Raw genomic sequence first — 61,800 nt, 5'->3', positions numbered from 1 at the left:
GCGTCGAGAAGGGTGCCGAAGTAGCGATCGGTACTGACCCCACATGGGGTGGTCCCGACACATAAGCCACTTTAGCATGCCGACCTGGGCCATGCTGGGGCGAAGCCATAGCCAGCCGAGCCTCCGACAATGGTGTCCTCGACCCTTCCGAGTTAACCGAAGATGGCGTGGAGGTCGTGAGGCTAATAAGGTCCTGCGCTGCCTCGAACGTATCTGGCGTGGATGGATGGTGCAGAGGCAGGCGACCAGGACTATCGAAGCCTCCTCGGCGCCGACGGTGCGGTGGCGATACACGCACCGGTGAGCCCACGGCACGGTGCCCAGCCGAAGCTGCCTTCTTCGAAGGGGACCTTCCCCGTGATTTCTTCACTCTCTTAGTCAGAGGAGAGTGAGACCAGTGCCGAGACCTCGACGCCGACACATGGTGTCGGTGAGGAGCCTCCCGTGTGGAAGCCAGTGCACTGCGCACTGGGGGCTGTTCCGGCGGCACCAGTTGAAGTGCTGTCTCCATGAGGAGAAGCTTCAGGCGGGAAACCCTTTCTTTTCTGGTACGGGACTTGCAGGTCTTACAGGCAATAGCGACTGTTGTGTGGGTCGCCCTGGGCATAAACTTCCCACAGTCAGCGCACGTTTTGAAGCCTTGCGACCCTGGCATTCCTTACCCCCATGGGGGAAAGAACAAAACAAAGAACCTAACTATCTAACTTCAAGAACTATTTACAAACCAACGTGAGAATGGGAACTATTAACTAACTACGAGACTAAGAAAGATAGAGCTGCTCCAACGACCGTCGCTGCGGTAAGAAGGAACTGAGGTGGGGCAGCGCCGGCAGGGGAAAACACTCCGGAAGACGCGGTGCACGCGGCATGCACACCTACTTCGAATGGACATGAGCAACCACTCGAAGAAGAAGAAGACTTTCAATATATAATAAGAAAGGACAGACAGATGAGCCTGCAAGTAGCTAGGCAACAAGAAAAGACATCAAATAAAATAAGGGCTGGATACTATTTGTGCATTCTGCCATCAGCTCCCAAGTTTACTCTTAGCAAAAGCCAATTAGTTAAAATATAACAACCTTAGCTTCTTCTCTATAATAAAATTGCAGTGAAGAGACCACTTAGTCACACAAGATCCTTCATGAGTAAAGAAAATACAAATTTACTCTTATTATGACTATAAAGAGATTAATTTAACACAATTAGCTGTGCACTCAGTAATACATCCATCTGTGCCAGATAGTCAGTGCTCTTACTGCTAACAACAAAACATCTTGTCTTTCTTAATGAAGCATCATGCATGCCTGCAAGATATTTATTGGTTTACCATTATAGTTACTTTGTCAGACAAGTCTTCAATACACACACAGCTACACACAGAGACCAAAATAGGAAGCAAAATTTTTATTTAAAAAAAAACATTAAAAACAGCCATGTCTAATCAGATCATATAAAGCACTTTAAATTAATCTTCTGAAAGTATTTACACTATTTGTATATGTAAATATCTGAAACTGTACATGTTTAAACAAATCTTCATTTAGCAAACAAGCTGAATAAATTGATTGCTCCTGTAATCTTTTAAATCAGCTGTCCCAGAGCTGTCTGAGTATTTTAGAAGTGAAAAGATTCAAAACACGAGTGACTAACAGTATTTTACCCTTCAGACCATTTCTGTACAGTCATAACTCTGTATAGCAAATCATGCACACTTTTGTAAAACACTATAAAAAGACCAAATGTACATATATAACAATGCATTTGACATTATTTTACAGCCTATGTTCTTGAATAGGTAAAGGGAAAGTTCTCTTCCTTATTAGTTCCTTAGTTAATTTCAAATAGTTGCACAGGGTCCTATAAGTACCATTTCCCTATCCCAGAGTGTTTGCTACAATGCTCCACATGGTGGCTTTAAAACTTGATTTTTTAGAAGCCAGTCAACTGATCTGTAATAGCAAAACTGTTAAATCCAAGATTCCAAAGATATGTAAAAATTTCTACAATATGCGAGCTAGAGAATAAGTAAAAATCTGCCATTTAAGTACTGTATTATCTTCCACTTATCCGTACAATAAGGTCAGTAAAGACATTCTGAAGCCATTTTCAGTGTTTCATCCAGTTTATGGACAACCTTCTGAAAAGGACCATACCAATGTTGTGCATCAATCACTCACTGGACACTGACCATAATCAGATGTTAGACATATGCATAGGTTATTGATCAGTAGATTCTTCTCTAACTTACAAAGGTGCTTTTGTATTCACTCATCACCCACTTCGCCTTTACACATTTTTACTCCACAGCATCAGTAACTGTACAAGATCCATAGTCACAGCTTTGCCACCAGGCACTGCTCTTTGAGCCCCTTTCCATAGCCTACAGCATCCACGTGCTCACTTCTGACAATGCAGCTGCACTGCTCAACCTTAAATCGGAACCCCTTCACCTGAAACCACAAGTACCTGAAAATCTCAATGCTAAGCCTTACCTTTGCAACAAAGCCGTTAGTACATGGGTAGTTCCCTCTCACAAACATTCACAATTATATTGCACAGCTTTTCACTGCAAACCCCACAGATTCATTTCATATCACAGTAAGAGCTCTTTAAAGATTCTTCACTCCAGAACATTGAAGTACAAAGATCAATGCTCATATCTACTAATCATTACAGGACACACCACAAGAAATGGCATCAAATGTTGCAGAGCTTTCTGAAAATTAAGGGAACAAGACACAGTTTTCACAAACTAACGTACTTTGAATTATGTTCTCCAAATGTATTGGGACTAACGGGATTCTTAGGAGGCTTGAGAAAAATTAGCGTGCCTGTCAAAACGAACTTGCAGCAATGCTTGATGCTCATGTCACCAGCCCAGTCAAACCCACTGCATACTGACATTTTTCAACTTTGATTTCCTGACATTTATTTTCAGTGCGTCCCATGAAATCGTTTGCTCTTTTACTGCACACACATCTTCATGTCAGGGAAAAAAGGAAGGTCTTAAATATATTTAAGCCTTAGCATTCCAATCTGAGACATGTTTACATCTGATAGCGAGGCAGAAACGGAGCTTGGATACAAATCTGCAGTGAGTTTGCCCCCTTAAAGTTTTAGAAAAGAAATAAAATGTTCTACTTGAAACAATTTGTAGAACCCAATTCTTCGGTGAGTCAGTGTTAAGCAGCCTGGGGAGTATTAAAGCTGGTCACAGGGATCTGTCAAGGCAAGTCCCTTATTTACTTCTGGCAAATGACTTCATGTCCCCTTCACTGTCTGGCATATCACTGAAATTTACTTCAAACAGCCTGCCTGTTGGGTTATTTAGACACTGACAAAAGCAGGTTCACCTGAAAGGCAAATGAAAGCATGTTAACTACTGTGTCGTTACCATCAGCAGGTGCAGGCAGACTTCTGCCATTTGAGCATCTAAACACACATTTTACAACTCTCCAAGGATTTAGAAGAACCAAGAGAACAATTATAAAAATATTGGTCAAAAAATGCAATCACCAGCTCTGGCTAACTTACAAATTCCTACTATGCAATTGATGACTTGACAGACTAGCTCTTTCAACTGTTACAATCTATTGCATCAAAACTGCTTCTAATAGGTCTATGTGTAATTTTAAAAGAAAGTTATGTGCAATAGCCAGTTGATAATTAAGTACATTTAAAATACCCAAGAGGGACATTCTGAATCATTAACATTGCTAATAATCCAGAAATCTTACATAAATCAGAAGCAGAGGAATGCAAGAGATCCAAGAGACAGATGTATCATTGTCCATCACCAAAAGAACAGAAACCTAACTACTATGGGAAAAAATCCACCTTATGCCATTAAATTATTTCTGCTCCATTTTCAGAGGAAGTTAATATTCTTCTCCCACTTCATGTTCCCTGTCAAAAATACCCTGCAGGGAAACTCCTCCTGTCCACATATTTGGTTAACAGTTAAATACTATGTGAACAAGAATTACCAGTTGATCTCCTATACCCAAGATACAAGTGATGTCCAATAAACTGTTTTTTTTTTTTTTTTTTAATGTATGGGATCTCAAAGGGCATGTCTATATAGCAGGGCAAAAGAAGAATTAAGCTACGCAACTTCAGCTACGTCAACTGCATAGCTGAAATCAAAATAGCTTAATTCTGCTTTTGGTGCTGTCTACACAGCAGGAAGTCAAAGGAAGAACACTCTTCCTTTGATTTTCTTACTCCTTGTGAAATGAAGGTTACAGGAGTCAGAGTAAAAAGTCCTCCAGCTCGACATTATCTGAAATAATAGCTTGCTGTGTAGATGTGCATTTTGTTACTTTGAAATAACATCAGTTACTCTGAAATAACGCTGCTGTGTAGACGTACTCTAAGAGAGTAGCTTATGGGGGGCCTCCTGATGCAGAGAGTTCCTTGCACTGGTTATTGGAGGATAAAGGCCCTCCTTAAACCTGAAACTCTGTTTAAGTTCCCATGATCAGCCACCTTTTTCCAGTTGTCTAGTTCAAACAGATCCTTGCAATTCCTTCATAATTTTTACACACCTAGCACATGTGATCACTTCACCAAACAGGAAAGGTGCCCAAAATGTGGGCAGTTCACCAGAGCAGTCCTTGCCCTGACTTTGTACAATCCCAAAGCAGCACATCTTAATCATTAATCTCTGTTTTAAAGCTTCCTAGAAGATATTTGTAAAAACTAAACAATTGCATTTTCCCAGGGTTTAGAGCTCAAATTAATTCTGGACTTTCAAAGAATCAGAAAAGAGAAATATGAATAAAAATTAGGCAAAATGGAAAAGCAGGTTAATTTAAAAACGTGAGCTAGTCATGTAAAAATGAGCAATCTGTAAAATGAGGAGCTTCATTCTATACCTGTTCCATTGAAGGACAAGCTATGATCTGAAGATCTTCATTGCTAAATTCTTCCTTTAACAAAGCATGGAGTTTCTGGAACATTTGCTGAATGTTATTCTTTAAAAAAGAAAAGAAAAACATTTAGTGTTGGCATATCACAAGATCTGTCTCAGACTGAATGTCCTGTGTATGGAACAGCCTCTGAAGTGCATAGAGCTGAGCATGGAAGAATTTGTGCTCTTAAAAGTGGTTCTCCTCTTAAAAAGTAACTAAAAATGGCATGGAGAGGTTTCTTTGTCTATTGTGTGACTACTCCAGATCCTATATGCTACATTAACAAGTAAAACATGGGGGGGTTCTTAACACCTAGCCCTGTACAGTTAACTTGGCATATAAGAACCATGCTGGATTTTCCTGTGTATGCACATTCACCAGTAATAGGCCCTTTGTTAAACATGCCAAACTTCATTGCCTTTGATCGATCTGCACAGGTTTAACTGACTGAACTTATTAATCGTTGCTGAGACACAAGAAAAAAAAACATAAACCAGTTCCTCTCTCTCAATATAGTGTTTGTTGTGCACTCTGGATAGGAGTAAAAGCAATTTACATTTTCTTTACTCTGAACATTTACGGAATAAGGTGTCATTTTTACACAGCTCCTTTTCAGAGCAGATTCACACTATGATTTATGAAACATGCTTACTTATAATATGCATGGTCTTTCACATGCTTACTATCTGGATTTCTAATGTACATTAACTCACAAGAATCTATTGAATGGACAAGAGCAGCAGAAATTCAGAAAATCTTGTCAAAGTCAACAAGAAAAATAAATAATCTGATAAACAAGTAGTCCTGTAGCATCTTAGAACAGTGGTCACCAACCAGTAGATTGGGATCTACCAGTAGATCTTGGAGCCTCTGACAGGTGATCCTAGCTTGTTTGGCCGGAAGCTATCAAGCGCTGGCACTTCAATCGTCCTTCACCCACTGTCATGCTGCTCCTGCCCTCTGCCTTGGAGCTGCCCTCCTGGGCACCTCCTGCTTGCTGTGCAGGGTGTGGGAGAGAGAAGGGGGGGGGGGGGCTGATGTCAGGGTGACCCTCCTCCCCTCACTTCTGTACCCTATCTCCACAGAGAAAAGAGGATGGAGGGAGCTTGTAAATGTAAATCTCTGACAGAGACACACAGTGTGAGAGTGACCTTCTCACAAACACACACTATCCTTCACTCTCCTCTCCCTACCCAACATATACGTGGGGGGTTGTTACTTTTACTGCTTGCAAAGTGGGTTACTTTTGGTTTTGACTGGTCTGTGCATTTCATAATTTTCATTTCTCTCTTACGCTTAAATGTAATTATTTGAGTAGTGAGTTCTAAAATGCCGAACCTGTCATGGCAGGAGTAATTATCCCTGTGGTAACTGCTGCTCCTGGAAGTGGCTGGCATCCCCCTGCAGCCCCTGAGAGAGGCAGAGCAGGGGGTCTCCACATGCTGCCCTTGCCGGCAGACACCACTCCTGCAGCTCCCATTGATCAGTAATGGGGAACCGTGGCCAGCAGAAGCTGTGGGCTCAGTGCTTGTAGATGAGGAGCAGGCATATGAAGCCATTGCTGTACATGTCAGCTGCTTTTAGTAGTGGTACAGGGCAGCAGTAAGCCTCCTTACCCCCACTGCTCCACCTGGAAGCCATCTCAGTTAAATGGGGCCCAGCCAAAGCCTGCTTCCTGAGCTCCTGTTCCTGCCCTGAACCTCCTGCACCCAAACTCCTGCCCCAGATATGAGTTCCCCTGCACACAAACTCCTTCCCAGACCTTGCACCCTGAAACCCCTCCTGGACCCCAAATCCCCCACCCTGGGTTAAACCTGGAGCCCCTCCCACACGCCAAACCCCTTAGTCCCAGATCAGAGCCTGCACCCCAACCCTCTACCCCAGCCTGGTGAAAGTGAGTAAGGACGGGAGAGGAAAAGGGATGGAGTGAGCAGGGTGAGGCCTTGGAGAAGGGTGGAGCAGGGGCAGGGCCTCAAAGAAGGGGCAAGAAGGAAGCAGGGCAAGGATATTTGGGCTGAGGTAGCTCTTACATTGCACTTAAATTGAAAAAGTGACCTTGTGCTGAAAAGGTTGAAAACCACTGCCTTAAGGTATGTCTAATACTTGTACCCTCTTTTGAGAGAGGGATGCAAATGAAGACATTTGAAATTGCAAATGAAGCTGCAATTTAAATATCCAACGCTTCATTTGCATATTTGCAATATGGCGCTATTTCAAAATAGCACTATTTTGAAATAACAGACGCTGTTAAGACGCGGTTATTTCGAGAGAAACCCTTCTCTCGAAATAACCCTTACTCCTCATACAATGAGGTTTACCAGTTATTTCAAGAAAGGGTTTCTCTTGAAATAACTGCGTCTTAACAGTGTCTGTTATTTTGAAATAGCGCCATAATGCAAATATGAAAATGAAGCATGGGATATTTAAATCCGGGCTTCATTTGCAATTTTGAATGTCTTCATTTGCATCCCTCTCTCGAAAGAGGGTGCAAGTGTAGACATGCCCTTAGGGGCTAACAAAAAATACAGAGAGAAGTTACAGACTAATATAGCTACCCCCTAAGACTTTTAATCTGATAAAGAAACTTAAACAGTTATATTAATTCATTCTTACAAAAATAAGAATAAAAATTACTAAGCTTACAAAGTACATTTTCAGAATCTAATCAAATATATTAAGGCTGGCCAATACATGGAAAGTATGTTGATGTATACCCTAACAATACTCACCCTAACTGGCTTAAACAAAATGAATTCAGTATCCTTATTGGCCAAGTATAATGACATGCTTCGTAATGTTGATGGAAGTTTTGTTTTTATTGTCTTGTAAATGGAAGACACTAAATCGTTGACTTTTGCTGGAAATAAAATTTAAAATGATTAGACACAAACATTTGCTTCTGCTGACTGAAAGTCTACAAAAACAGTATGCCTCAGGACAGCTATGCATCCTACCACTCCAGGAATGCTCTGCTGGATTGAAACATTGTTTTTATATTGTTGATACATATTTTTAATGCCATTTTCAGATGCTAGAAGAAAATATGGGGAAATATTCAAGAACATTGGGGGTGGGGGTGGGGGATAAGGAATTACTTTTTTTTTTTAAACACTCTTGCACAGCTTTTGTATTTTCTTTTCCCTTCTCCTGCCTCCCCGAAATCTGACAGCATGGCAAAAAGCTCTTTGGCACTGTCCTACATACCAGCTGCTTCTTGAATTTTCAGTAAAGATAAACAGGTTCTCATTTGCACTTATGTACAAAATCACAAAACAAATGTATGAAGAAGCTAGAAACTATAACCAAAAGTTCAAATTAGCAGCGTCTGACCTGCAATGAGGCAGCACTGAAATATGGACAAACATGACAGAAGTCATTGTAAGAACTTAATGCAACTAAAGGTTCAGACCAATGACACAGAAAGATTCTGATTTCTAGATCTACTTGTTGTAAATATCACAAAATACTAACTGGTTAACCCCAGCAAAGGTTCCCAGGAAGCATTATCATTTGAGCTCTCAATACGAAAGATTGTAGTTGGCTTCCTATTTTACATATATCATATATATAGTAGCCCAATCTCTGTAACGCTGAAATGCTGGCTGTTCCCTCTGGGCGGCGCTGCTGCCTCCCACCGTGGCACTCGGCTGACTTCTGCACTGCTCAGCTGGGCCACCGCACGGGAGCAAGCGGCCGTTACAGCAGATGGGGGTGCTGCATGGGGAGCGCGGGGCCCAAATGGCCACTTGCACTGCTTGCTCCCACACGGCGGCCTGGCTGAGCGGTGCAGAAGTCAGCCGAGTGCCACGACCGGAGGCAATGTACACGCCCATGGCGAGGGACCTGGATGAGCGTGTATCCCCAACAGAGACAGAGGAGAGCGAAGAGAGAGTGAGAGGAAGGAGGGGGAGAAGAGAAAGAGAGAGAGGCAGAAGGTGGAGGAGAGCTGAGAGAGAGTGGGGGGGAGGCAGTAGGAGGAGGAGGAGAGAGAGAGAGAGAGAGAAAGAGACCCGGAGCGAGAGACAGGAGGCTCAGGAGAGAAGACCGACGTGGAGGAGAGACCTGAAAATCCCATCTTATAATGGGCTAATTGGCTAGTTCTCAAGAGTTGTGAATGTAATATGTTTACCAAAGTATAAATGATAGGCCTCAAAAACAGACTCAGGCCATGTCTTCACTTGGTGCGCTGGAGATTGATCTGCTGGTGTTTGATTTAGCAAGTCTAGTTAAGATCCACTAAACAGAACACTAAGGGTAGCTCTGGTTAGTGCTAGTACTTCTCTCAGTCACAAGGAGAAAGGGAAGTATTTTACGTAGCTGGAGTGGTGTACCTTAACCCAACTTTCAAGGTCTGGTGTAGACCTGGCCTCAGTAATCCCTTTGGTATAGAAGCAGGAGCATGACCTTTTAAGCAACTTTTCATTAAATGGCCAGCAACTGAAAAATGCATTTCAACAGTCAAATCTTCAACACTATTTAATACACCCATGCACTGCGCAAATTAAATTCGAGCGCTGAAGTTTTTCAGACAGCAAAAGGCAACTTAGAGGATACAGATGAAGCTCTAGTACTAGATATTGAAATTTGCACAATTGTTGAAAATACTATGGCTAAACTGAAGCCACAGAGGAGTTGTGTTTGGCACTTTGAAAATCAGTGTAGCCCCTAAATACAGTTTAAATAATGTAACTTTTTAGGTTCTTAATTTCAAAAGTCATAACCTAGTAGTACAGAAAAATTACTTTCTGAAATGGTCCAGGATGCATTTTGTATTGCTTTAATATTCTCAAAAGTGATAAATAGAAAGGTTGTTTTGGTAAGTGGAAGAGTTTTTAAAACAAGTTCTAGAGAAAAGTGAGAACTAACACACAGTCCTTTTATTAGCCAATTTATTATACAGCCAGTCCCTGTGTTGCGAATGGTCAACTTACGACCATTCGCATTTACGACCGAAGCTGTCGTAAATGACGGACCCCAAGTTACGAACGCGATCCGCACTTATAAACAGCGCCGTCGCATGTAACTCTATGGGGTCTGACTTACAAACAAACCGAGTTACGACTAATTGCTTGGTCCGTAACCGGTTCATAAGTCGGGGAGAGGCTGTAATACAAGAGCCTCCACAAGACTATTCTGAATAAAATAAAAAATGTAAAGCAAAGGAATACCTGGTTGTGCCCAAGGCTGCTGTGAAAGATTGTATTTGGGGCCTCCTTGGCTGGCCATTGTTTTTAATGCAGCAACCTAAAACAATTAGATTGAAACAATGAGAAATTTTTGTTTCCACTGATATCAAAGTGAAATCATGACAGACCAACCAGTAACATTTAATTAAATCTCCTAAAATTTCTAGTCTGAGGTCTTTTTTTCCCACCCCTTTCCTGTAGATTTTGATTGAGGATATAAATAGAAGGAAAGTGAAGCCATGACCAATGCAATTCCAACAATAGTGTAAGATTTATGTGTTACACTCTGTACCTGGAAGGAGCGCCCTGTAACCTCCACATTTCTGATTTGTATACAATAGGGATGTAAAAGAATAGTCAATTAGTTGACTACTTCCTCTTCTCCCTTCCTCTCCCCCACTGGCTGCCTCTATCAGCCTGTGCACTTGGCTCTTACTATATTTAAACTGCAGAGCCACAATAGAGGTAGCTCCTGGACCTGGCTCACGCCAGGACTGAGCTAGGCTTGCTCAATCCCAGCTCATGCCAGGTCCAGAAGCCCCTGTCTGCGGGGGTCCCAGCGGGGAGATGTTGCCCAGTCTAATAGATGCTGCCTAGTCTAACATAGTTGAAAGTTTAGACTGAGTGCTTATATTTTATGCTGACTTTTTGTGTAGTGTTTAAAATGTATCTTTTGTAATCAGTACATGTGATTTACTGCTTATTTATACCAGTATATTTGCCCAAAGTGTTTGATAAATCTGCTCACATTTACAAAAGTTGTTGTATATCCACTTTCCTTTGAGAAAGTGGTGAACCAATTCATAATCTTGCACCACTAGACTTGAGCCATACAAGGTGGTACAAGGCTAGGAGTTGGGCATATTTGACAGCTGCCCCCTTAACTCTCCAGCCTGGGCTGGCTCTCACAATGCTTTGATAGCAACAAGCCACAAACTCTTCCAGGTGCTGTTATCACTTAGCACAACTGCATGTGGAGCCTCTCCACACCCAGCTAGATATCATGAATGCTCACAGAACCATGCACACGAGCTCTAAACTTAAAATCGGGCACTTTTGTAAATTCCACTAGGTTCCTATTTCCATCTTTAGGCATCTAAATATTTCATCCAGTCCAGGGACCAAGGTACAATAGGCACATTTTTAAAGGTAAATTCATTGTTGTAATTTTCTGAACTCCCAAAAGCAAGGAAACAGGATATCTATGGGGCCCTTCCAACACTGCAACCACCAGCCCTGAGGTGTCATAATCCTTAAGACAAACTTATTTATTCACAGTTGTACTGAAAAGCTTACACATTTGAGAATTCATAACAATGCTTAGCATTTCTAGTGCTTTTCCTCTTCAGTGCATTCTACAACATCACTTCCAATGTATGTTCTTTCCACACTGAACTTGCATATAAAAAGACTGCTTCCAGAGAACTCAGCATTAATATTGGTTCAGAGAGGTATACTGAATGGAGTGGAAACTTTGCTGCACCCTCTTTCAAACAGACTAATTTACAACCTACCCTACAAAAAAGTTACTATAAAAAAGCCTGATAACTCCATAGATCTCCTGCCTCCATCTCAGTAGTATACATCAGGAGAAAAAGAAGCCATTTTATATACACTACTCCTCTCTGCCAATGATAACACTATTTTCCCATGAAAAATACTGTCTTAAAAGCACTGTGTTACAATCTCTCATGCTGTATTCTAAGCAAGATCATTACGGTTTATTCCCAGGTATATTCTTCACCGCCGTCCCGTCCCGTCCCCCCCGTCCCCACACACACACACACCCTGGCTAAATTTCATGTCCTGGCTCAAAAGCACTGAAGGAATGCATCTTCTCAATGAAACAGTGAGAGAATTATTTTCAACATGGGCAAAACATGTGTTTCCCTAATCTTGTTCTCAGCAATGGCTGAACAATTTCTGAGGAGGTTAGAGAGTCTTAGAATGGGAAGTGTCAAGTAGCCTAAGTACAGGCAGCTCTACCAGCTACAACTACAGGTTGGACTCCTCTTGTCTGGCACCCTCGGGACAGCCACCCAGGCTGCTGCAGCCCCGTAGCATCCCAAGCTGACGTGGCTCGGCCAGGCTTCCCCTCTTGGTCTGCTGTGGTTCTGGCCCCACTGCTAGGCAGCAGACAGTCCCTATCGTGCTCCATCCAGGCTGCTGCAGTCTTGTTGCTAACAGACTCATGGGGCTTCAATGTGTTCCCAGCTGCTGGATTTCCTCCCCTCGGACTCTCTCATCCAGGAACATTCATGGTCATGAGACTATGGATGTTGCCGAATGAGAGAATCCCAGATTTGGGAGGTGCAACCTGTAGTATAAAAGTAACATTAAACAAATGTAAGTATAAATTAATCCTGCTCTTTCAGGGAAAAAAAACATTTCAATCAATACAGTGAGTACAGAGCCTATTTGTACCTTTGACATGAACTCCTCCAGCTGTTCTATAAATTGTTTGGTTTGCTGCTGAATAAACTGCTCACAAGCGGATTTCAGATGGCGGTCTACATCTTTCTTAGAGTCAATATAATGTTCTCTGATCTCTGGAGTACCCTTGAACATAAGACAATTTTCTTCTTTTTATTTGCCCAGAAATCACCACACATTTAAATGAAATGAGATTTTTTTTTCCTGCACAGAGTTAACAGAAACATTCCCATTACCTCCAATAAGAACTGTATCAGTGCGTTGTGGCTGTTTAGCCTAAAAAATCTTGGAACAGTCTTTGGATTCAGGATTTTAAATGCTGCATCTGTGAAGCAGAAAGTCAACCACACCATAAATGTGCAGGAGTAAGCCAGAGGAATTTAAACCGAAATTCTTCATTTCTTCATTACAATGGCTTGGCATGATTACTACTATTTGTTATAAAAGTTACACCCGAGGCCTCCATCAGACCAGCGACCCTGGTGCTACATTCTATACAATAACAAAACAAGAGAGAATCCGCATCCCAGGGAGCTTACAGTGATCTCACTGCCCATTAAGCTGTGGTGCTCTTTGTTTGGCTTGTCAGAGAAAGTGTGTTGCCCCTTTAAGGATTAGATTAATTAGATTAGAGACATGAATGCTGAGTAGAGGCTGCTCCAGGGCAGGTCAGCATGGGGACACTGACCCATTTCCCTCCCCTCCCCAGGTGACTGAAAGAGAAAGAAACTATTTACCCCCATGTGTGTGCAATACAAACCCTCTTTTTCACTTGGATCTGACTGAGCAGCATGCACCCTCCCATCCATAGCAGCAGTTGATTATGGATGGGCATAACACTAACCATTCATTTCCTGGGGGATGGAAAGGAATGTTTCCCTCACCACCATATTGGCCAAAGAGGGGGGATTCTTTTTACCTTCCCCAATAAACTGGAGACAGAATAGAGTGAAAATATGAAAGCCTATGATGTTACAACTCATTAGGTAATCTTGAGGTAGATGACCACTATAGCTCTTTCATATGGAAGGGATACACTGAACAGATAAAATGGACGGGAAAATCATCTGTAAAGAATACCTCCTTTAAAAGTACAAATTGGGTGTTTGGAGCACCAGTGATATGGCAGGGAGTCAGTCCCCACTCTTTTATAATCCCCTTTAATACTCATGCAAGGGAGACAGAGCAGTAAGGTCCCAGCAGCTGGTTGGCTGGGGACGAAGACAGGAAAGGGGAAGCCCCCTGGGTATACGTAAGTGATTATGGAGTACCTTTGCTGTATACTTTTATCTGCTGGTTATTTTCAGACATTTAGGAATAAAATTGTGGGCTAATGAAACCACATCCACAGTTGCCTGTCCTCTTTCTGGTATAGCCAGACAACTAATATTTGTTAGTGCCAGCCATGTGCATGGTGCTGTACAAGAAAAAACTCTTCTTATGAAGCTATTCTTCAAATAGACAAATACAGTACACCAAACTGCACGGAGTGATGCAGAGAATGGTTATAGTTTAGTGACCATCCTTCAATTCTCAAGTTATGAGTGAGCAGAGTCCTACAGATGTGAGTGGGATTATTCACAGAACTAGGGAGTTAGTCACCTGAGTAAAGATTTACAGAATAAGACCCATACAGCATCACAAACCAGTGACTGATGTGTTAAATGCATAGTGTTTATTTTTAATAAGGGAAAGGTACAAGATTTCAGTACTGACCAGGTTTTATTTGAGGATTGTGGAAGTAGTGAGGAAAAAAAAGTAGTAATACTAATACCTGCAGTAAATATACCAATATATAAGTGCCAAAGAAAATTAACCCATTGTCCAGAGATGAGTGAGAGATTAAAAGTATACCCTCAGCCTAAAATCCAGTTAATTTTTTAAAAATTAATTAGAAATGGTTTCAGGTTCTGCCTGTGTCCGAGTCCATTTGCCAATTTTATATTTTAATTTTTTCTCCCTTGTTGCTGCATAAGAGGTCCACACAGACAGGGGAAACTGACTATCACAAGACTAGCTATCTTGGAAGTGCTAATGCCTAAAGTAAAAATATTTCCCCCCACTCCTCATCTCTTAGATAAAATAACCTTAAGTTCCTCTTTTTCAGTGAGCAGCACACTTTTTAAGTTGATGATGTCTCGAACTTTATATCTACATTTCACTTAAGTCTATATGCAGAAAGCTTGGTCCAACTGAACCTTCTTTTACCCTCTTCACAATGTCTTTGTAGCTATAGGTTCATCACTTCAACTGTTATTTACACATACCACATCACGTTAAAATAATTTAGGACATTATACAATAAAAAGTAAATAAGCACTTATACAACTTTTAAAATGTAGTATAAACATAATTTTTCCAGTTACTTACCATCTTTGTAAGGTACTGGCTGGTACAAAGATTTATTCATTAAAAAAAGATACAGAACAAACTTTTATGTCAGCCAGGACAAGACACCATAAGGACATATTTACCCTTTAACCTCCAGCCAACTAGAAACTACTTAATAGGAGGGAGGTCTCATTGATGTTCAAATGCAATAGATGTAATTGTTAGTAATAAGATTCAGTAACTTCAAAAGTAAAGATAACATTATATTAGATGACAGAAAAGAAAAGGTTATTTCTTCAACTCACTCTTCCGTAATGGAAAGAGATGTTTCTGATTCTTTTTTCTCAGGAATATGAGCAGCACTGAATCTCTCTCCTACACTACCCTTTTCCATTAAGATTTTTAATTTTGTGCTTCATTATGCACTCGGGAAAATATGGCCTATGCTCATTATTTTTCCTTCTTACTAGATGTCTGTGCACTTCATGAAACAACTATGATAAACACAAAAGTATTGACTATCTTTACAGCATATGGAACACTTCCCTAGTTAAACTTCTACAAAAAACCTAGGGAAATTTTAATTTTGTCGTAGGCAGGTAAGTTGCAGATAGATTTTAACAATCTGGTAAGTAGCAGAAACAAGAAACAGCTCTGTAGAATACAGCTAAGGATGACAGATAATTCAGCACAATACAAACATAAAGCTTAACACCTAGCAATACTTATTTTTTTAAAACCCAGCATGTATGAATTGGCAGCGGCAAAAGCACAGATACAACACACGGATATACACTTAATATAAATCAAAAGTATAGTAGACTTTGTTAGAAGCATTCTGAACTGCTGCTATTAGTAGGTAAAACCTGTATTAGAAAGGATTAGAACACAGCATGACAATGTAGCAAGCATGCAGATCATTGCAGGTGAACATAAATAAACCCACCACCTTTGCTAGCACATCAGGGGAGGGCAAGCCCACCCAGCTCTGTCTGCCAGCACTGTGCAGTACCTCTAGTTTTCTTAAGGTCCAGGGAAATTTCCTTAATGGTGAATTCAGTATGAAAAGGAGCAATTTGTTCACGAAGAATCAAAAGGTGTTTTATGAAGAAAAGCTGTCCATCAACCTGGGTCTAATTCAGGAGAAAAAGAACGTCAAAAACGTGAAGAAAAATATTAATACAATAGCATAATTATAAGTTCTAATTATTTCAGTTACTTGCTGTAAATAATGCTAACGCCTCAGTTTTGCTTACAAGCCACTCTAGGTTCATTACATAAGTAAGTATGTCCTGTGTCTGACATGCTTCATTTCTATATTTTTTCTGATAAATCATTCAACAGAAACAGACCATTTGCAAGCTCCTTAAAAGACCCTGACTACATGCTTTCTGTATTACTGTGCATGGCAAGCATAATTCCTACAATCTGACAAATGCAGCCCACTTTCTCAGATAGAGGCTCTTTTGTTATATTTTATTATATTCCAAAGACATTGAGGGTGTCTACAGCCATGCAGCCAGGTAAACACTTCCCATAAAAGCAGAAGGAGTTTCTCTGTTGATATAGTTAATCCACCTCTACAAGAGGCAGTAGCTAGGCCGAAGGGAAAATTCTTCCATCGACTTAGCTGCAGCTACATCAGGGTTAGGTCGATTTAACTACAGCACTCAAGGTATAAAGTTTTCCACAGCCCTGAACAACATAGCTAACTTGATCTACTTTTTATGTGATGCAGATCTAGGGTATCATTTAAAAAAAAATAAAGTGCAAAGAGTTAAACACCATTAGCTTTGTTAGATTACTATTCTGTTTTTATTGTTAATGTAAAGCTTAGTTAATTTCAGAGCAGTAGAACAAAAATACAGGCAGTACAAGGCCAAAGTTCACTATCCTATAGAAACCTTAACTTTTGCATTCTTTGGTATTTCAGCTGTGCACTTTTTAATCTTTTAGTTAAATGGAATGGCCCCCAAGATTACACCCCTGCTATTGTTAAGAGATTTTTCTCCAACATGAGATTAACAATGCAGCAAAATTTGTTTATACTGCAATGACTGCACCTTGGCATTAAAAAAGAACACATTTTAAAAGAAAAAAGAAACAATGAACAAAACCAATGAAAAATAAATCAGATGAACATTTTGAATAAACCAAGGCATTACTAACAATACAGTATGGGAATTTATTTCTTTTTTCTCCTAAATGCACGACTTAATCTGACAGTGTTCTGTGGAGTGTTAACATGCCCCAGGAGTGATGTGGCTTACCTCCTCCTCACATACCCCCCCATACCATAAAAGAGCATGCCTGAATAGAACTCGCTGCAAGATCAAGGCCTCAATCCCTACAATACATTCTAGCAAGGCTGATCTAATTAAGAATATTGACACAATGCCAAATAACTGCAGAATTTTGAACATGCTGCACATGAAAGATAATAATTTATAGAAATGTTAAGGAAACTTTTACTATATCATTAGATTCCCAGAATCCATTGACTATTTTAATACATTATGCTTTAAAAATCACACTCAACAAAAAAGTATATATACTTCAAAACAATACCAATTCTGTGCAATTACAACCAACTTAAGTAACTGAAACGAAAGAGACTTTTTATATATATAAACACACACGTACACTCTAAATACTTTTGCCATTTATAAAATCCTCTATGTTTGTTCTATTAACATAAGCCTCAAAATTTTATTTTTGTTTGTAGCAATTTATCTTTCTGACTTTTATGAACTGGTACAACACTGCAATGTTTCTGTTCAATAAACAGAAGAAAAATATTTATATTAAAACATTTTCAATGACATTTCAAAAAGGTTTCAAATATTTTTATCATATAAAACATCAACTAAACTGACAGAGTATGTCTACACTACACCGTTATTTTGGAATAACTAGCATTATTCCAAAATGACAATGCAAGCATCTACACAGCAATTCCGTTATTTCAAATGATACTGAAATAATGGGCAGCTTGTTCTGATTTCTGTAAACCTCATTCCACAAGGAATAACTCCTCTTCTGAAATAGCTATTTCAAAATAGCTGAAGTGTGGACACTCCACTGCTGCTCTTTCAAAATATCTTCTCACCAGGGCCATTTTAAGGGTGCATCTACACTGCACCATTATTCTGGAAAAACAATACTAGCGTCCACACAGCAATTGCATTATTTCAAAGAAAAATCGAAATAATGGAGGGTTTTTTCCATTGGTAAACCTCATTCCACAAGGAATAATGACTCTTCCGAAAAAGCGCTTTCGGAAGAGAGTGCATGTGGATGCTCCACTCCTTATATGTCAAAATAGCTCCTCACCAGGGCCATTCTAATTTATTCCACCCCAGTGTCTCCTGGGGCTCCAAATCAAGATAGCTCGTCCACATTAGGGAAGCCTGCCTAGGACTAATTCAGAGGCTTCCCTGTAGTGTAGATGCTCTATTTTGAAATAACTATTCCGGAATAGCTTATTTCGAATTAAGCATGCAGTGTAATGGGACACTGTGGGTATGCCTAATCAGGAATAATAGATAAGAGCACCTCCTTTGATTGTACAGACCATAATTTGCAAGGAACTGTTTTATGAACTCTCCCTAGCAGGGAACTTAGTACTCAGTAAAACACAAGCAATTCCAGTAAAACAGAAGTAGGCCACACAAAAATTAGATGCAGAGATAACTGGCAGAATCCCACTTCGCCTGGCTGAGTCAAACAAGTTATACTAGCCTATCACCTTTATATCTAGGATTCTTAAATTTAGCATGATTTACATATGCATCATTATCTCTGCTTTACCACATCTTGTCTCTCAATGGAACTCAAACAATTCTCACAGATCTCTTGGGACAGACAATATGTTGTGATGAGATTTCAACAGAATTCTGGACATCTCTTTAACGGTCTTCATTATATATGAAAGCATCATACCAAATAAACACTACTACGTTCTAGAAAGATAATTTGCCTGACCTTATTTTTGGTAATTGAATCCGCAGCAACCAGCAATGAGTGAATACAGGCAGATAAAGCCTCTTGTGATAATCCTTGGAACACTGCCCTCTGGAGGGAGGAAAAAATTATTGTAAACATGCTATATTGTTTGACGAACATACAGGACAGTGACTCCTGAAGTGAATGGGACCGCTTATGATGCATGAAGTTAAGCACATAAGTGTCCAGGTTTGGAGTCACATTAGCAGGAAGCACATTTTCCATTCAGTAAAATGTACGGGAACTGATACAAATTATTTTCTTAACAAGTAAACAGATTGGTTACAGATACACAGTTAAGCAACTAAAATAAGGAACCCCTTGTCTATACTACAAATTTGAACTGCCTTTGTAACCAGTTAGTGATAATGATTGCTCTGAATATGGTTCATGCACCTCATAGTTAACACTCTATTAGTAGCCATGGCACTTAAACAGTGTTTTGCCCTAGCCAGGAGCCTGGAATAGGACTTGCCTATATAGTGTAACTATTCAGCATACTATTTTTGCAGTGTAGATGTCACCACCTGATTCTGCTGGTAAACCAGTCTGACAAGTCCTCGTTTCTCAGCTCTCTTGGGTAGCAAAATATCTCATACTGCATTGTTCCACGTGCTGGTGGTGCCATTCTGTATGCATACGTCCATGCATTCTACCCTGGCTTAGACAATATAGGAAAGTTCTCTCAGAATACTTTGATACAAAGTAAAATACAGACACATAGGGCACACTGTTGTGGGAAAAAATTGTGCAATTTTGGCTCCACTGTGTTTTCTGTAAACAGTCAAATGAGCATGTCACAAAAACTGGTAACAAAAACACTTTTGTATTTGTAGCATAGTCAGGGCTATCAATACTCTAGAGTAAATGGAAAGCATCAGATTTTTAAAAGGTTGTTTGCTGATCAATGATCCCTGCTTCTTCATAGACATATTGTCTTATACTTGGGCCACGTAGATAATTCCACATTGCCATTTCCTTTTTTCAAACAGTGGGGTCCAATCAAAAACACCGAAGACCATTAAAGAAAGTACTTTTCTATTTTTACTGAGATGACAACAAAGCATTAATTAATTTAAAAATTTAATATTTTACTCCATATTTCCTTTAAAACCTCCAATATTAGTTTCACAAATTACACCTCTCAAATAAGGATTTCTTCAAAAGTGTTAAAGTGTCCCTTTGCCGTGTCTTCTATTATTCAAAGAGAAATTAACCTATAGCAGAAAGGCATGTGTTCACTGGGTTTCTCAGAGATATACCAGCCTTTTTGTGGTTATGTTAAATTACAATTATGGAACTTTCTGTTTAAGAGTAGGTTATGTGAATATCTATTTCTTGAATCTTCTATGAACAAGGGGTTTATTGTATCTGTTTTTATTAGATCTTTTACACAGATATACTGTAGTATATACTTTCATATACTTTAAACAGCCCTTTTGTTTTACAAACATTTGTTAAAAAGTACAATTGAAAAAAACTACATTATTAAAAATGTGATGCAAAAGATTTAAAACACTGTCTAGGGGAACTATCAAATTTAAGGCCAGAATGGACCATTATGATCACCTAGTCTGATGACATGCATCTCTCAGGCCACAGAATTTTACCTAATAATTTCTACATCAATCCCATAATTTGTGAATGAGCTACAGATTTTTATTTGAAGGGAGGGTCTGTGGAGTACATAATTTTAACATTACCTTTTGAAAAATCTTAGTAAGATGGCAAGTGTAATTTTTGGACCTAATTTGGTACTTCAGTTCTAAATTTACATGTACAAAACCATTTGTCATTGAAGAATTTGCAATCTTCATGCTTTCTATTAAGAGATCAGCAAAAAAAAGCAACTGGTACCAAAACAAACATCAAGGCCAACATTTTCCAGTTATTTTAGAAAAAATATTTAGAATTTATAGTATACTCTTTAATTTAAGATACTATATCAAGTTACAAGAAGAGATGAAGTTTGTGCATACATCTATACATCTGTACAGTTTAGAGAGACACACTAGAGTCCTTCTGACTGTGGGATACCACATTCCATGTAGATCTGCTGGTGAAATCATAGCCTGTGGTCTGGGATGAAGAGATTCTGCTGTACCTATTTAAAAGGTAGAGAAAACACATTTAAAAAAGGTATAATGGTATAACTCTTCCCTCCCATCTGAAAACAGTATATAGTGAACTTTATTTAATGTTGACCTCCTAAGAATGTTACACATTACAAAATTACTCTGTTTTAAACCTCCTCAGAGGGAAGAGACCTGGCTTCCAATATATTCATGTACACAGTATACCAGCAGTTATATAGGTTTTGAATTCATCTTGGAAATGTACTGGATATTCATCTTGAATTGGTAAATACACTCTGAAAATGTATTGACAGGGAGGGGACAAGTGGTTTGTCAGAAAGACAAAACACAAGCCAGTCCTCCCAAATTAAAACCATTTCTAAAAGAAATTTGAAAATAATTTTGCTACTGCATTCACTTTTCAGGCCATCATGTACGGTCTGTGACCTGAGACTGGGAGGTATAGGTTGGACATTAGCAAAATCTTCCTGTCAGGGTGGTTAAGCACTGGAATCAATTATCTAGGCATGTTGTGGAATCTCCATCACTGGAGATTTTTAAGAGCAAGTTAGACAAACACCTGTCAGGGATGGCCTGCCCTAGGCAGTACTTGGTCCTGCCATGAATGCAGAGGACTGGAGTAGATGACCTCTCAAGGACACTTCCAACCCTATAGTTCAAATTGTGGAGTTCCTACCATTTGTTCAAGTCTAGACTTGTATATTCTAGCTGGTTCTAATCTGGGTCTCTGGTGTGCCAGACTGGTATGTCCACAATAGGAATAGTGAAGACAACTGTCAAAGCTAGGAAGATATTACTGGGAAGCAGAATGTTAGTGAGTAAACTGTAAAATGGAGGAGGGAAAAGTCCTCCAGGGATTACAGACACATTTTAAGAAAAGAAAGAATTCCTGATGTTAACAGGATCAAATTTCATGGAATGAATTACCTTTATAAATTTATAAAAATGTGAATCCCAAAAGGGGGTTTTAAAAATGCATAGATTCTCATAACTAGGGTTATAAAATTAGTGGAGAAAAACAGTAAAAGGATGCAATCACTGACTGACTCTTGTTTTAAATAGGAAGACATACTTGAACTACAACTTCCGAAGCACTAACGTAACACATGTCAGAATTATATAAAAACTGTTCTCCTGTGAACTCAACTCTTTATTTACTTTATAGGAAATGATTCTAGATGTCAAGCCACTTGACAACAGAAGTATTTCAGTGAATAAATGTAATACAGACATGCCACAACCACTAACATTATGGGATTGAGGCAGGCAATAAACACATTGAAAATTCAGTTCCTGATTTTTTTGTAAAGACAATTTTTTAAAGTTTAAATGAAAATTCTCTTTCCAAAGTTCTCCGGATACTTTAAAATATTTTTTTATTAAGGCAAATATAATTATCTCATTGTTTGCTTAGCTTAACATCCATCATGTCTATTTTATCACTTTGTTTGATAATACAAAATATATTCCCAAGCATACCAGATTTAATTAGGTTGCAGGACTCTGGATCTTCTAGCCGCACATCTGAAAATGAAGTATCAGAAGGCAATTTCTTCTGTTCATCTTTTAAACTTTGTGCAATTTGCTGCAGGGAAGATATGCAATGCAACTATTACATTACACAGATTTTTTTAAAGAATAATCTGTACTTTATGTTTACAATGTAGAAAATAGTTGTACTAATGTGCACATGGAATTTCATGGCAAAACCAGATAACTGAACAAATGTTGCTGTCCTAACTGGAGTTGGTCAGGAATATTTTCAACAAAAGTGGGCTTTTTGGGTCAGAAAATACCAATTAATCAAAACCTAAACTTTTTGTGGGAAAGGGATGATTTCTGAATTTTCCATTGTGGAAAAAAAATTGAAAATTCAGAGAGTCATTGACAATTGAGTCATTTTGATATAGGAGTATATTATCTGAAGACTGCAAGATTTTTTTTTGCCACTCTTTACTGTGCTGAGTTTAGCCGTAACCTTAAAACAGAGACCAAGGTTGTCAAAATGTATCATTTCAATACTTTCTAAGCAAAAAAGTTCTTTTGCATGTCTAAACTATTTTTCATAACAAAATGTAAGTTAACATTTTTAAAAAAGGGTCAAAATCTAACTGTTCTGACTGATTCAAATAAAAAAGCACTTTTTGAATTAGTGAAAAATTGAGACTGACTTTTTGTCTTGATTTGAGAGGAGATTTTTTTTTCCAAAATCTTGAAAATTCTACCAAGAGGGGAAAACCATTTCCCAACCCAGCACCACAGTTGATACAGGAACAGAGAAATGTTTAATACTGAGATAAAATCCAGAAGCTTCCCACTAAATGGTTCTTCTCAAAACAAGTGACTAATGAAACATCTCAGTGAGGTTTCAAAGATTATCTGACTCAAGTTGTCTGCCAGACCTGCAAACTAAACTTGGACTCAGAGTCAAGCTGTATTTGTTTCTTCTCACACATTACCATCAATAATCAAGGTTCTGTAGGTCAGCTTAGGATAGCGATGGATAACCTAGACTAGCGAGCGGGCTGCATGAGTGGCCTTCCTTCATCTCAGTGGGCCACAAGTCTGTTGTAACCAAGATGGTTACCCAGAATAGGGTAATATAAGAATGGCCATACTGGGTCAGTCTTCCAACAGTGGCCGATATTGATGGACCTTACCTTCCTGAACTTCTCTAGTTCTTTTTAAAACCTTGTTCTGAGTCCTGGTCTTCACAACATCCTCTGACAAGGAGTTTCACAGGTTGACTGTGTGCTGCATGCAGGGCTGGCCCGAGGTATTCTGGCACCCCAGGTACAGGCACGCGGTACTGCCCTTGGGCGCACAGCGCATGTGCGGGCCCACCCGTGGGGAGCGGGCCCCGCCCCCCTATGGTGCACAGGCCCACCCCCGGGACGCACGGTGCAAGCGCGGCTCAGTTCGGCCCAGCCGTCGCTGCTGGCACATGCGCTGGGCCATGTAGGGTCCCGCGGCCGTGGGAGGAAGGGCGTTGCTGGCCGGCGCCGCGGGGATGCAGGCGGGCCAGCGCTGCGGGAGCCGGGTGCACGGTGCCTGATGGCAGCTATAAGGGACGCCAAAAGCCCCTTACAGCTGCCATCAGGCGCCACCCATCGGTTGGCGCACCAGGCAGCTGCCCGGCTCGCCCATGCCTCAGTCCGGCCCTGGCTGCATGAAGAAATACTTCCTTTTGTTTGTTTTAAACCTGCTACTTGTTCATTTGGTGACCCCTAGATCTTATGTTATGGGAACAAGTATATAACTTTTCCTTTTACACTTTCCTTATTCAGTTTTGCTAACTACACTTTCATATCTAGAATTTGTGGGGTGTGCCGACTGTACCTTAGCAGTACTTTGACTGGATGCATAGGAAACACACGACTCTTACATTCAATGTTGTGTGCAATCAGCATGCACTTCACTTCATGTACCCTTGCTTTAAATGCGTGTCACTTTTGTAATACTGGCAGGAAAAAGCCACAGATGGAAACCAGCAGAATCTGGCAACCCTGCACTGGGCAACAGTATACAAAATATTTCGTGAGCCTGATGGGCTGCATGCAGCTCTCAAGACTGCAGGTTGCACACCACTGGTTTAGACTCTTTATTGCACCTGTGTGGTACTATGGCTTCTAATCATTGGCTCAGTGACTCTCCTCCTCCCACCGTAATCTTATTGCCTTTAATTGATTTGCACAAGTGTTAACTATTGGATCTCAAATAAAAAATTCTTTTGATGAGCTAGAAGGGACAGATATTGGGCTCACTTTACTAGCTGTGTTATCTTTGTTAGGCCAGAAATAAAGGGCAAATACAGTAAAACTCCAGCTGTCCGGCATCCAGTGGTCCAGCGCTCCTGATAGTCCGGCACCAACCGGAACCCAGAAGTGCTCCGGCCATCCGGACATTGGAGCTGCTCTGTCCCCGGCTTCTCCAAGTCAGCCACTGCTGAAATTGACCAGCGGCAGACTTGGGGAAGCCGGGGGCAGAGCAGCTGGGGTGCTGCCGGGTTGGTCCCCCAGCGCCGCCCTCTCCCACGCTGCGCAGTTCCCCGCCGACCCCCCCACCCCACCCCACCCCACCGCAGGCCCCTCACAGTTCCCCTTCCGGTACTCTGGCATAGCTGATAATCCGGCACCCCCTGGGTCCTAAAGGTGCCAGATTATCCGAAGTTTACTGTATATTTATATTTATATTATATATATTTATTTTAGTAACTATAATTACATACAAACACATAACAGATCTATCCAGTAAAGAGGTTATTTGCTACAGCAGGATCACATTTCAAGTCATTTCTCCATGATTTAAAACTGTGGTGTCCAACCAGTTCTGAAGCAGTAGCCACCATAGTAGCTACTGCTATAGCAAACTAGCCACACTCAACTGGCTGAACAGACACATGTGGCTAGCGATTAATGTGTTGGACACCATGGATTTAAAAAAATAGCATCTCCAGTGTGTAAAAAATATCCAAAGAAATGTCAAAACAACGATAGTAAATGTAAAGCAATTTTGATAGGAGAGTGGTTTCATTAAACAAAGTTGCTAGAATTGTTATTGTTGGGCCAAAATACATGAATATATTCATGTGCTGCAAATATTCTTTATACTTTTTAAATGTGAAAAACACCAACAACATGGAGAGTAAAAATCTATTCATAAATGAGTTGGGCAAATGGAGCAACTTTGACTTAACAATGTATTATATGAAGACTGAAAGATAATTGCTGTTGTTCACTGTTCTGGGTTTTGCTATGATCTTAAAATAGAGGCCAACAATTACATTGAATAGACTGCAAGAGCTGAGATATGGGGAATCCATCTTTCACATGGTCTGAAAAGAACCACAGAATCACAGATGTAGGGCAGAAAGGGACCTTGAGAAATCTACCCCCTGCACTGAGACAGGGTCAAGTATATACCTCGACCTTCCCGTGCCTAACTTGTTCTTAAAAACTTCTAATGACAGGGATGCTAAAACCTCCCTTCATAACCTGTTCCAGTGCTTAACTATCCTTATAGATAGAAAGATTTTCCTAATATCTAACCTAATTCTCCTTTGATGCAGATTAAGCCTATTACTTCTTGTCCTACTTTCAGGGGACATGAAGAACAACTGATCACAGTCCTTGCTTAACAGTCATATCTAAAGACTTACCAGCTACCTTAGTCTTCTCTTTTCAAGACTGAACACTGCCAGTTTTTTAACCTTTCCTTATAGATTAGTCTTTTAAAAACTTGTATCATTCTTGTTGCTCTCCTCAGAAATCTCTAAATTGTCCACATTTTTCTTCAAGTGTGATACCCAAAATTGGACAGCATATTCCAGCTGAGGCCTCAACAGTGCCAAATAGAGCAGAACAAGCACCTCTCATGTCTTACATACGACATTTATTTTAATACACCTCAGAATGAGAGTTACATTTTGTAACAACATCACAGTAACCCCCATAGACCTCCCTTTAATTGGTTAACCTATTCAACATTGTTTAACTGATTAACCAATTAAATGGAATTTTACATCCCTAAGATGAGAAAACATTCAAGACTATAGGAACACTGATAGGGCATTAAAAAAAGACACTTCTCATAAAGCTTTCAAGGACAGAGTTGTAAAAACATATACATGTTTTGTTAGTTTTTAAAGTGCTACCAGACTATTTGTTGTTTTTTAAGTTTTTCCTGTAACAGACTAACTTGGCTACCCCTCTGAAGCTTTTATATATATAGTTATAGTTATACTAAATTGATTTCTCCTGCCCAAGGCAATATCTGTAAAACTTAAATTTATAATAGTATGTGACAGCCTAGTAGTTACAAAAAGAACTGCCTCTGAGGATGTTTCCATAGCAGTAAATATGACTATGCCATCTGTGCCCTTAGGTCAGTTAGAAAATAAAATGGACTAAAAGTTACAATCTTACAAACACAATGGCTAAGTAAGGCAAGACTCAGTCAAATCTTTCTCCATTCTGAGCTCTCATTGCAAAATTGGAAAATTAGCATCAGCACTCTTTTTACTAACCCTAACCTTAACCTTTAATGAAATATCTGTTTTAATATGCCTAAAATTATGCATTACGTTCAGTTTTCTGCATATCCAAAAGATGTTTTAACTCATTCTTTGACAACATGGTGAGACACTTCTCTGAGATTTTGTATGAATTATACTAATTTAAATTATAAATAATGGTTTTTATTCTTTCTAGAAGGACCAGAGTAAATAGTAAGAATTTACCCTGCAGGGAGCTGGGAATAGCTGCTCTGAATAGCTAGTGACAGGAGCTACTCAAAAGAGTTATTGGAAACTAATATTGACCTCACAATTTCACCTTTGAAGCCTTTTTTAAAATCAGTATCATACCAGAAACTTTGAAAACAAAAAAACATCAGCCAACAATGTCTATCCAACGAGTTTCTCCTTCAGTTCTGTAATTTAACTACAACTTTCCATTGACAAAAACCCCACAAAAATCAAGAACATTGAAATAAAGAAACCCCGAGAATTGTTTAAAGAGGAGAAAGTTGGAAGCACCACAACAATGCACACTAACATGTGGCCGGATTCACTTAACTTGATCTAAGATGTATTATACGATCTGATTTCAGGACCAAAGTTTAATCAATGATGCCATCCTGTTGGTCGCCAATGCTTTTAAATATGCATAAAACAGAAAAGTCCTGTTTTCCATGTTCTTCACTATATAATTGCATACAATGTGTAAACTAGGAAAACAAATCAAGAAAGCCGATATCATACCTCCATCATTTCCAATTTATCTGGATATGCAAGATCACCAGGAGCAGGCTTGTAACCTATGATGTCTGTCTGAATGTAGATATGTGTCCTATAGACAAGACGTTCTTGTACATCCTCCAACATTTGCTGAACACCAGCAGCGAATGCACTTAGTTGTGCCGCTGACAAAAGAATAATGCAATTATTTGTAAATTATATCTAGAATAGTAATGTTTAAAAAGAATTTTGAATTTTACACTGTCACAAAATAGTTTACTTGCTGCGAAGAATGACAGGCACCAACATTAGAAAAAGATGCACACCGAGTGATTTGTAACAAACCATGAATTCTTGAGCTGTTAACTGCAGTTACTACTGCTGACTTGCTCTGTGATGTGGGGCCAGTCACATCAGTTGTCGCACACTAAAATCTGCCCTTATGAAAACTGGGACTATGACAACATATCATGCAGTATAATAGTTTCAGTATGCTTATTCTTTTGAAGATGTCCAAATGAAGATTTTGCCTACCTACCTACATTAGTTTTTTTATATACATAGTACAGTATTACAAGGTGGTCACACTGCAGGACAAAGAGCTACATGTATTTGGCCTATGTATCCCAATAAAACACGTCTCTTCTTAATGACCCAAGCAGAAGTAACTTGAGTCAAAACATCAGATCCATATTTAAAGGGTAAAACTTATACAAAAGTAAAAAACATTCAATTATACGAAAACAACAATAATGTAGAGTTGCTTGAAGCATCAAGCAATCAGGAGTATGCAGAGTTGCAGACTAACAACCCAGGTCCAGGCAATCTACAGCAGAAAAACAACTTTGATGTTGTGCTTAAACCGAACCTACTGCTCAATTCTTAATGGAAGTACCCAACGTTTGAAAAGATTTGATTTATACTTGCTGGAAAACGACAATTATTTTTCCCATTTTTAAACTGAAGTGAAATATATCAGCACTGCACCCTGAATTAGTTGTTTTCCCCTTCCTAGGAAATTGCCAACCCTGGTTCCTGCACTAACAGTAAAACCTTTCAAAAACTCTGAATCCCTGACGAAGTATGATATACACTGTTCCTTAAATTGTGCTCTATATGGCACTGATTCCATGCTCCACAAGTGTACAAATCAATTCACCTGAGCAATTCCATTTACTCTCTCAGCTAATCGTATTGATGTCAAGTTATACACATACATAAGCATTTGCAGGATCAAGGCATCCCAGTAAAATCGAAATGTAGCAAGAATGTCTAGAATACCCCTTGTATATCATTTCAATAAAGAAATGTTTTGAACTATTTTTTACCAAATGTAACAAAAAAGGACAACGTTCATTTAAAATAATCATTTGTCACATCAGACACATATGAAACATCTACATTCTATCCCGTGTGAAGTCTAGTAGTTTTTAACACGGATTAACACCACATTCACTCAGATTCCGCCTATGTATTACCATTGTTCTGTACATGGTCTTCAAGCATCTCATTTTTGAGAATCCCACAGAGTTCAGACAAAGTTTCTAAGTGAATAACATGGATAATCAATGGTCTGAAGACGTCGTATAACGAGCCACACAATTTCTCCAAAAGTTCACTAGAAGGGAGATAAAATGTATGAAATTATAAAAAACGTTTCCAGGATACTAAAATACTACACTAAGATCATGTTGCGGAAAGGACTAGTTCCTGTGCGTCAGCACCAATAAACTGTTGTCAGTAGAATGTATCCTGATTTTAATCCAAATGAAGTTACCATTCATAACAGAATTATAAAAAATTCTACATTAAAAATAGTGAATCTCAGACCCAATTTACAACAGTCTCCTTAGAATCTGTGTATAGCTTTTGAGCGCACAATTCTAATTCAGCCCTGCTTAATGAATGTTTTGTTGCAGCAAACTCAGAAATACTAAAATTTATTCTAAAATAAGTTTATATTGTCATTTTTCAGTGCTCCCTTTGCTATAATAGATTGCTATGATAACAAGAGATGTCTCACTCTCTCAGATATGCTTCTCCTAGATTCCACAGTGAAGTCACAGTAACATGTTTATGAAAATCTGAACATTTAAATGATGTCTGCTAATTAATGGAACATGAATTAAAGAAATTAACAAGAGGTTGAAGTATTTTCTTTCATTTATTTGCAAGTTTATTCCAATATGAAAGCCCTCCTGAACTACATAAACCACGATTTTTTAGGAGGAATTAACAGGAATCTTGAATTCTTTTCAGAAGACTGCTAAAGAAACTGAATAACTGAAGAAAATCTCAAAATATAAAATAGCAACCACGACTGCTTTCCAAGACAAACTAAAAATGAAAACCGAGAAAAAGGGGGGAATTTTAGCAGCCAAACTAAAACACCACTAGGGGTATAAGCATCTAATCAACTCTCTGATAAGCAAAAGCTTATCAACTAGTCGACACACTAGTCGACTAGTTGCTGTTCCCCCACTTGCTGCCTCTATCAGAAAGAGGCAGCAAGAAGGGGGTAAGAGAGGGAGTGCTGGGGGGAGCCAGCTTAAAAGCCAGTTCCCCCAGCTCCAGCTCCGTGGGACGGGGCGGGGCACAGTGATGGCATTCCACCTTTGAAATGTACAAGAGTCCCTGCTGGGGATCTTGAACACTTCAAAGCAGAAATGCTACATGGAGCCTGGAGCCAGCGGGGGACTGAGTCCCCGCTGACCCCGGCCTCCATGCCTTGCTTCCGCTTTGAAACGTACAAGAGCCCCAATAGGGGCTCTTGTGCATTTCAAAGACTGAAATGACATGTGGAGCACAGAGTCAGCAGGGGACTCTCTGTTGGGGCTCTTATACATTTCAACGGCAGAACACAGCTGTCACTTCTGCCTTTGAAACGTAGCAACAGCCAGACCGGCTCTTGCTACATTTCAAAGTGGAAGCACCCTTACCAACTAATCAAATAATCGATGGAAATTCCATCGACTATTTGATGAGTTGATTAATCTAATTTTAACATCCCTAAATATCACCACAAAAAACAAAACAAAACCCCAACAACAAGTACTCAAGCAAAAAACATCAAGCCTGGGTGCCTAAAGTAAAATTCACAAGCCCATATTCAGGTATCCAAATCAGTGACTTACAGAGATTTAGCACTCTGGAAAAAAGAGCCACTTTTATTAGATCCCTGAATATAGATTATTGGGCATCCACTAATTCAAGTATTTACCTAAGAATTATACAATGTGTAAGGAACATCAGGGCAAGTATAGTGCTGGTCTGAGTTCTGAAATGTAACTTAAGGGCTTATCTAAATACAGCACAAAAAAATCTTGAATTATGTACACCCCTACTATAGTTTGTGCTGATTTAACTAATTCAGTTTTTAATCCAATCTGTAGGACCAGATCTAAGTATCTAACTTAATGCAAAGTGATCCTCAAATAACTGTTAAGATATAAAAGAAAAGAGTAAGCATCTTAATTGCAGTGTCCCTAATTTGAATATTCAATATATGCATATTCCCAATGATGCCTTGGGTTGAACTGAAGGCAAATGCAACAGGTATAGTGCTACTCTTCCTGGGTCTGCCCACTCAAGATGTGAAAACTACTCATTATACAGCAGATGTTCAAAATACAATATTTTTGTGTTCTGTGCGGAACTTGGCTCCTCCTTGATGGGCCTTGGACATCCCTGAGCTAGGGATGTTAAATTTAGTTTAATCAACAAATCAACTAATTGATGGATTTTCCATTGACTAGTCAATTAGTCAATAAGCAGGGAGCTGCAGCAGGGTTAGCTCCTGGGCCGGGAGCTAACCCTGCTGCAGCTCTGCCTTTTAAATGTATTTAGAGCCTGTTGGTTCTTAATACATGTAAAAGGCTGGTGAGCAGGGGGGAGGAGGAGATCTGGCGGGAGCCAGGAATCCGCTGTCCCAGCTCACATTGGGTCTCCCCTGCTGCGCTTTAGCCTTTTAATGTAGTAAGAGCCTATAGGCTCTTATTACATTTAAAAAGCAAAAGCGTGTCTGGAACTAGGAGCGAGCCAGGAATCACTCCCCCCGTCACTCCCTGCCTCCCCAGAGATGGTGCTGGAGGGAACCAGCTTTTAAGATGGCTCCCCCAGCACCAGCTTCTACTCCCCTCCCTTGCTGCCTCCATCAGAGGCAGCAAGGTGGGGGAGGGGGAAGGAGGGACTAGTCAAGGGACTAGTCAACTATCCAATAAGCTTTTACTTATTGGATAGTCGACTAGTTGCTTATATCCCTTATCTGGGCTCCTAATTCCTGGAGCATAAATCCCCAATTAAACCCCAAAGGGCTCCTTGGGTATAGTACCCTAAATGAAATTCAGAGGCAGCTTGACTATCCCCTCAATAGTGCTTTCTACATCTCCCCTCTAGTTTTGGCTTCAAGTGGCAGACTGGAAAATATAAGTGGAAGTATTTCCCTCAAGCTCCATCCCCGACAACTCTTAACACCTACATGCTGTCACTCGTGCAGATTTTCAGAATATCTATGTCCCTCTTTCATATGTGCTTTTACTATCCATGAATTAGTAAATGTTGACATTTAAATAGGTATTGGTACATATCAGTGTTAGTGCCTCAATGAGAGGAACCAGAAACTTTGTATGAGAAGGTGCACAGACCCTGAGCGACAGGTACAGTGTAAAAACCTGAAAAAAGCAGAACAGCAGCTTCCAGAACATAACTCTTTCAAACTATCTGCATCAATTTACATTAGGTTCAAGTTTCTAAGATTACCCTCAGAGACATAAGAGCTAGAGAGTTAATTTTCAATGAAAACTCTGATTCCAAGCATGAAACAAGAGTCATTAGGAGGAAGTATTAGTCTACTTAAGCCATCGCAACACTGCCTACTCTGACCTCTGATGATACTTACTGTACAACAGTACATTAAACATAGTATGCAATAAAAAGATGTACCACCTACTCCAATTTTGGTGTTGGTTTTGTAAAAAACTCATTGTAAAGCTGGTGTTCATCCTGGCATACATGGACCATAAAGGAACAGCCACTTCGTACCTGCATTTAATAAATACAGATACAGAATTAACAAATTGTATCTTTCTTGAATTTACATTAAAGGGATGTTTGTGACTGCTGCTACAGGCGAGATTGAATTGGAGTTTAGTGAAATTTGATCTCTCAGCTTTTTGAAATTCCATTATGCTGGAAAGAAGATACTAGAACTCTAGCACACATTTTGCCAAATAAGCTCTTTTGGAAACTTTTTATTTCTGCATGCACTAGACCAAGTGTAGAAGAGCATCACTTTTTGCCAGTGGCACTTTGTGAGGAGCAACACATATTTTACAAGAAAAAAAAACACAAACTTTACTAGAAAATGGACAAAGTTTTACACTTATTCAATTTCTGGAAATCTGCCATTTTACCTAAGAGTGATTGGATCTAGAAAGGAATTTGAGTTTTGTTAAGAAGATCTGAAAACATGCAAAAACTCCTACCATTAAGATACTTACCAGAGCACAATGATCTCTGTTGTTCTGATTGGTTAATTCCGTTACAGTACTAGTAATACTAGGGCCTAGCAAGTGTTCCCGCTGAGCAAGATAACATTGATGGATTTCATTCAGAAGTTGCTGGTACCTAGCCAAAAACACACACAAAAGAACCAAAACAACTGTGTACAAGGATTTGTATTTTCAGGTCACCATTGCCAGTATTCTAACTTTTCTGCTACAAAGTCACGATAACAGCTTTTAAGTATCTAAAAGGTTGCTACAAGGAGGAGGAAGAAAAATTATTCTCCTTCACCTAGGACAGGTCAAGAAGCCATGGGCTTAAATTGCAGCAAGGGAAGTTTAAGGGAAAAACTGCCTGTCAGAGTGGTGAAGCACTGGAAAAATTGTCCAGGAAGGTTGTGGAGCCTCTGTCATTGGAGATTTTTAAGATCAACTTAGACAAACACCTGTCAGGGATGGGCTAGGAGGTGCTTGGTCCTGACATGAATGAAGAGAACTGGACTTGATAACCTCTCAAGATTCCTATTCCATGATAGCTTAAAATATTGAGTTAAATAAATACTGCTTTTGGGGGATGGAAATAAACCACAACTAATGACTTTAGATACTTTTGTTTTGAAAAAGAGGTAAAGTAGTCCATGCTTCCAGAATCTCAAACACTTGAAATTAAATTTATTACATTATACTCACTCTGGCATCTTCTCAGATCTTTGCTCTATTTGCTCAATAAGAGTCTATATTGAAAAAGAAAATAAAACCGCATTATTTAAAATAGCATTTGAAATTATGACATCCTATATTAAGGCTCAAAATTGCGATAGCCTATTCAAATCTATTAAATAAAAATATATTACAGCAATAAGTTTGTTGTTCAAGTTGTAAAGAAAGCTGAACCACTAAACTGGTGGACAATCACCAGCTAAGCACAGGAATAAATGGGATTTTTTAAATTGCTAAACCTGCTTTAAGCCACAGCAGTAGATTCTTGTGCAGATGCAGAAAGTATTTTAATCATTTTGGTTTATTCAACTTGTTTATTTCAATATTTCATTCATTCATTCAAAGTTGAGGAAAATACAAGGAATTTTAAAAAAATGTTTGTTTCCCTCTCCCAATCTACCAAAAATGAGGTGAGAGGTTAAGCTCTATTAATTCTAAAATCTTGAAAGATATGCTGTCCAGAAAGTCAGATTAATTCACCAACTACAGATATTTCCTTTGTTTAATAATTCAATTTTTAAATGCAAAGCATGATTTGATATTTATCTTTTTCTTGTGTATCAGTGCATTTAAAGGTGATTTTATTTAACTAATAACAAAACTTTTGTAAAATGCAGTTTATGTGTATTTTTAATTTAATTATAATTACCATCCAAATGCAGCTTGATATAAATAATGGATAAAAATTTAATCATGATCTAGTAAATAAGAAATGCATCATTTTCTAACTAACTTAGGAAGGTAGAGCTGAACATTATCCTTTAAACAGAAAAACTGCAGTTCACATTTTAGCTTTAATAATTAATTTAAAACTAATTTTAAGTATTTCACAATCACCTGTTAATTATCAAAGCTACTTACTCTAACTTTGGGAGCAGCAGCTCTGAATTTGACATAAAATAGTGTGAAGGCATTATCAGAATTTGGCACAGATGAAGGATCCTGAAAAGAGAAAGAACAAATAAGATGCTCCCATATTTAGCTCATAATATTAACTGGTAGAGACATTTGAGCACAGAGTAGAGTAAAAGAATGACTTCTTGTGTCTTGCTCACAACACACCTATTCATGCATCCTAGAATCATGTTTGCTTTTTTTGCAACGGTGTCACACTGTAATTCATATTTAGCTTATGGTCCACTATGACCCTTAGGTCCCTTTCTGCAATACTCTTTCCTAGACAGTCACTTCCCATTCTGTATGTGTGAAATGAATTGTTCCTTCCTAAGTGGAGTACTTTGCATTTGTCCTTACTAAACTTCATTCTGTTTACCTCAGATCATTTCTCCAGTTTGTCCAGATCATTTTGAATTATGACCCTATCTATCCTCCAAAGCAGTTGTAACCCCCTCCCAGCATGGTATCATCTGCAAATTTAATAAGCATACTCTCTATGCCATCTAAATTGTTGATGAAGATATTGAACAGAACCAGTCCTAAAACAGACCTCTGTGGAATCCCACCTGTTTATAACCTTCTGGCATAACTGTGAACCATTAATAACTACTCTGAGAATGGTTATCCAGCCAGTTATGCACCCACCTTTTAGTACCCCCTTCTAAGTTGTATTTCCATAGTTTATTGATAAGGTCATGTGAGACCGTATCAAATGCCTTACTAAAGTCTAAATATACCACGTTCACCACTTCTCCCTTGTCCGGAAGACTTGTTATCCTATCAAAGAAAGCTATCGGATTGGTTTGACATGATTTGTTATTTACAAATCCATAATGGCTGTTACCTATCACCTTATTATCTTCTAGATGTTTGCAGATCAATTCCTTAATTACTTGCTCCATTATCTTACCTGGTACAGAAGTTAACCTGACTGGTCTGTAGTTTCCAGGATTGTTCTTATTTCCCTTTTTATAGAAGGGCACTATATTTTCCCCTTTCTGGTCTTCTAGAATCTCTCCCTACTTCCATGATTTTTCAAAGATGATAGCTAAAGGCTCAGATACCTCCTCTCTCATTTCCTTAAATATTCTAGGATGCATTGCATCAGGCCCTGGTGACTTGCAGACACCTCATTTTTCTAAGTAATGTTTATCTTTTTTTTTTAAATCTTCTAAACCTACCACATTTCCACTAGCATTCACTATGTTAGGTTTCCTTCATCATCAAACTTCTTGGTAAAGACCGAAACAAAGAAATCATTAAGCACCTCTGCCATTTCCAAGTTTCCTGTTATTGTTTCTACCTCTTCAATGAGCAATGGGCCTGGGTCTTTGGTCTTCTTCCTGCTTCTAATATATTTATAGAATGTCTTCCTGTTATCCTTTGTGTGTCTAGCTAAATTGAGCTCATTTTGTGCCTCTAACTTTCTAATCTGGCCCTTGCATACTTGCGTTGTTTGCTTATATGCATCCGTTGTAATATGACCTCGTTTCCACTTTTTATATGACTCCTTTTTTATTTTTAGATTATGCAAAATCTCCTGCATTAAATGTTATATTTAACAGGTTAACCGGGATCCTGCAAGCAGGGGCTGCTCCAGCAGTGAGCTGCTCTGCCCAGGCCGGGCTAAACCTGCAGCATGATGGGCCCAACCACGTTGGAACAGCCGCCCTACCCATGTTGAGCTGGTGGGGGATGGAAGGGAGTAAACAGAGACCCTGCTCCAGCCTGGGCCACCAGTTAACCTTTTACATCCCTAATGGAAATCTAATTTCTATCATGGCTGAGTTAAAGTTCAGCTCCCTACCAAGCAAATCTGGACAGGTCAGCCAGGGTCTCAGGCATTTGCCTTGCTCTCCATGGCTCAGTTCAATGAAGAACAAGAGCTTGCAACAGCTGTAGTAACAGAAAAAGAGCCTGTTGTTTTTTAATTCTCTCTGGATAATTAAGTCACCAGGATCACCTTCCTCCTAGGCCATTCCCCACAAGAGGGTGGAGATCAAGAGTGTAGCAACATTCAGCCTGTGACTTGGAAAGAACAAAAAGTATCCCTACCTCTAACTCTTCTTTACCCTCCTGCCTCCTGCAACATATGTATGAATGGCTAACCTTCAAGTAAAATTCAAGTTCTGAGAAGGGAAACAGGCTCATTCCTCTGCCACTCAAGTCTTCTGAATCATGCTACAAAACCCTCTCAGGAATGATTTATTCTCACCACATTTCATCCAAAGATATAAGGTCAAATATATAACCTTCCTTCTCTGATTTTGAGGGTAGATTTGCAGAACCATAAAGAATAGCAAGGTGTTCAATTCCCATTGAAAGTAGGTGCAAGCTGGTCACCTAATTCCCCTTTGTTCCTTTGAAAATCCATCTTTATTGCCTAACAACAATACATCCCTTAGACCACTTGTACCTGTCAAGTCCTGCAGTGCAAACTAATGTATGCTACAAACTAATCAGAAGAAAATATTTAAATGTGCTATTCCACCAAACAACCCTTGTCTAATGCAACAGTGTTAAGATCAGTCAAATTAATATTAAAAAAGCTGCAGGGCTTTTTGTTTTTGTCTGGGGTTATTGCAAATACATCAGACTAATCAAGTCAGTATCTGCTTACTCAACTTACCCTTTTTATCAACTGGCTTGTGAGGTTCTGAAGTGTGTTCACAGTGTATGTTTTCATTAGGTGCATAGCTTTAGAAAGACACTGTTTAAACTTAACCAAATACACAGGATAATCTTTAAAATTAGGCTGTGAAGAACAAAGAAAAGCATTTTAAATGTGGCAGTAACGATAGGCATGAAAAAATACTTTTAAGAGAACAATAGGTAAAATCTATACAAGGCAAGCTAACTGTTGCAGGTTTAATTATAAGCGGACTAAAATAGACCTGATCAGCGTACATTTAAGCAGCAGCAAGTGCTATGCTTGCCTTTTTATTTGTAAAAACACACACATTTATAAAAATTCAAAATAACCAGCATATTTATCTGTCAATAAGATTTAATTAAAAATACATATTAAGTTACTCACATGCGATGAAATATATGTAATACAATCATCAAGCTTAGCCAGCATAGGTATGAATCCTTCACTATTCACAGACAATGTGGGGGAATTCAATTTCTTTAAAAAACAAAATACATCAGTCAGAAAAAAATAAGAACACATCAGAAATAACTAGTTTTGGTCACAGAAATGAGGGGATTATAATAGCCTAAATGACTTTATAAGATTACAAGAAACAAAACAACACTTACTGTGTTAATGTTTTCTAGTTCATTAAAATAAGAGAGTTTCTGTTGGATATTTTCAGCCAGGTCAACGAGTTCTGACTGTTCAAACAGAGCAAACAGAAGACTATAAATAACTTGAAGAGAAATTCAGGTTTCAAGTCATATGTTAAAAAATTAGATCAGATTTTCCTAAATAACAGCTTAATAAAAGTCAGAAATTTTGTTATGTTCTAAACGCTGAATTAGAGGAAGCAATGTTACCACTAAATGCTGTTCTCAAGTTATTGTCTTTACAGACACACAATCTAAGAGTCTTGCAGTATTCTGAAAGAGCCATAGAATCTTTCCAAGTAGTAAAACTATTATATGCTCTTCTTAAGCACTTTAGGAACCAAACATTCTCTATAAAAATACCCAGCACACATTCCTATCTTCAGTTCTTTTATCCCTCAGAAGCATCCATAAAAAGGACTGAGGTCATTTAGATCTGCAGAGGCAACTAAAGGATCTTCCTTCCTTCAACATCCAAAATGTTTCCTGATTTCCAAACAGTTGCACTTATGCAAACCCATTACATTCATTAGATTTGCACAAGGGACACTGATGGCATACATTTAAACAATGAACGAATGGTGCTCATTAAGAGAATATTTTTCTCTACAGAACCTTATTACAGGTGGTGATGTGGGATAAGGAAAGAAAGCAGTCTGGCTGAGATTTCAGTGTTGAAAGTAAGTATTTGTATGTATTATTGTTGTAGCTTTGGTGTAACCATGTTGTGGGTGAGGATATATTTTTTATTGGACCAATTTATGTTTACGAGAGATACTATTCTTCAGAGTCTGCATAAGCTTGAAATCTTGTGTGTCTCACCAACAGATGCTAGTCCAATTAAAGATCTCAGCCAGATATTTTAGATGTTTCTCTAAAATGTGTGTGTGTATATACATTTGTATATTGTGCACTTGCTCTTAAAGTCAGCTGGATATCATATACGGAACCCCTCATAATGCAGTTTTCATGGCATCATTTTACAGGAGTGGTATCAGTTTAGTATGAAAATCGGTGCAACTACTTTTGACAATTTGATGTTTCATTACCATTTTGCTCATGTGAAACATTGAGATAGACAAGAATCAGCTATAACTGCCTACAGCTAATTTTGTTTTCCAGATGTTTTCAAAGAGAAAAAGTTTAAGCAACATTCCCAGAAGCGGCGAGGAGTCCTGTGGCACCTTATAGACTAACTGAAGTTTTGGAGCATAAGCTTTCGTGGGCAAAGACCCACTTCGTCAGAATGCATGCACTTCCCAGAAGTGTTGAAACAATTTCATCAATTTTCAGAGAACTAAACTGAAACTCAAAGAGCTTATGGGTTTATGAGTAAGTGGAAAGAGCTTAAGAAACATTTTAAAAATATTTTACTAATGGAGTACAAAAATTAAGGGTAATCCCCACTTGGAAAAGGTAGGGAAATAGAGCTGCTTACTAAACCAGTATAAAATGACAAATCTTAACCTAAATTTTTCAGAATTAAAACAGTCCAAAAAAGAGAAATGGAAGCAGTCTTAGGATGTGCCTTTAATTAGATGGCTACTAAGAAAATATTTCCACCTTAAAGCACATGATTTTCTGGAGGATGGTCTACTCAATTCCAACATGAGGTCTCATTTCAGAAAGGTGCTTCACTACGGACTCCCAACTCCCTGGGACCATAGTGAAAGGACTAGAGAATTTCGCTTCCATTCTGTTTCTTCCTCCGAATGAAGGACCCCCACCTGCACCCCATATTAAGCCCCCACATCCAGTCTCTCCTGCCAAGCTTCATCAACCCACACTTCCTGCTGAGCTCTAACCACCTTCACCTTTACTTCGCAGGCAGAATCCCATTGCCCCTGCACCCAGAACCACCCCAATAAGACCCTGTATCCAGATCCCCTCACTGAGCTGCCCCCATCCAGACTGCCCTACACAGAACCCTTTCACCACACTCCTAAATCCTCTCTTTCCCACACACACACACACATTAAACCCTTCAACCCTTGAATCCTGCTGGCTGAGCCTGTCTACTCACACCTGGTGCACCTAGTGTGGAAGAGCAGGGCCCCAGGGTGTTTCTGGGGCAGACCCAGTACTTGTGTTGTGTCAGAGTCAGCTGCAGACTCACCAATGAGTCTGCATCCTGGGCTGAGAGGGCTGTGGGGTGATCTCAGACCTCCATACAAGCCCATGGCCTGTGCCCTCTGCTGCCACACTGGAGCCTCCACTCTTATTTAGAGACAAATTAATGCAACCATGCACTGCCATTACTGCCCACAAGATGCCTGTTCTGTAAACAGAAGACTTCGTTTTTGGTACCTTTACAATTTAAAAACACTTCAGTAACTATCCAATCACAAATTACCTGTTCTTTCAAAAGCTGCTCACAGGCTTCATGTAGTGTTCCTGTCTTGGTGGACACAAAGAGATACTGTTTCTGCAAAGACTCCAAATGTTGAAGAGCACTGTTTACGTCATTCAATATTGCATCACATTGCTCCTGAAATCCAGACAAATAATCCCTCATCTGTCTAGAAAAAGAGAACTACAATGAAAAAAGGGTAATGTTTTTCTTTATATATTAAAAAAATATAACAATGTTAAGTGTCCATGACTCTTGGGCCTCAGCTACTGTTCTCTATTTTAGCACAATATGTAAAATATGTAAAAATCACAAACTCTCCTCAGAATTGTGTAATCTCCAAAATAGTAATCACAGAGAACCAATTAACACTCTTATCTCTTCTTTTGACTCCTCCAACTAAAACAGATATACCATGGCCATCTAATAGCTCAATTTTCCCTCTGTGATCTACAACACTGCCCATCATCATTAGAAGCATATCAAAAAAGAGAGAACAGGGTGCAACTCTCCAACTCTGTGACTGGTTCACAAGTATGGGCTCAGATTAAGTCGAAGCCTTATTATTTTCCACACAGAACACAAAGCTCTTCCCACAATAATAAAGGTCAGACAGGAGACAGAATTTTTAAAAAAGGATAGGGAAAAGAGCAGGACACTTTTCAGTAAAATTTAATGCGTGCTCTTAATTGTGGATTTGATAGCTAAACATCATGGCACTAGCCCCAGCAGAAACATCTCAGATCTGCAGTAGGATGGTCTGAGCCACTCACAAGTACTTAAGCAGTTTATCAAACATTAATAGGGAGATGCATCTGAAATCAACTGAAAGTAGTCCTTTCCAGATTGAAAAGAGAAAGACAGTCAGGTGAACACAGATATCAATTCAACATAACTGGGAAAAGTGTCATAAGATGCTGAAAAATTAGTGGACATATTGGTGGACAGGATAAAATCCTATGTATCATATGCTGCAATATGTCAGAGGGGGAATTGAGATATATGTCACAGCAAAATTTCATCTCCAGTTTAAAAGCTGTTGCTGGGTGCAGAGTATAAAAATATAAAATGGTAAAATTCAACAAATGGAAGATCATACCTGTACTTAGCACCTTCATCTTGATCCATCTGGGCCTGCAGCTGAGCAAACCATGAGAAGAACTAGAACAAAGATTTTTAGATTGTCAATAAACCAGACATTACAAGGAACCAATTAGAGAAACTGTCATACCTGAAGTTCCAGAGCAATAAACAGGACACAAACAATGAATTGCTCACAACATGAGCATCTTTTGTTATTAACAGAAAAAATCTTAAATACTGAACAATGATTCAGGATGTGCTCTGTTGTTTTCTGGCCTAATTCCACCACTTACCTAAAGGAAAAAGATAGATTCCCATCTCCTTGAGTTACTAGGAGCACATCATTAGCACTGCAAACATTATAGGATTGTTGACATGTGACATTCTGCGGGTTGCACCACAGTTTTTGGCAGATGTTTTAGGTTTTCAATACAGGAAAAATATCTGCTATTAAACTACTAAGATGTTAAAGTTTTGTTTTCTTTGGTTTTTCCCCCCCATGCTAACAAAAGAATTTTACAAAAACATTAGAAAAGGCATTCAGTAGAAAAATTCTACAAATCCTATAGGAAGAATTTTAGCACTGAAGTGATGCCTCTAGGATTGCAAAATCAATCTGATGTGATTTACCTGCTGTGCAGTTTCAATTCTTTCATCTTCCATACCCAAAGTAGTGAATCCTTTCAAAAGGATATCCTCTGTTGACTCAGGTATTGCTGCCGCCAATGTGACACTCAGTGACTGTGATGTTAAACTGCATAAATCTTCAATTGGAAGCTGGACATAAACATTTCATCAGCTTAGTTACTTTTTTAAAACAAATATTTAACTATGTAACAATATCTCTAGCAGACCAGTTTATTTTTTAGTTTCTATTTGGTTACTTTCGAAGAAATAATCAATGTGGACATTGTATAAACCGTTTCATAACAATATTGAACACCAGAGTACCAATATTCAGAAATATTTAAAATATTACTCATCATAGTATGAAAAAAATTCAATGATACTCGCTACTTAACAAGAATAACTGAAATTGAATTAATACAGACAGCTTGGATATGATCTCCAGTTTAGTTAAATAGCTTGACAAATTAATATTTGTGGACTTCATATCAGAAAACAGGATAATTCATATTTCCAAGTGCAAGCAAAAAAAATGGTTTACAGATCTGCATCCTTAGGGATGTCAAAAAGCTTTTAAAAAGTAGCTGTGTAACCATTAAAAATCCTTGCATTTTTTGCTGGGTGGGACTAGGAAGGGAAGGATTGTGGAGAGTTGCCTCCATGGAGCCATCTGCTGCCCTGCACTGTGGGCTCTGCCGTATAATTATATGGCAGAGCCTGCAATGCAGCTGGCTCCCCAGGAGCGGGGTCAGCAGCTGGAATATGCTGGGACTCAGCTTATATGTACAGTCTCCCGGCCCCACTCCCAAGGAGGCAGCTACTGCCCCGCGCTGTGGGCTCTGATACAGGTTCTACTGCAGGGCCAGCAGCTGATGCACGTAAGCTGCCTCCCAGAGTGCACTGGTTCCCGGCCTCACGCCTAGGGAGACAGCTGTTTTGCAGGCACTATAGTATAAGCCCCTGTCCAGCATGCCTGCAGGGCAGAAGAGTCTAACCATAACAGAAATTGATAAGCTGATGCTTATCGGTTAAACTCTTACATCCCTAATCAGCATACAAGCTAACCAAACTTTCATTAGATTTTTCTGCTATGTGATCAAAGGACATCCCAATACCCTAATACTGCCACAACTTAAAATTATAATAATTTCAAAATATGTTTTAAACAATACTTTCTTATAGATACGCTAGATAATTTTACAGGAAAGTTTTTTGGAAGATAATTCCTATTTTTTAGAATTTCAACTTAAAGACATTTTACTGAATATAACAAATCAAAGTAATTTGGGGCAATTTAAATATTTGTTGATTGAAGACAGTCCTGGAATTAGATGCTGTATGTTATCCTTGGATAAAATGTTGCAGCTAATGAGGATATTCTCAACGACTATTCTAACATAACACTCTATTCTTTAATACATTTGTACACTGAAAGCTTATTCACAACATCCAAGAACTTGAGGGACAAAAGAGTACTGCACATAATTTCAAAAAGAAATGTTTTACAACTCTAAACAGAGCCAGCTATCTGTAGCAACAAAAGTAATAGTCTGAAATTATAAAACAGGTAAAAAGCCTTGTCTACGTTTTAGAAATTGGATAACTAACGTATCTTTGTATATTTATTTTTTTTTTCCACTCAAAAAAAGTAGAGACTGAAAATGCCAGATTCCCCAGACAGCTTTGTCACTGCATCCTAATTTTCACATTCAACATGCCTACTATCCAGAGCACCACTGGCGCCATCAGGGTCTTTTCTTGCAGCCACAACCTCCTGGGCTGTGATGGAGGGGAAGGGTTGCAAAGCAGCAGCCTCTCCTCCAAGGCCACAAGTAGTGGTTGGGCCCTGCCCTCCTCTGTAGACATAAAAGCTGGAAGAGCAGGCAACCAGTGAGTTCCCCACCTTCCCCAGGGCAGAGTGAGGCTTTGGCCTTGAGGTGGAAGGCTCTAGCCACGGGCCATTCCCAGGCTGTGGAGAAACAGGCTCTGGCCCTAAGCTCAGCTCCCCCATTATCCCTGATACCTGCTGCCTCTCTACCAGGAGCAGACAAGAGGCTGTCAGCGGGCCAGATCCAGCCCACCAATCCATCAGATCGACCCACAGCCACCTCACCTGAACCCCTAAGCCAGGGGTGGGCAATAATTTTTGCCGTGGCCACTTCAAAAATTTTTGAAGTAGCCCCGGGCCACCCCAGAAAGGGTGGGGCCTAAATGGGATGGGGTAGGTCTACCCCATCTCCAGACCATGATTGCGCTGGGGGTGGGGAAGCTCCTTTGCCCCCCCCCTCCCCACTAGGCACCCATGCCCTGGAAGAGGCTTGGCTTGCTTCCCCAACCCCAGGGCAATCAGGGCCTAGGGGCGGGGGAACATGGAAAGCCTCCTCCCACCCTGAGAGGAGCACATGGCACTTTGAAGTGCCACAGGCTCCTTGCAGCTCCCCCACCCCCAGGCCCTCCTCCGCTCTCTCCCCCACCCTGAGAGCAGCGCCACGTGCTTCAAAATGCCACGTGCTCTTGGCAGGGCAGAAGGAGGCTTCGGGTGCTCCCCTGTCCCCAGGCTTTAATTGGCCTGGGAGTGGGGGAGCAGCAGGGCCTCTACGGGCTGGATCCGGCCCATGGAGGCCCTTTTGCCCACCCCAGCCCTAGGCAGAGGACAGCTCATGCTTTAAAAATCCAGAGGCTCTCTGCTCTGGATGGCTAGGAAGGGAGGAAGGAGATTTCTCATGCTGTTCCCACCCCCCAGCAAAATCTCTCAGCTCCCATTGGCCAATCTCTCAGTTTCTGGCCAATAGAAGCTGAGAATCCTCTCCTGCACCAATACTTCCTACTGGACTGTGTACCCCAAATGCCTGTCCCAGATCACAGCCTACTCCTTCACCCAAACACACTCTCCTGCACCCAGTCCCCTATCTCAAGTTCCCTTCTGCACCAAACCTCTGTCCCTCACTGCACACTCCCCTCCCCAGAGATGCAGCCCTGGACCACTTGCCAAAATCTTGGAGTGGCCTCCCATTAAAAATTATTGCTCACTCCTGTTTATACCTACTTCTTCATCCAGGCCTTAATTTTTAAAAGTTACAAAAGGTTTTCCGTGGGACGACAGAGTGATGTCATTACTTCATTCTGCATCCTGCAGTCCCTCCCTTTCAGCCACCTGGCCTCCCCCCTCCCTGCTGCTAACCCCATTAGCTCAGAAGCTGAACCGCAAGGCAAACAGCTTGTGACTGTGAGTGGCTAAACCCAGAGGGTAAATTATGCTCTCCTCTCCTTCCTTGACCATCTCCTCGCCTGATCCTGTGCACAGCGCTGCCAGCTCCACGCCTCCTGAGCCACCAAACCCCAGCAGTCTGCAGAGGCCAGCGTTCAGCCCTTCCGTGGGGCAGATCACAAGAGCAGAGCAGGTCCTGTAGAAGACCAACCAGTTCCCAGTGCAGCGCGGTCAGCTCCATGCCCCCTCAGCCACCAAACCCCAGCAGCCTGCAGGAGCCAGCACTCAGCCTCTCCACAGCGCAGATCGTGAGAGTCACACTGCAGGCAGCTCCACGCCACCTCAGCCCCCAAAACCTGGCAGCCCACATGGGCCAGCACTTCACTTCCTAGCCGCAGAGAAACAGAACGGCCAAGGAAGATGATCCCCCAAGACACTGCAGTAACTTGGCCATGGGGCTGTACTTCACATGAGTTTCCCCCAGGGCCTAGTGAGCGCCGAGTATTCAGAGCTGGGAGCTGCTGCCCTTCTCTGCAAAGCTGTGGGGCAAGAAGGGTGCAGGATGGGGGAGTGGCTATAAGGGGGATGGGCAGTGTGGAGGGGGAGGGGTTAGGGAAGGATGGAGGTGTAGGAATATGGAGGAAGGAGATGGAGGTAGGGATAGATGGAGGTAGGGATGGAAAGAGGGCGATGGGCAGGGTAGGGAGGGGCTAGGAAGGGAGGCAGAGGAAGTAGGGTGTAGGAATGGATGGAGGTGGGGCTATGGATTGAAGAAGGGGCTGGGCTGTGGACTATTTTATTGGCGGGTGGGGCAGGAGTGGTAAGGGGGCAGACAAGGGGGTTTGGCTGGTGACTGAAGGGCACGAGCAGGTGGGATGGGCTGAGAGCATTCAGATAGAAGGGGGCGGGAGTAGAGAAGGGTGCAAGTGACTTGGGGCCATAGAGAATGCAACTGGGCTCAGTGCAAGATTATCAGGCTCTCTGGCCACCGAAGAGGCCAGCGAGGAGGGTTAGCAAGCGTGGCAAGCAGGGTGTGCAGCCCCCTAGTGTTAATTAATATCACTTTTCACAAGAGACTTAGTAGCTAGCAACTCTTTTAAAAAGCAATCAAAATAACCAAAAGAATCATCAAGATAACAGAAGGTTCAGAATGTGCAAAGCACCTTATTTGTGATTCTCGGCTCCACGTGGCATTTCAAAGTAGTAACACCGCACGGAGCCCGCAGTCAGCGGGGGAGACCCCAGCTGAGCCCAGGCTCCACACAGCGGTACTGCTTTGAAATGCCATAAGGAGCATGGGGCCAGCGGGGGACTGCCCTGCTGGCCTCGTGCTCCCCGCACCACTTTCACCTTTAAAATATAGGCAGAGGTGCCCTATCGACTAATTGAAATGTAACATTCCTAGTTAGAATAGCATTACAAAACTGCTAAGTATTATCATGTGCACTAATTCGTTCGGTCACTATGGTGTCCAAGAATGAGCAATTTTTCTATGAACTTTTGGACTATTAATCTACTGACGTATTATTGAATTTCAACAAAATACAATTTATGGAATTGGTAAACTGGTCATTCATAAATAAGAATGTGTTGTAAAATTCAGCTAGAATAAAATGAAACTAGGTGGAAATACTTCAATTAACTCAAGTACAAGTTGGCGCTCAGTGATTCAGCAACTTTTGAGACCTGACCGGTCCCAAACAAGGGAATTTGTTGGACCGGGGAGGTCCCCTGTCACAGGCTTCCCAGGCATCCACCGGCTCCACTTCTGGTCCAAGCCGGCAGCACAGCTGGCCAGCCACCCCTCCTTCAGCCAGCTGTGCTGCCAGCCTTGGCCGGACCCCTTAGCTCTGGGATTCCTAGCTGCACTATTGAACCCCCTTGCCGCAGCATTCCCTGCTCCGCCTAAGCCCCCTGCCACAGGACTCCTCACCACACCGCTAGAACCCCTGCCATGCTTCTACCTGCTTCACCGGAGCTCCCCGTGCTGCCAGAACCCCCTGCCACAGGACTCCCAAATTCACCACCAGAACTCCCCGTGCCATCAGAGCTCCATGCCACAGGCCTCCTGGATGCAGCACTGGAGCTCCTTGTACCACTAGAGCCCCCTATTGCACCATGGGACTCCTTGCACCACCTGAGCCTTCTAGCACTGTGCTCCCCACTTTGCCTGAGCCCTCTGCCCCAAGACTACCGGGCCATCACTGGCCTCCCTGCCCCTGGGCTCTCTAGTCCAGGAATATCTGTGGTCCGATATTGCCAGACCAGAGAGTCCTACTTTAAGGAAGTACAACCTGTAGTATTTCTGAGTAGCAATATTTTTTATCCCTTTTCACATTAACTTTTCTCTTCATAGATAGTATGTCCATACAATAGCAATAAAATACTAGGATTTGTAACAGGGAGTATAATTCTAGTCAAATATTAAATCTTTTCTCATTCAAGGGGAAAATTTGAAGAGATAAACATGTTTTACAAAAGACTTTCTTGCTTAGGAATGTGATAGTATAGTCGATTAACTGATAAGCAAAAGCTTATCAGTTAATGCTATAGACTACACGCATTTCCTCCCCCATCCCTTACCAATATATTTTTTAACACACTGGCCAGCAGCCCGACTCAGTCCCGACTTGCACCAGGTCCAGGACCTACCCTTGCTGTGGCTCTGCATCTAAAGTGTATTAGGAGCCAGGTGGGCAGGCAGCCCAGCTCAGTTCCAGCTCACATCAGGCCCTATGCTCATACCCCTTCAAGACAGGGGCTGCTGTCACCCTACACCGCTGCCTCTGTATCAGTGGCAGCAGTGTGGGGCGTCAGGCAGCCGGTCCGCAAGGGGAGCTGGTTTTAAAACTGGTTCTCCTCACGGACCAGCTCCTGCATGGCACCCCACTCTGGCACAGAGGCAGCAGTGTTGAGTGGCAAGGGGCTCCTCAGGAGTGGGGCTGGAGCACACTGGCTGCCAGCCCCACCTCTGGGGACTACAGAATAGTCAAGTAACCGATAAAAATTCATGAGGTTAATCAACTATTCAATTAATGGATATTTAACATCCCTATTCTAGCTAATATATGTAGGCCCAAATTACCCATCTTAAATATATTAAGGAAATACCACTAGCATATATTTATTACTATATGTTTTTTCCTTCTAGCAAACTGAGAAAACTGATTGTGAGACTCAGATTTTCACATACAAAAATGAAATATACTTAAGGCATTGAATAAACTGGCCTACGTTAGACAATAGGTATTGGCAAAATATCGATAGGCCTGTCTTGTTAGTAGAAATACGTATTCAAAATGCTAACTAGCACTCTGAGTAGATACAAAATCTGTATTTGCAATCTGCAAAAAATTATCATGTGGATGTTGATGCCTGCAGATGTAAAGAAGATATTTGTGGATTTGCAGGGCTCTACTAACAAAATTATTCATCAAAGTCATCTCAGTAGCTTCAAATAGTTACATGCAACAGGCAGTATGATACTATGCAGGTAAGGTAAACAAGCTTGATATTGTGCAGAGCTACTAAAACAAAAACCAATATTACCCTAATGTTTTATTGACTACCTTCTGGTTAAAATAATTTAATTGCTTCATGTTACAAAAAATCAATAGGGCATAAACTTTTATGAAGATAAAAAATTGAAATACTTCATTTTAGAACTGTCAGGCTCTGCATCAGCACATTTGCTATCTAAATAATGAATTTATACCTCAAGTATTCCATATTTGTTGAAGTTCCAACTCCCTTTCAGTGCTGATTTTAAATTATGTGGCAAGAAACTATCCTGAAGTCCTTCACAAAACAAAAGCCATATACAAAATGTGTTTGCGTATGGATTATTATATTGAAAACACTGGGTTTTTTTAGCCAGGAAAAAAGAATGCTGAGAAGGAACAATCTTCAAAAACATAAAAGATCGTTAAAAAGAGGAGGGTGATAAACTGTTCTCCCTATCCACTGAGAACAAGACACGCGGTTATGGTCTTAAATTGCAGCCAGGGTGATTCAAGTTTTTCACAAGGAAAACTATCTATCTGTAAAGGTAGTAAAGTAACAGAACAAATTAGCTAGAAGGTTATGGAATCTCCATCACTGAATAATTTTAACAACAGGTTAGATAAACACTTCATATATTGGCTTGATTCAGGGGGTAGCCAAATTTACAGGTCTTCTGAGCCACATATGATAACAGCTATACTAGGTCAGACCAAAGGTCCATCTAACTCAACATCCTATCTTCCAACAATGGCCATTGCCAGGTGCCTCACAAGGAATGAACACAACAGGTAAACATCAAGGTTGTGTCTACACTGGCACCCTTTTCCGTAAAAGGGATGCTAATGAGACACTTCGGAATTGCAAATTCCGCACGGGATTTAAATATCCCCTGCGGCATTTGCATGAACATGGCTGCCGCTTTTTTCCAGCTCGGGGTTTTGCCGGAGAAAAGCGCCAGTCTAGACGGGATCTTGCGGAAAATAAACCCTTTTCCGGAAGATCCCTTATTCCTACTTTCAAGGGTTTATTTTCCGCAAGATCCCGTCTAGACTGGCGCTTTTCTCTGGCAAAACCCCGAGCCAGAAAAAAGCAGCAGCCATGTTCATGCAAATGCCGCGGGGGATATTTAAATCCCCCGCGGAATTTGCAATTCCGAAGTGTCTCATTAGCATCCCTTTTACGGAAAAGGGTGCCAGTGTAGACACAGCCCAAGTGTTCCTGTCGCTCATCTGCAGCTTCTGAAAAACAAAGGTTAGGGACACTATCCCTGCCTATCCTGACTAATAGCTATTGATGGACCTCTACTCCTTGAATCTATTTAGGTCTTTTTTGAACCCTGTTACAGTCTTGACTTTCACAACATTCTCTGGCAAGGAGTTCCACAGGGTGACTGAGTTGTGTGAAAAGACAATTACCCGTTCTGTAACTGGTGTTTGAGATGTTTTGCTCATGTCCATTCCAAATGAGGCGTGTGCTATCACCACATGCACCACTGCTGGATGTTTTTCCCTCAGCAGTACCGTTAGAGTGGCTCTGGCGACCCCTCAAGTGGCACCTCCATGGCATGGTATAAAGGGACCAACCCAGCAGCACCCCTGCTGCTCTGCCCCAGGGCTCCCCCAAGTCCGCTGCTGGTCAGTTTCAGCAGTAGCGGACTTGGGCAAGCCGTGGGGAAGAGCAGGTGGGGTGCTGCCAGGCACTGAGCAGGGGGGTGAGGGGCAGCGCTACAGGACCAACCCTGCAGCACCCCAGATGCACTGCTCCACACCACTTCCCCAGGTCGCAGCTGGTAAGCTTCAGCAGCGGCGGCAGTGGACTTGGGGAAGCTGTGCAGAGCAGCTCCAATTGTCCGGCTGGCTGGAGCACTTCCGGGTTCCAGTTTGTGCCGGACTATCGGGGGTGCCGGACTACTGGATGCCGGACAATTGGAGTTTTACTGTATTTTTAATTTGAGTGTTTGCTCATATCCATTCCACATTAGGTGACTCCCAAGCAGAACTGATAGAGGCAGGTAGAAGTTCATGGCCGCACTAACTACAGCACAGCTCTCATGGACCCAGAGTTATCACTAGCCTGCTGAGCGATAGCGTACCGAGATGTGAAGTGTGAACCAAGACACGCTTCTAAAGATGTCCTAGATTGGCACGTGTACCAGGAAGGCAGCCAAAGATGCTGGAGCCCTGGTTTAGTGGGCATGGATGATCTATGGAAAAGAGACATTTGCAAGGTTGTAGCAGGTTTGTATGCATGAGGTGATCCATAGTCTTGCAAATCCACAGATATTCATTTCATATCCACATTCATTGATGTGGTTGTAGCTATCGGCAGCTCGTTTTTACAGATGTAGATGATGCTGGTACCTGCAAGGCCAAAATGTCCTTGATATAAATCTAGAATCTTGTAAATTTGCAACTATCTGCTTTATATCTGCAGCTCACTTTTGCAGACAAGGATGCAGATACAGATTTTGTATCCATGCAGGGCTCTAGTGATCCAGTTGGAAAGCCACTGCATAAAAACTGGCAGGCCTTTCATTCTATCAGCCACAGAGATAAAGAACTATATATACCTAGGGAAAGGCTTGGTTCCAGGTCCAATAGGCCTTGGCTTTTTACATCCAGAGCATTTAGACACCTCTCTTCTGCTGTCTGCTTCACTGCCACCAGGAACATTACTTTCCAGGACACGTAGGAAACGAAGCAGAATCAGAGTAGCATAAAGCAGCCCAATAAGCCCAGACAGGAGTAGGGATGTAAATAACGCTTTAATTAATTAACTGGTTAAACAACTAAAAGGCTAAAATTTAACGAGATAACTGTTGGCGGACAGCCTCAGCCAGGGTCCCACCGGCCTGACGCAGGTGCAGCCCTGCCCCCCCCGCTCAACTGACTGGTTGGCCATACAATTGGTTACCTGATAAGCATTTTGGTAGGTCTAAGTGGTTTACTAGTTAACCTTTTACATCCCTAGAAAGGACCAATTTGAGGTCTCACTTTGGAAGAGGATCACACACATGCAGATAGTCACTCAAGACCCTGAAGGAATCTTCCCATCATGTCAGGGGAGAACACTGTCTATCCTTGAATTGGATCATGAAAAACAGAGATAGCTGCAAGATGAACTCTGATGGAAGAATATGCCAGATACCAGTTCCTGAGCAAGTACAGTAATTACTCGTTTAACATGTGCCCGCTTAACACGTTTTCGCAATAGCACTATTTTATTTTTAGGGAACATTTTTCGAATAACATGACCGTCCCTGAAATAACACGAAAATAATCAAGTGGCGGACTACTTCGCACAGCGGTATAAGTTGGTAAAAACAGTGATAATACGCACGAGTGGATGAATACATGTGGTCACAGCGCTTTTCCGCTCACTCACGTGTTTATCTTTGTGTTTTAACAAACCACAGCGTCTGGTGTTGCTAGATATCTAATGCTGACGTTGACGACCCAGCACCAACAAAATACAGTAAACTTCCGATAATTCGGCACCTTTAGGACCCAGGGGGTGCCGGATTATCAGATATGACGGACTATCAGAAGAGGGGGCTATGAGGGGTCTGGGGTGGGGTGGGGGGATGCTACCCCAGACCCTCTCATAGCCCTCCCTTCTGATAGTCTGGCTCTGCCCCAGGAGTCCCCGATTCAGCCGCTGCTGGTCAGTTTCAGCAGCGGCTGAATCGGGGACGCCTGCAGCAGAGCAGCTGGGGTGCTGCCGGGTTGGTCCGGTAGCACCAACCCTTGGCACCACGAGACCAACCCGTCAGCACCCCAGCTGCTCTTGGGGACGCCTGGGGCAGAGCAGCTGGAGTGCTGACGGGTTGGTCCCACAGCGCCGCTCCTCGGCGCTACTGGACCAACCCAGCAGCACCCCAGCTGCTCTGCGCCAGGTGTCCCCAAGTCAGCCGCTGCAGAAACTGATCAGCGGCTGACTCCAGGAAGCCCGAGACAGAGCTGCTCTGCCCCAGGCTTCCTGGAGTCAGCCCTGTCAGTTTCAGCAGCGGCTGAATCGGGACGCCTGGGACAGAGCAGCTGGGGCGCTGCTGGGTTGGTCTGGTAGCGCCAAACCTCGGTGCTGCGGGGACCAACCCAGCAGCACCCCAGCTGCTCTGTCCCAGGTGTACCCAAGTCAGCTGCTGCTGAAACTGACCAGCGGCTGATTCCAGGAAGCTGGGGCAGAGCAGCTCTGCCTTGGGCTTCCTGGAGTCAGCTGCTGGTCAATTTCAGCAGCGGCTGAATCCGGGACAGCTGGGGTGCTGCTGGGTTGGTCCCGCAGCCCCGAGGGGCAGTGCTACTGGACCTACCCAGCAGCACTCCAGCTGTTCTGCCCCCTGCTTCTCGGATTCAGCGCTGGTCAGTTTTAGCAGCGGCTGAATCAGGGAAGCTGGGGGCAGAGCAGCTCCAATGGTCCGGCTGCCCGGAGCACTTCCGGGTTCCTGATGGTGCCAGACCATCAGGAGTGCCGGACCATCAGATGCCGGACCATCGGAGTTTTACTGTACTGACTTTGCCATCACCACCTGAAATGCAACCCCCACCTTTTCCATTATCTTTAATGGAAAAATTGACCCCGCATAGCACATTTTCGCTTAGCACGAACATTTTCAGAAACGCATCTCTAGTGTTAAATGAGGAATTACTGTAGTCTAAAATGGACTGCACTGGAGCATGCTTAGGAAAGATATTTTGCTCCAATGTCTGGTCAGAGAACCTCATCCACTTCACCTCATGGACAGTTTGCTTCCCATTAGGACCTGCCGAACTTGCTCTAAGCTGGCATGTTCTTCCATGCTCAAACACAGAACATCCACATTGAGAGGTACAGGGATGCGAGACTGGGAAACAGGAGCCAACTGTGGACCTGCAACAGCTCCAGATGATTGAGGAGGAGTCGGGGGGGTACAGCAGCATGCCAAATCAGCATTGGAATAGCCAGGGCAATCATGCTCACTCAAGCCTTGTCCCATTTGATTGAACTAGGACCTGACTGATAAGAGGCATTGGGAAGAACAAATAAAGTAGACCCTCAGACCATGACAGGAGAAAGGTGGCTGAGAGATCTCCTACCCAATCCCCACTGGTTTTGCCTGGTTGACAACAGGTACACGAGGGAAAACCCCCACACAGGTCATTTCCGGATGGAGCAATCACTCATGGTGAGAAGTCACTCTTGAAGCAATTTGCCAGGACATTGTCAATTCCCGAGGGGTTGCCAGCTTAAATTGGATGTCACAGCTGATGCAGAAATCCCAGAGAAGGAAGCTTCCTGGCACACAGTCAATGAGCATGCCCCTTCCTGCATATTGATATAAAACATCAAGGCTGGGGTGTCTGCAAGGACATGCTCGAACCGTGCAGCAGGAAGACCTCAGAGCATGGTATGGGCCAGCGAATTGGCAATGGGAACCCAGTGATTAACACCTCCTAATGAGACTCAGAAAGGGAATGGGACCTAGAGCAGGTACTACAGCCTGAGGACCTCTGTGACCAGGAAGTCAGACAGGATGGAGACCAGAGACGGTGCAATTGAGATCTATAACGCTAATCCTAGAAGTGGTGCGGAGGTCTCAGGGAATCAGTCACAGTGCTCAAGGAAAGAGGCATGAGCCTCCGTGCCAAAGCTCTGGTATTGCCTCAAGTCCTACCTCCTGTGGCCATAGTCAGGGAAATGGAAGGGCACATGCAAAGTCCACCTCCCAGCATCTGAGGCATGAAGGCTTTGTACCAGGAAGCACTGGTGCCTTTGCAGGGGTTGCTGGGATGGAGGCACCTGGAAAAGGCCCAACATGGGATTACCCATCAATTGTACTACTGGCTGGGTGGATGCTGCTGGCATCTGCAAGGCCAAAATGTCCTGCGCTGCCCAAAAGGCCTCTAGTGTAGACAGCACTCCACATGCCATAGGCCTTCATTTCTACTCGGCATCATCAGATGGGAGTGGAGATGGCTGAACCATTCTGTTTGAGTCAGTCCCCAAATCCCAGACAGAGGTGTCAAGCCACCTATTGCATGTCTTGGCTCTCCTCCCAATTTCTCCTTAATTTACAGGACATTGGGGAAGGGCCCCTTTGCCAGGGTCTTCACCTTCCAGACTGGAGTTGACAAACGGGAATGGTACTATTCTGACGATGGCACCGATGGAGCATTCCAGGCCAAGTCTGACCTGGTCTCTGCTGCCGGAGTTAGAGCTGACTCCATTAAGAGTGCCCCAAGTCAAATAACCCTATCCTTCCTCCTTCAAGTTTTGAATGATTTGTAAATATGGCACTTCTTTTTAATGTGCTTCTTGGCTAAACACTTCAGACAGTTGTTGTGCAGGTCACTAACAGACATAGGATGCTTATACTCTGGACATGGTTTGAAACCTAGTTACTGGGTATGCCCTCCTATGGGTACTACTGAGGGAAAAACTTTCCATACCAATGCATGTGGTGAGCACAAACACCTAATGTGTAATGGACACTAGCAATCACTCGAAGAACTACTACTTCCTTTTATTTGTTTTAAACCTGATGCCTATTAATTTGGTGACCTCTAGTTTTTGTGTTAGAAGTAAACAGCACATCTTTATCTACTTTCACTGTACTAGTCATGATTTTATAGACATCTAGGATATTTCTCTTTAGCTTCTCTTTTCCAAGGTGAAAAGTCCTAGTCCTATTAATCTCCCTTCATATGGAAGCTATTTCATACTCCTAATCATTTGTGTTGCCCTTTTCTTAATCTTTTTCAACACCAGTATATCTTTCTTGAGATGGGGTGACCACATCCTGACTACTTTGGGCAGATATGGGCTTAAAATGGATTTAGAGAGGCGCAAAATGATATTTTCCGTCTTATTATCAATCCCTTGCTTAACGATTCCCAATATTCTGTTAGCTTTTTTTGACTGTCGCTGCACACTGAGTAGATATTTTCAGAGAACTATCCACAATAAGATCTCTTTCTTGAGTGGTAACAGCTAATTTAGACCCTGATTATTTTATATGGATAGCTCAGTTTATATTTTCCAGTGTGCACTACTTTGCATTTATCAACATTAAATTTCATGTTGTTTCATTAAATTTTATTTTGTTGCCAAGTCACCTAGTTTTGAGTAATCTTCAGACATTTGAGAATCAGGTGCACCTGACAGTGCTCAGGCTTCAGCAAAAGTGGCCTGATGTCAGGAGGCAGATGCCTCTCATGCGGCAGAAGTCCCTAGCCCACCACCTTTCTTCAGGAAAGGAAACCTTAACTCCTACTATTCCTTCGGTATGAGGAGAATAATGGGACATAAAGAGGTCTGTGAAGATGCACTTTTAAAAGTAAGAGAACCTACGCGGCTCATGAGCTGCTGCTTGGCCATCCCTAGACGATAATAATTAGTCCTGCCTCAAAACAAAGAAATGGACTACATGACTTATTGAGGGCCGTGTGATTCTACAATTGCTATAATGGAACCACTCCACAATGGAAGAGCACCATTATTAAATGTGCCCTGCATCCCAATGCAAAAGTTTAGTACAGGAAATGGATAGTGAATCCCAGGTAAAACTAGAGCTGTAAAATAGCAGAAATGTAATTATTTGCATGGAGAACAGAGCAGGGTTGTGGAGCTCATTCTCAGGGAAGGTGCCAAGGACCCTAGTGACCACATAAAGTGGTTACGAACCTAAGATACAGGGGCTGCATTAGCCCCTGGCTTGTCTGGATCTGCCCCCACCCCCAGGAACAGGGCTCCTCCTCAGCACTGGGGAGCTCCCCATAGGGGTAGAACACACAAAATCTACTAGCCTGAGCCCCACTGAGTTCTGGACAGTGCCTTTCACCTCCATGGGGCCACACCAGTGAAGATTCGGGGTTTTTTATTGGTTGGTTTTTTTGGTTGGACTTCTTTTCTCCTTTGCACTTCTCACCTGTGTGCGGCCCCCAGCTGATTTTTCGGCAGGTCAGCAGCTCCCGACCCAAAAACGGTTCCCCACCCCAGACAAAAATCCTCAGCTGCCAGCCCTGGGGCGCCTCCTGACGGGGGCAGCTCTAATTCTGCCCGCACGGGATCGATGCGGCTCGCACAGGCGACGGACCAAGGGCACGTCCTGGGCAGCGGGGGGGGGGGTCCCCGACACGCCCGGCCCCAGCACAGGCCGCGACTCCCCACGTCCCGGGGCGGCCCAGGAGACGCGTCATCGGGCTACGTGGCAGCGGCTCCCGGTCTCCGGCCCCTCCCCGCTCACCTCGGCCGGGACGGGCGGGTTCTCGGCCGCCGCTTTCAGCTCCAGCACCGAGTCCGTCTGCCGGTCGGTGAGCGGAGCCATGGGCCGGGGCCTGCGGTCCCACAGGCCGAGCTTGTCCCGGGTCTCCCTGTCGCCCAGCTCCGGGGGCGGCTCCGCCATCCTCACGGGCCGGCGGAACGGGCGGGGGGCGGACAACTTCCGGGAGCGGGCAGAGAGACGAGCGCACCCATCCGAACCCGGAAACGCTTCCGGAGGAAAGAGGCGCGCTGGGGAGCTCCACGCGCCCACAAGTCAGGGAAGGATCTGGGAAAGCAACTTCCGGTGCTGGAGAAGGCTCTCTCCGAAGCCGACGGAGCGAGAGTGACGGAAACGCCTTCTCTCTCGTGACGTCATTCCGCTGCGTCGATGGGCACAGGAAGCTGCCCTAGGCCGTGAGAAAAGCAGACCGCGGGCGCGCGCCCGCCCCCTGCCGGCCCGAGGCGTCGCAGCACGAAACTCTTCCCTGCCTGCGCCCCGATACACGCGTACCAATCCGGGCCAGCTCGCTTCCCGCTGTGACGTGACACTGACAACACTTCAGCAGGGGGGCGGGGCACTACTGCTGGCCGGCCAATTGCATTCGCCCCCGCGAGCCTGCTGCCGGGGGCGGGGGAGTCAGGCCAAAGAAAAAGAAAGTTCATTGCATGGAGTGTCACCCCTTCCACCGCTGCCCAGCCTGCAGCCAGCGTGCTGAGAAGCCCCAGGTCCTTCCCTAGGCAGCGTCGCTAGCTATGAACTCTACAGCCCGCTAGCGCAGCAGACCCCACTTGGCAGGACTCCTCCCCGCCCACAGAGCTATCGCCCCTTCTTGCAAGGGCAGACGATAGGTGGAAGCATCACTACACGATCGAGAAGGGCCTGCCTCTTTCCTGTGCTCAGGAGAGAAGGGTCACGTCCTTGTACTTCTCCACCTAGAACTATGTATCTGCTCATAGAAAAATTGTGCATCTTTTTCGTAGCATTCTCTTACATGAAGCCCTGGAGTGTTTGCTAGTTTTCTTCAATTTGATTTATTATCCAGTGAATAATACTTTCTTCCACTATTTGATCTGAGGAAGTGGGTCTGGCCCAGAAAGCTCATAATCTAATAAACCATCTTGTTAGTCTTTAAAGTGCTACATTGTCCTGCATTTTGCTTCAACTACCCCAGACTAACACGGCTACATTTCTATCATTATCCAGTGAACTTACTGTTCCATATTGCCACCAGCCACATCGTACATCATATTTTCCCCTGTATTAAACTTCACACTAGCAAGGAGCTTCAGACTGGCATTTTACTGACTATAGCTTCATTTCCTTGAACAATAGTAAAAGTGTAATAAAAAAGTAGCATCTAACAGCACTGAACAACCTTGCAGTTATTTTTCAGCTTTGAAACTACAGTAGTATCAAACTCCTCATGCGGTACAGGTTTTGAGCCTTTCTAGTCTGGCACCTTTGGAACCCGACCAGTGCTGAACCAGAGAATTTGCCAGACCACAGGAGGTCAATACTGTGTAGCATCATTACCAACACTTCCACTGCTTGCTGGGCTCTTAGACATTTATGATTAATTTAGAGTTAGATAATAGCACAAAACACTGTTTACAGTCACTGGTCCTCAAACTCTGGGACAGCACACTTATGGGTGTGGCCATCTGGCAACCTAAAATCATGCCGAACCAGAAAGGTTCAACCTGTAGTATCATGGAACAAGCTGCAGAATTGATTTCTTGCTGTGGCATTGTACTCCACTATCTGAGCTCTTTAAAAAAAAAAAGTTTCCAGCCCTTGTAGGGATGGAGATTACATTTTCAAGGTTACCACAGTACAAATTGATGCAAAGAAGCCTGCCCAAACCTGACAAGAACTTTAATGCAGTTCCACCTCAGTTACTTCATTTTAGAAGTTCTGCACTCAGATTAGGCATGTAACAGTGTAGTCAATTAACCAATTAAAGCATTAACCTATAAACTTTTGCTAGACTACACACATTCTCCCTCCCCCCCCCAATACATTTTTTAGCAGGCTGGCCAGCAGCCCAGCTCAGTCCTGGCCTATGCCAAATCTGGGACCTACCCACACTGTAGCTCTGCATTTAAAGTGTATTAGGAGCCAAGCAGCCCAGCTCAGTTCCAGCTCATGCCAGATCCAGGAGCTTAGCTCCCTCCTTCCCCAGACAGGGGTTGCTGCAACCCCACACTGTTGCCTGTGTATCAGAGGCAGCAACATGGGACAACAGGCAGCTGGTCCGTGGGGGGAGCTGATTTTTTACAGAGACAGCAGTGTGGAGTGACGGGGCTGCTTGGGACTGGGACTGGAGTGCACTGGCTGCTGGCCACACCCCTGGGGACTATAGAATAGTCAAGTAACCGTAGTCAAGTAACTGATAAGAATTCATGAGGTTAATCAACTATTCAACTAACCAATATTTAGTATCCCTAATTCAGATTCCACAGTTAAGAGTTGGACTTTTCTAAAGTACAAGCATTTGGTATTTTTGCTATGGCATTCACCTTTTTTTGCCCTCCCTTTTCTGGCTCTTGCTAGCTTTCCCTGCTAAAGTGTGGTTAATTGGATTACAGTGCATTCTTCCTGACTTTGACAGAACTAAGCAGCAAAGGTGCAGAGAATGAAAGCTATAGTTTAGTTTGCAGCCAGGGAGCAACAAGAACCAGAAGTGCAGGCTGGCAATTTAGGCTGTCTGAAGGATACACTTTTTGGGAATATACAAGGGAAATGAGGTTTTGGGACAAGCTGCTTGAGCAGTGTCTCTAAGCTGCACACTTGGGCAGCCCTCAAAAGAGATTCAGATGCCACTTAGCTGATTAGCAGAGCACCCACATCCCACAACAGCTAGTAGCATGCATTTCTACTGGTGGTGCACATCTGTACATGCCTCGATGAACAATTTATCCTGCACGTGGATGGGGAGAAAAAAGGGAACATTGCCCAGGAATATAGCAAAAACCCCTCATCTTCAGGGATAGTCAAAAAATTGCTAAATTACATTTCGCTATGAGCCTCAGCTCTGTGGATGGAAATTAATCCTAAAATTAACGCTATAGAATGTGGTCTGATTGTGCCTCACATCTAGGTGCTTAAATGTACTATTTCAGACAGATGCTGGCTGAAATATTTAATTACAGCTAAAGCCCTTCACAAGAAGCACAATGCAATTAAATTGCCACTTAGTTTGCCAATTAGGGTATGTCTACACGGCAGGGTTTTAAAACTACACTTACATCCACATTATAATTGCGTTCTTTCAACAGAAAGTCGAAAGAACGGAGGGGTTTTTCCAACAGAGGTTAATCAACTAATCAAGACCTCTTTCGGAAAAAGGTGGGGGAGATGGGAAAAGGGGGGGAGATTGAAAAAAGAGGCCTCAAGGAAAAAGCACAGGTGCCCTAGTGGCCACTCCTTCCATAGTAATCAGAACTTAAATGTGAGATAGCATCTAATCAGTATGGATACTACCTTTCGAAAAAGCAGATTTATTTTTCGATGCGCTTTGGCAGTGTGGATGCTCTCTTTTGAAAGACATTTTTCCAGAAGATCTCTTCCAGAAAAGCTTCTTCCAAAAGAAGCCTTCAGTCTAGACATAGCCTTATACAGTTAGGAGGTCCCTAACTTTTTGTGCTCACCAACCCCAACATTTTCTGAGAGCCCTGTTTATAAATATCCCAAGTAACTGGCATTAGGTGCCTTATAACAGGAGTGGGGAACCTTTTCTGGGTCGGGCCCACTGACACAGAAAAATCAGCAGGGGGCCTCACACAAGTGAGAAGCAAAGTGAGAAGTCCTTGACTGAGAAGGAAAAGCACTCCTCAGATTCCCCTTGCACACCAGAGCCTGGGGGCCAGGCTAGTAGATTTTGTGTGCTCCAGCCCTGTAGCTAGGTGGCAGGAGGCTGGAGTGCCAGCACAGGCTCCCCAATGTGAGAAGATCCCAGATCTCCTAGGGGACCAGATCCAAGCAAGCCAGAGGCTACATCTGGGCCTGAGGTTCCCCACCCCTGCCTTATAGGGAGGAAAAGCACATGCTGCGCCACTGAAGAGAAGCCAACTCCAGGAAGTTCTAGTGCTACAAGATGCTCTCACTGAAGCTATGTCTAGATTGCAAGCTTCTTTCCGGAGCTTTTCCAGAAGAGATCTTTCGGAAAAAATTTTTTCAAAAGAGCATCTGCTCAGCAAAAATTCAAGGAAAAAGCAATCTGCTTTTTTTGAAAATAGCATCCATGTTGATTGGACGCTAGCTTGCCACCCAGAACCAGCTTGGGCAGGGCTCGAGGTCAGCAATTGCTTCCAAGTGCTGTTGCCTAAGGCAAACAGAGATGCACTTAAAGCGATCCCCCTGCATAGCTGTTTCTCTGCTTCAGCTGTGTGCTTGCCTACCTCTCTGAGGGACAGCAAAGCTTCAGCAGTGTATACTCTGGTTGCCCTGCTTCAGGACACCACAGCACACTCCTTGACATGGAGCCAGAGCTACCCCTGGGCATACAATGTCCCCACACTGCCATGCTACAGTTTCTGCAGCAGTTTGTGCAGGCTGCCTTCATGGCCCTGCACAAGCTCATTGAGACCCTCTTCCTGCATGCAGGAGCAAGACCCATGCAACCGCACCCCACAGTGGAGACACGATTTTGGATGCTGGACACCAGTTCCCACTGGTGGG

General features: G+C 42.1%; 1 protein-coding gene across 2 annotated transcripts; it reads right to left on the bottom strand.

The window, feature by feature from the left end:
* Positions 1-1,389: 1,389 nt before the first annotated feature.
* COG3 (component of oligomeric golgi complex 3) lies at positions 1,390-57,654 on the bottom strand. 2 transcript variants are annotated; one of them, XM_075918998.2, is made up of 23 exons: positions 57,103-57,654; positions 42,173-42,319; positions 41,559-41,620; positions 40,463-40,628; positions 38,083-38,157; positions 37,856-37,948; positions 37,448-37,573; positions 34,783-34,863; positions 33,892-33,935; positions 33,199-33,325; positions 32,649-32,740; positions 29,179-29,318; positions 27,725-27,885; positions 22,444-22,549; positions 20,848-20,972; positions 18,848-18,937; positions 15,876-15,996; positions 12,769-12,857; positions 12,524-12,658; positions 10,082-10,157; positions 7,643-7,770; positions 4,878-4,976; positions 1,390-3,353 (listed from the first exon to the last, which is right to left on the bottom strand). In XM_075918998.2, the coding sequence occupies exons 1-23, from the start codon at positions 57,259-57,261 to the stop codon at positions 3,324-3,326; spliced, it is 2,472 nt and encodes an 823-aa protein (XP_075775113.2). In that variant the 5' UTR covers positions 57,262-57,654; the 3' UTR covers positions 1,390-3,323. The 2 variants fall into 2 exon arrangements, with proteins under 2 accessions (XP_075775113.2, XP_075775114.2); XM_075918999.2 differs by lacking the exon at positions 57,103-57,654 and having other exon boundaries at positions 40,463-40,624; positions 42,173-42,225.
* Positions 57,655-61,800: the final 4,146 nt, after the last annotated feature.

The sequence above is a fragment of the Pelodiscus sinensis genome, chromosome 1, assembly GCF_052426305.1.
Source record: "Pelodiscus sinensis isolate ZL-2025 chromosome 1, ASM5242630v1, whole genome shotgun sequence".
Classification (NCBI taxonomy): domain Eukaryota; kingdom Metazoa; phylum Chordata; order Testudines; family Trionychidae; genus Pelodiscus; species Pelodiscus sinensis.
This window is presented reverse-complemented; position numbering and strand designations above follow the sequence as displayed.

Excerpts from the sequence above, each read along its gene's own strand:
- COG3 (XM_075918998.2), bottom strand. The coding sequence starts at position 57,261 with ATGGCGGAGCCGCCCCCGGAGCTGGGCGACAGGGAGACCCGGGACAAG. Across the intron at positions 15,997-18,847 it reads ATTCAATTACCAAAAATAAG|ACCCAGGTTGATGGACAGCT; the intron begins GTCAGGCAAATT and ends CTCCTGAATTAG. Across the intron at positions 3,354-4,877 it reads CTTGTCCTTCAATGGAACAG|GTGAACCTGCTTTTGTCAGT; the intron begins GTATAGAATGAA and ends TTTGCCTTTCAG.